Source organism: Mercurialis annua, linkage group LG8 (genome assembly GCF_937616625.2).
Source record: "Mercurialis annua linkage group LG8, ddMerAnnu1.2, whole genome shotgun sequence".
NCBI classification, from domain to species: Eukaryota; Viridiplantae; Streptophyta; class Magnoliopsida; order Malpighiales; family Euphorbiaceae; genus Mercurialis; species Mercurialis annua.
In genome coordinates this window covers 19,296,419-19,368,507 of record NC_065577.1, presented here as the reverse complement: position 1 = coordinate 19,368,507, position 72,089 = coordinate 19,296,419, and the positions used below count along the sequence as shown (strand labels likewise).

General features: G+C 30.3%; 4 protein-coding genes across 4 annotated transcripts; 3 read left to right on the top strand and 1 right to left on the bottom strand.

The window, feature by feature from the left end:
- Window positions 1-13,851: 13,851 nt before the first annotated feature.
- Window positions 13,852-15,827, top strand: LOC126661737 (BURP domain protein RD22-like). The gene is made up of 3 exons (XM_056104132.1): window positions 13,852-14,383; window positions 14,598-14,648; window positions 15,049-15,827. Exons 1-3 carry the CDS (start codon window positions 13,852-13,854, stop codon window positions 15,789-15,791), a joined length of 1,326 nt encoding a protein of 441 aa, XP_055960107.1. The 3' UTR covers window positions 15,792-15,827.
- A 26,617-nt stretch (window positions 15,828-42,444) lies between these two features.
- LOC126661106 (BURP domain-containing protein 5-like) lies at window positions 42,445-43,696 on the top strand. The gene is made up of 3 exons (XM_050354887.2): window positions 42,445-42,584; window positions 42,671-42,779; window positions 42,860-43,696. Exons 1-3 carry the CDS (start codon window positions 42,546-42,548, stop codon window positions 43,630-43,632), a joined length of 921 nt encoding a protein of 306 aa, XP_050210844.1. The 5' UTR covers window positions 42,445-42,545; the 3' UTR covers window positions 43,633-43,696.
- Window positions 43,697-52,446: 8,750 nt separating this feature from the next.
- On the top strand, window positions 52,447-54,230 carry LOC126661229 (BURP domain protein RD22-like). The gene is made up of 3 exons (XM_050355046.1): window positions 52,447-52,498; window positions 52,630-52,741; window positions 53,358-54,230. The coding sequence occupies exons 1-3, from the start codon at window positions 52,460-52,462 to the stop codon at window positions 54,119-54,121; spliced, it is 915 nt and encodes a 304-aa protein (XP_050211003.1). The 5' UTR covers window positions 52,447-52,459; the 3' UTR covers window positions 54,122-54,230.
- Window positions 54,231-58,143: 3,913 nt separating this feature from the next.
- Window positions 58,144-62,205, bottom strand: LOC126661217 (uncharacterized). The gene is made up of 4 exons (XM_050355033.2): window positions 62,112-62,205; window positions 61,429-62,021; window positions 59,113-59,471; window positions 58,144-59,023 (listed from the first exon to the last, which is right to left on the bottom strand). Exons 1-4 carry the CDS (start codon window positions 62,170-62,172, stop codon window positions 58,315-58,317), a joined length of 1,722 nt encoding a protein of 573 aa, XP_050210990.1. The 5' UTR covers window positions 62,173-62,205; the 3' UTR covers window positions 58,144-58,314.
- Between the last annotated feature and the right edge of the window lie 9,884 nt (window positions 62,206-72,089).

Sequence of the window (72,089 nt, the reverse complement as noted above, 5' to 3'; positions counted from 1 at the left end):
TTGTTACATTTATCCTAAGACTAATGGTCTGAAAAATTCTCCACTTTTTAGCCACTTTTACTACTAGAAAACAGGTTATTACCCACGGAAATTAGTGACGAACTTCAATTCCGTCGGTAAAACCATATATTAGCGACGAATTTATCGACGGTCAAAGCTAAATCCAGACGTTTCTGCGACATATTTGAGGTAATCCATCGTCAATTTTAGCGGGAAGATGGCAGGAAGGATTGCGCCAAAATACTTTTCCCAATTTTAGCGACGGATTTATCAAATCTTTCACTAATCTGGAAATTAACTAAACAGTTCGTTTTGGGAAAGAAATTAGCGATGGGTTACTAATTTCTTCCCCAAAACGAACTGTTTCATTTAGGCACCGTTTGAATTGATGGATTCTAAACGATGAATTCTAAACAATCCATGGATTTGGACAAAATCTATCATTTGCCTAGAAAAAAAATTAATAGAATCCATAGATTTATAAATTCCCTCATTTTCTACAATCCATCATTTTTGAGGGTTTTGATTTCCCACCTACTAGGTAGGAAAGTCCAAATCCACCATTTTTTTATAGATGATGGATTGTTATACTATTTATTATTTTCCATAAATAATATTAAAAATCCATTGATTTTATATCCAATCCAAACGATGGAATTTTAAAATCTACGGATTTAAATTCCATTGATTTAAAATCCATCGATTTTGTTAGAATCCATGGATTTTAAAAACCCTCAATCCAAACGGTGCCTTAAAGTAAAGTTAGCGACGGAATTGAAATTGGTTGCCAAATTTTTATCCTGAATGAAACTGATCCCTCCTTTTCCTCGAAAATGGATAATTTCTTCTTCCACATTAAAAAACCGATCCCACCTCTTTCAAACTCCTTATGCGGTTCTGTTCTTCCGTCGCCACCGTTCTGAATTACTAAACCGATCCCTCCTCTTCCACCGTTCTTCTGCACCGATTCTTCTGGCGTTCAAAAACCGAGCCCCTTCGCTGCCGCCGTCCACCTTCTTCCGCCGCCGACGTCGGTCTGAAGTGATTTTAGGTATTAAGTTGTTATTGTTTATTATAGCTTTGTTTTAATTTAAAACTTTGGGTTAATTTTTTTTCAAATTAAATAAGTTGATCTGTCACCGCCACTACTGCCTAGTTCCGCCGCCGTCTCTAGTTTTGGTTCCGCCATCACTGTCACTATCCGTCAACCACTTGTAAGTTATATTTAAACGTTAATTACGTTAGTTATTTATTATTTAAATTGATATTAATTATTTTAGTTTAGGGTTTAGTTAATATAATACAATTTGTACAATTTTAATATCAATTAGTTTAATTAGTTAATATAATTTATTTTATTTTAATTTTATAATTAATAAGTTAATTAAGGTTAGTTTTATAAATAATTAGTAAATTTAGGTTATTTTATATTAATTATGTTTTTTTTTTGGCAAAGTAGCAATTGTATTAATTTCGGTAAATAGAAGTACATAATGTTTGAGAAAACTAAATAACAGAAATTACAATAATAACTCCTAAAAAGGAGGCTTTAAGGACTTTTTAGCCACTTCCTGGGCCATCCAAGTACACATTCGCTTAACATATGCAAAGTAAGCGAACGGTATAAAATTATGACTTCTATTATTGATGAAATATCATTCTCGACTTATTCCAGTGTCTTCGCAACTTCGGATGACATAATCCCTGAAAGACAATGAGAACTACAATAAGTGATAAAACTCAAAATTTTCATACAAATCATACTAACGACTGATACTATATTATAGCTGAATCAGAACTTATCTTGAACATTGCAAACGGTAGAGGCCTTCATCAACGTACTTTAACCTCACAAGGAGTACAATATCCTCACAAGGAGTATGAAATCTCACAAGAAGTACTTTAACCTCACAAGGAGTACTTTAACCTCACAAGGAGTACAATATCCTCACAAGGAGTATGAAATCTCACAAGAAGTACTTTAACCTCACAAGGAGTACTTTAACTTCACGAATTGAAATGACAAATTTTACCTACTTATTAGTTAATAACATGAAATTGAAGATAGATTTTTTTAAATGAAGTTAAAGCAGTTACCAACTTTTCAAAAATCAAGAAAAAGGATATATATATAAGAAACAGAAAATATGAAAAGAAAGGGTTACCAAACATCCTAATGGAAGCCAAACTGACATTCACGGCTGATTAGTCTGAATCTTTACTTGGCACCGGAATATGACGCGTCAAAATCCATGGTGCTGGATGCATCATAATTGCCATAAAATATAGCATGAGCGATTTGCCAAGAACCGTCACAGTAGACACTAGGAATTCTTACTTCATTGCCACCAAATCTTATTGAAAATCTAAAAATTGGTGCTAAACCAAAGCAGTTATTAACTTGCTAAAAGACATGAGAGAAAAACGGTACTAAATGTTTTCAGGTTTGCCATATTCGTCATTCTCGTAATTATCAAAACTCATAAAAATGGTGTAGTCTCCTAATATGCGAGAAAAAAAGGGTGGCTTTATTGTTCCATGTAGTTAATAACAACGAAAGATCATATAAACAAAATAAGTAAAATGTCTGCAAGTATTCAATATTTACAAAAACTTGCATTTCAAACTAACCTAGAGAAGTTTTAAAAACAGAGGATTATTAGAGAAGTCTCATCGACAAAAACTGTGTATGAAAAACAAAAGGATGTAAACTTTGAATCGGAAAAAAAGGCTGTCTCTGAAATTCCCTTTGTGGTGTAATGTGGCAGTTAGCAAAAACTAGAAGACCCAAATCGGCGTTTGTTTTGTGGTCCACCCAGTTGTTTCCGAAAATGATTTTAACAAGCAAAGTAGAGTAGAGTATAGCGGGTTCTAATAATTGGATTTACCAAACAAATGACACAAACTATATTTCATAATCAATTATCCATGCAAAAGTGAGAGGATCATAATCAATTGGGTTTGCAAATTTTGTATCTCTTAGTACTTATAATAAATAAAATAGGTTTTACTAATTTTCGACATCACGTCTTTTGAAATTAACAAAACCATGCCAATGCTAAACCATTTTGAAGAATTCAACTACACTGGACTCTAATAAAACGGTTTATACACAAGAAAATTCATTTCTGAAAATCTATATAGTGAATAATAACGCCATTAAAACTTTGAATTGGCATAACAAATGAATTTTGAATATTAAAATGAAAAGAAAAGAGATGCTTGCCTTCATAAATATGATTGATCTAAAAGAAAGCCGGATGAAAACTTATCTGAATTTGTGGTTTACTCCTTTACACGTTAAAAATCCATCTTCTCATATATCCTTGGACAAAACTTCATTTAATTATATGAAATTTGGTACTGTAAATGGTTTTAAACAATATTTGTGATTGTCAATATACTGTACATAAAATTAAAAGATTAAAACATAATAATATATATGATTAGTGTTAAATGCAAACCTGGCAATGGAAGGACATGAGCAGCAATATGAAAATAATGATGATGGAATTCGAGACTTTTAAAAATGGATTACCATAATAAGATTAATTATGTGGGTATTCCATAGAAACAAGAGTAGAATAAGAAACGAAAAGAGAAGATTAAGATAGAACAAAGAAAAATAATGTTCCATTGCTGTAAGAGAGGAAAGAGGCGGGTATGAGACTAATTTAATGGACAAAGAGATCAAATCACAATCGTAAACCTACCAATTGCAATTTGGTATCACATATTTAAAATGTAAATTAGCACTAATCATAATAAAAAATTGAATAAACCATAATATTAATAAAATACAAAAGAGAAAGGAGTAAGAAATACATTACAGTGTTAATTTCGCAGTCACACCAGCAAATGATCTGTGGCTGATGCATTCTCTCATCGACGTCATTGCCCAATTCACAGGAAACATAAGCCCGTGTTGGCCTTTATTTGAAGCGGTGTTGGAATACAAAGACCCAATTTGATGAAAGGCTACCATCAACAACGGAGGTTTTTCCTAGTCTAAATTGTAATGTGTCCTTTACAAAACGAAGATGGAAGCGGTAGCGGTTATTGACGGTTATTACAAAACAGCCGGCATGATTTTACAGTAACAAATTCTTCTTCTCTGTACTAAATTCTATAATCCATAACCCGCATTTCCGTCAGAAAAGATTGCCATCGTCGCCAGCGACTGCATCGGGTGCTTTACTGTCGACAACGAACGGTTTCCATGTTCACTTTTTATCTATATATTGAATATATTATTATTAATTATGTTAATTTAGGTTATTTTGTGTTAATTTAGGTTATGCTAATCATAAAAATAAATTATGTAATAAATCTGGTCACTACAAAAAATTTGGTTTGTTGTGATAAAAAAATATGCGACAAACTATATTTTGTCATATTAAATAGGTTAACTGTGACAAAAAAAATATTTTGTCACAATGAGAGTTCAATGAAATGATATTGTGACAAGTACATATTGTGTCAATCATTTTTGTTACTATAAAAATTAATTATACTTGTTGTGACTAACTATTTTGACAAAAAAATGTTTTGTCAGCGTAATTTAAAATATTTTTACTATGACAAAATAAATTTTATCATAATATTTATAAAGGTGGTGATAAATTTAATTTTGCAGCAATTATATGAAGTATATTTTGTCACTATAAAAATTAATTATGTTTATTGTGACAAAATATTTTACCAAAAAAACACATTTTGTTATTGTATATTAGAAATTGGTGACTAAATCATATTATCTTCTTGGGAACGATATTCATATTTGTAGTCTATATTATTTGTACGATACCGTGCACTCTTAGTATTTTATCAACCGTTAAAATTGTTACTGTTTATAAATTGATGGACCCAACTTTTGTTTCACGAACATGAATTCTTAGTTATTTTAAATTATTCAATATTGTAAAATTCAATATATATATTTTTATTGATAGAGTTTATATTAAAGTGTTTATGTAATATATTTATTTATTTGCTTAATAATATCATCCCTTGATTTAAATTTTGGTTCTGCAAGAGACCTTGACTATATACTCGATAAAAGTCTTGCTCCATCCGTCCAGAAAGAGACTAATTTAATTCATAAAAACTAGCATCTAAATCTTTCTTTCACCAGGGACCATATAGTACTAGTCCAAGTGAGTAAATGCAAGATCTTGACAACCACTCAAGTCATTTCATTTGTGGTGAAGGTTGAAAGTATGATCTTATGTTGTGAAGAATGTTCAACGGCTATAAAACTGGAAAAAAAAAACTCAATTTTTGGTCCTTAAACTATACATATTTTGTTTACTTGGTACTTAAACTATTTTTTGTCCTTATTTGATTCTTCAACTTAACAAAAAATCATTTTTCAGTCCCTGACTGCCAAAAACGATGTCATTTAGGGTATCAATTTGCATTTTCAAAAATAACAGAACGTCGTTTTTATCATTCCGGGATTTGAAAATGCGTTTCACTTAGTTGAAGGACCAGATAAAGACAAAAATAGTTTAAGGACTAGATAAATAAAATATGTATAGTTTAGGAATCTAGAAATGGGTTATTCCAAAAAAAAAAGGAAAAATGGTTCCTTTGTTAAATTTATTATAATTTTATTACTGTGTCAGTTTTGTCTATTATTTACTCAAGCTTGTTTTTATAAAATAATATAAGAATTTTAGTTTCTATAAAAATAAAAGTGCATAAACTTTATTTGTACAAAAATAAAAAAGCAAGAGCTTAATCATTTTATGATAAACTATATAAATGAATTTCTATTTCTATTAATGGTGTATGCTCTTCACGCGTTAACAAGAAGATTTATGTTGAAGGAAAAATATAGAGATTTATTCTCTATATATAATTAGAAGTGTAGGGATTGAAAGTTTAAAAGATTAAAAGAGCAAGGATTTACAAATTAATTATGCCTATTATGTTTGAATTAAGAGACAATTTAATTCAATAAGATGAACATCGTGTCTATATCTCGGACCATATATTTAGGGGCCGTTTGGTTGGCCAAAAAAAGGGGAGAATGGGAATGAAAATGGGGATGGGAATGATTTCTATTGTTTGTGTTTGTTTTGTCAAATTACACTAGAGAATGGGAATGTGATTAATCCTTCAATGGGAATCACTCATTCCCCCATGGGAATGAACTTCTGGATATGTGAATCAAAATTTAACAAAATATTTTAATGATAAATAATAAATATATAATTATAAAAAAATTATTTTTAAATTTTAAAAATATACTTAAAATAAAAAAAAATTAATATTTTTTTTAAATAATTTTTTTTAAAAAAATATTTTATTTCAAAAAAATATTTTTTTTAAACAAAAAAATATTTAGAAAAATAAAAAAAAAATATTTTTAATAAATAATAAATAATTTTTTATCAAAATTTATCCATTCTCATTCCTACACTTTGAACCAAATAAAAAATAAAAACAACCATTCCCATTCCCATTCCTTCTCATTCCGATTCCCATTCCGATTTCTGTTTACAATCTTAAACCAAACAGTCACTTAGTATAAGTTACTAAATGCAAGTTCTTGATAACCACTCAGGTTATTTTCATAAGTTTATATGGTGCAAGTTGAAACTACATATGATCATAGATTGTGAAGAATGTTCCACTATCTTAAAACCAAAAAATATATATTAATGGTTAGGGGCCATTTGTTGTTAGTTCTGATTATATAAAGAAGAAATATTTTTACATATTCGTCCTTATAACTAAGTTAAAGTAATATATTTTTTTTAAATAATATTAACAATTTGGTCCGTTAATTTTATGACCAAAGACAATAATATTTTATAAATTAAAAAACAACAGATTTAATTAATAAAAATAAAATATATTTTGTCCTTTAATTTATTTTTATGATAAATTAAACTGAAAAAAAAATCTGTTGTTCTAGAAAATTTTGTAAAATATTTTCTCAAAATAAAAACTAATTTATCAAAAAATTAACTTAAAATACTAACTATTCATCTTTTTTATTTATTGGATATAATTATCAGGAGTAGCAAAATAATAGACCTTACTGTCAAAATTATGGTTTAACGGTAATTCTATCAATTTGGGTTATAGTTATAAATAAATAAATTCATTTGTCAAATGAAGTAATTAAATTTAAATTTATTTTATATACATGTGAACATTTCAATCTAGATGGGTCCTAACTATGCAGTCAGGTATTATTGATGCGTGTTAATCAAAATTTAATGGGAAAAGAGTTAAATAAACCCCTAACGTTTAACATATAGGTCAAGTAAGCCCTCAACATTCAGAAAGGTGCAACAAAGACCCTAATGTTTTTAAATTGTATCATCTGAGCCCTCCCTAGGGGTCCTCGGTTATAAGATTTAACAAATGTTAGGGTCCTCGGTGACCCCTAAAAAAAGGTTTAGATGATACAATTTACAAACGTTAGTAGCTTATTTGACTCTTTTCGAACGTTGAGGGCCTACTTAATACATAGGCTAAACGTTAGGGGCTTATTTGACCCTTTTCCCAAATTTAATTTCAGAATAAGTTTTAAATTTAAGGTGATAACTAAATGTACAGTACTCCAAATTGTTCTTGAGGAAAGTGTAAAATGTATATTACATTTCAGAAATAAATAAAAGGAATTTGTAATAGGGCCATTCATTTTTTATATATTTTATTAATTTGGTCATAATTAAAGACAGATAATATTATTTTGCCTTTTAAATAAAAAATTGAGTGTCATATTGATCCTTTATTTATATTTTTGATGCTATAAACTCTAACGTCGTGATTTAGATGTAATTAATTACTCCAACAAGTTAGGTGATAGAATTAAATTTAAAATGAAAATTAATAATGATTGAAAGTTTTGGGTTCTCTGTTTGTATACATATAATTGCATCAATTAAGCTTGTATTTGCATCCTCATATAGCAAGCCGAACTTATGAATATGGAGCTTCATCTTCTTCCTATCTTTGCTTTATTACTTTGTGTAAGTATTTAAGTTTCTGCTGCCCATTTAGTTGTTTGCTTTCTTTGAGTGTGTGTGATTTTGATTAAAGATCGACTGTTTTTATAAATCATTGTTTGACATATTTGATAAATTTTTATTATCGTCCTAAGTCCTAACAATTACCTTATATTAATATCACAGCTTCTAAAAGAAATAAATGGTTCACTATCTCCAGAGATGTACTGGAAATCCAAGTTACCAAATACACCATTGCCGATAGCTCTACAAGAACTTTTAAAGCCAGGTTGGTTAATGTTAGATTACTTTTTTTATTTACTTAATATTAATATAAATAAAGTAAGATTTTATCGCTAAATTTATTTAGAGTTCAAATTAATCCTAATATAAATAAAGTAAAATTTCATCCCTCAATTGATTTAAAAATAGGTAATATTAAATAAATTCATAAATTATATTTGTTTTTTCAATTTAATCACGTGTCAAATATATGAAGAAAGTTGCATTTTTTTTCAATTTGATACATGAATTCATAATATGTTGACGCGTCACTCATTAATTGGTGTGATTTTGTTAAGGTAGAAGTCATCTTTGGCTGCCACGACAGCATATTATGACTTCGTGTATCGAATTAGAAAAAAATACAACTTTTTGCATACATTTGACACATTTTAAAGATCATGATTAAATTAAGAAAACAAGTATATTTTATAAATTTATTTAATATCATCCATTTTAAATAAATTGAGCAATGAAACTCTACTTTAGTTATATTAGGATTAACATGATCTCTAAATACATTGAGCGATAACATTCTACTTTATTTATATTAATTAAGTCAAATTTACTAAATGCTATATCACTTAGGCTTTGATTTATGAAATGGAATATTTATTTAATTAGAAGTTGAATAGCTATTTTTCACTTTTTTAATTTTAGTTGTTTCAAAAAGTTACGAAATAGTAATTTTATAGAATTATTATTCTGTATAGGACCAGTCTTAGTAAAAATGAGGCTCTAGGTGATTGTTTTCAAAATTTCTATAAAAATATATATATTTTTTAATTATTTATAAAAATATACCTGTATTATTTTTTATATAAAAATACGCTCTTTTTACAATTTTACAGAGGTGCAGTTTTGGTGGATATGGGGTAGATTTTTAGTAGATTGTTGGTAGATTTTTTGTAAATATTGATAGATTTTTAATAGATTTTAAAAAATTGTATTTTGACAAAAATGAAAGAAACGCATTTTTATCAAAGAATAAAATAAACATATTTTTATATAAAAAAACTGATTCAAAATAATTTTTCTTTTTTTATTAGATAGATAAATTAAGAAAGATTGACCCTTTAAAGATAAAAAAATATAAATTTTATATTATTTTTTACCGATATTAGTTATTACTTAAGGAGTCCAGTTAATTTTTAAAAATAAAAATTACTGCATTTAATACTAAAATATACATATATTCTATTAAAAAATTAAAAAATATAAAGATTAATAACAGAATAGGAGATAACTGTTTTTCAGTTAGTTAAGTTATAATCAGCTGCTTCTGTTGTATTTAATAGCTCCTGTACTTAACTTGCTGATTAAGCAATTAGATTGTTAATTTCTGTTAGTGAGTCAGTTACTGGTAGTTAGTTAGTTAACACGAGTCTGTTGCTTTTATTTGTTAGATAGCAGTTACAACTTCTTGTATATAAACAATGATTCATTAATCAATAAAGGTGTGAGATTATTTTCCTAAACATACATTTTGTTATGGTATCAGAGCAAAAGCTCGTGATTCTTCTTCTCTGATATTAAAATTTTCTCACCACTTTCTTGGCTCTTTCTCAGTAGCCAAACACTCTTTTCCTGCTTCGTTTCTTGAAGATTTTCTTCCATTTTTAGCTCGATAGCTTGCTCTATCAATGGCGAATACTAGTAGATCAGAGGATCTACCTTCCAGTCCATATTATATGCATCCGAACGAGAATCCTTCCTTGATTCTCACAACATCACTTTTAACAAGAAATAATTTTCATTCCTGGTCTCGATCAATGAGAATGGCGTTGATCTCTAAGAACAAACTCAAGTTTGTTGATGGTACTATTCCTGTACCAAACAAGAACGATACTGGTTACTGCGTCTGGGAACGATGTAATACTCTTGTATTATCATGGCTGATGAGGTCTTTGTCACCTGCGATCGCACAGAGTGTGATCTGGATTGATACTGCTAAGGATATATGGGATGATTTGCATGAAAGATTTGCTCAAGGAGATGCTGTTCGTATTTCAGATTTGCAAAATGAAATATACTCACTGAAGCAAGGTAATTCCTTTGTTAATGGTTACTTCACTCACCTGAGAACTATTTGGGATGAACTGAGCAATTTAAGGCCAGTTCCCACTTGTCATTGTCAGTCTACTTGTGATTGTGGATTAGTAGAAATTGTTAAGAAATATCATGAACAGGATTTTGTGATTAGGTTTCTTAAAGGTTTGAGTGAGAATTTTTCTGTGATTAAGTCACAAATCTTATTAATGGAACCCTTGCCTACAATCAACCGTGCCTTTTTCCTTGTAATACAACAAGAACGTGAATCTGGAACTGGAAGCAACTATGTTCAACCACAAGTTATTGAATCTAACATCCTCTATGCTGGAAGAGGAAATTTTAATGCCAATAATCAAAGTTTCAAGCCAAACAACCCAGTTTTCAACTCAGGAAACAACCAAAACAACCAAAATACCTCATATGCGCCTAGGAAATATTTCAACAATGGAAAGAAACCAACCTGCACTTACTGTGGGGGATATGGACATCCAGTTGATAAATGCTTCAAGAAGCACGGTTATCCACCTGGTTACAAACCACCAGTACGCAATTTTAATGGAGCAGTGAATCAAATGGATAGCAATTATTCTCAAGAAACAATAGCAAGCTCAAATGAACCTTATGTCAATAATGAGGATAATGAAGCACCAATGGTTCTTACTAAAGATCAATACAATCAACTTGTGTCTCTGATTCAAAATCCTGGACAGCAAGTCCATGGTCAATTTCACAACATTGCTGCATCAAATGGACAATTTCAAAATATAAATATTGCTGTTTCTGCACATCAGTCTCATGGATATTTCCAGAATAATGCTGCTGAGAACATCACTCAAGTCAATGCACTCTCTGCAAACTTCAATAATGCTAAGGAGTCAGGTATCATTTTGAACTTTAGTGCTATTCCTAATAGAGCTCCAAAACATGCTTGGATCATTGATACAGGGGCAACTGACCATGTGGTCAGTTCCCTTCATTCTTTCAAAACATATAAAGCTGTATCTCACATTTTTGTCAAATTGCCTAATTCACAAAGTGTTAAAGTTACTCATATTGGTGATGTGCATTTATCACCAACATTGATTCTGCATAATGCTTTATATGTCTCAGATTTTGCTTTTAATCTAATATCTGCCAGTAAACTCTTGCACAATACAAAGTGTTGCTTAATTGTTCAACCTCATGTCTGTTTCATCCAGGACATTATCAGATGGAGGACGATTGGTTTAGCTGAACTTCACAATGGTTTATATCAGTTAGTACAACCTGTTATTGAGTCTGTTTTTCATTCAAATAATGTTTCTGTTGAGTCTGTTTCTGTTGTTAGTTCTTGTAAGGTTTCAAATCAAAATCTGTGGCATTGCAGACTTGGACACCCTTCATTTCCAAGAATGCGTGTCCTTCATAGGTTAGATCATCAAATTAGCATTCCTAATAATCTTGATTGTGATGTTTGTCATCTTGCCAAACAAAGAAAACCATCTTTTCCTATTAGCACAACTGTAAGTAAATGTTGTTTTGATCTAATACATATGGACATTTGGGGTCCTTTTTCTTTACCTTCTGTGTATGGACATCATTATTTCCTTACCATAGTAGATGATAAAAGTAGGTATTTGTGGATTTATCCAATGAAATTAAAATCTGAAGTAAGAAACATTATCAAAAATTTCATAATCCTCATTGAAACTCAGTTTTCTACTAAGATAAAATGCATCAGATCAGATAATGGAAAAGAATTTGACATGTCTGAATTTTTTGCTTCAAAAGGAATACTTCATCAAACTTCATGTGTATATACACCACAACAAAATAGTGTTGTAGAGAGAAAACACCAACACATTTTAAATGTAGCTCGTTCACTAAGAATTCAAGCATCCCTTCCATTAAAATTCTGGATAGACTGCATACTTCATGCAGCCTACCTAATTAATAGAATTCCAACACCAATTATAGATGATAATAGTCCTTACTTCATGCTATATAATACTCAAGCAATCTTTGATAATCTCAAAATCCTAGGATGTCAATGTTTTGTCTCTAAAGTAGGTCCAAATAAGAACAAACTTGAATCAAGATCTGTTAAATGTGTGTTTATAGGTTATCCTTCCAATATCAAAGGCTTTAGAGTTTTTGATATCTCTAACAATCTCATTTTTGTCTCTAGAGATGTTATCTTTACAGAACACATATTCCCTTTTGAGAAAATAAATAATTCCACTACTCCATCATCAGTTCCTGTTTTTCCTAATCTTAGTTCATCATGTAATTATGAATATGAAACTAACTCACCTGCAGGTACAACAACTGATATAAATCATTCAAATTCACCTACACTGCATCCTCTTCCAAATGATGAAGTCTTAACTACAAACATCCCTCTTACCACCTGTCCATTACCACCTGTTCCTAATCCTATTAGACATTCTCAAAGAACAATTCAGCAACCATCACATCTCAAAGATTACATTCTTTCAAAACCAAAAACTCAAAGAACATCACCACATACCATATCTCAAGTACTTACCTACACAAATATCTCCCCAACACACAAACAATATTCACTAGCCTTGTCAATCACATCTGAACCTAAATACAATGAAGCAGTTCAATATCCATGCTGGCAGAAAGCAATGCAGGAAGAAATTACTGCTTTACAAAATAATCAGACTTGGCACTTAACAACACTACCACCATCTAAGAAACCAATTGGCTGCAAATGGATCTTTAAGATCAAACATAACTCAGATGGTTCAGTAGAGAGATACAAAGCACGTCTAGTTGCTAAAGGCTACACTCAAAAATCTAGCATTGATTATCTGGATACCTTTTCCCCAGTAGTGAAAATGACAACAGTTAGAGCAATTTTAGCACTTGCAGCATCTCACAACTGGTTCTTACATCAACTGGACATAAATAACGCCTTCTTGCATGGAGATTTAACAGAAGAGGTATACATGACTCTCCCTCCTGGATTTGACAGCAAAAATCCTCAGTAAGTCTGTAAACTCAACAAAAGTCTTTATGGCCTCAAGCAAGCAAGTCGTCAGTTGCATGCCAAACTGACTTCAGCATTACTCAGTCAAGGATTCCATAATGCAGCCTCAGACACCTCCATGTTTATCAAGAAGGACAAGGACATCATCACAGTCTTACTAGTTTATGTTGATGATGTAATATTGACTGGAAACAGTTTGACACACATTACATCCATCAAAAACTATTTGAATGACAAATTCAGAATTAAAGACTTGGGGCAGCTCAAATTCTTCTTAGGATTGGAAGTTGCTCGATCCAAATCAGGTATCAATCTCTGTCAACGCAAATACACCATAGATCTTCTCACTGATATAGATTTCTTAGGAGCCAAACCAGTTCCTACACCCATGATACCTTCCACAAAACTTTCAAAAACCACTGGTGAACCCTTATCTGACATCCATGAGTATAGAAAACTTGTTGGTAAACTTCTGTATTTGACTACCACAAGACCAGACCTTTCTTTGTACAACAGCTATCCTAGTTTTTAGACTGCCCCACAACTACTCATATGTCAGTTGTGCACAGAGTACTTAGGTACTTAAAGGGAACTCCAGGGCAAGGCCTTCATTTTCCAGCAACAAGTGATCTCAAACTCACTGCTTTCTCAGACTCAGATTGGGCATCTTGTCCTGATTCTAGAAAGTCAATCACAGGTTTCTGTGTTTTTCTTGGTCCAGCATTAGTTTCATGGAAGTCTAAGAAACAACAAACAGTTTCTCGTTCATCATCAGAGGCAGAATATAGAGCCTTGGCATCAGTTACATGTGAAATCCAATGGTTACAGTATCTCTTACAGGATCTTCAACTTCCATCATACAAAGCTCAAGTGTATTGTGACAATCAATCTGCCATCAAAATTGCAGAAAACCCAGTTTTCCATGAGAGAACGAAACATATAGAAATAGATTGCCACTTAATCAGACAGAAAATTCAAGAGAATTTGATCAACTTATTTCCAGTAACATCAGCTAATCAACTTGCTGATTGCTTCACAAAGCCATTACCAGCTCCATCTTTTCAAGCTTCTACAATCAAGCTGGGTATACAAAACTTGTATACTCCACCTTGAGGGGGGCTAACAAAATAGGAGATAACTGTTTTTCAGTTAGCTAAGTTATAATCAGCTACTTCTGTTGTATTTAATAGCTCTTGTACTTAACTTGCTGATTAAGCAATTAGATTGTTAATTTCTGTTAGTGAGTCAGTTACTGGTAGTTAGTTAGTTAACACGAGTCTGTTGCTTTTATTTGTTAGATAGCAGTTACAACTTCTTGTATATAAACAATGATTCATTAATCAATAAAGGTGTGAGATTATTTTCCCAAACATACATTTTGTTAATTAAAAAAAATCAATATGATTTCTTCTTCAATGCACCCATTTCAATATAAGCCTTTTAAAATTTGAGGCCATAAGCAATAGACTTGATGGCCTATGCCTAAGACTAGGTATGACTCCGTAAATCAAAGCAAGAATAGAATTGTATACGAAATAACTATTCTATATCCGAACATATTCCATTTGAAATGAGAATAGTTATTCTATAAACTCATAGCTAGAATAGCAATTTCAAAGAATTGTTATTCATTTAACCAAAATAAAATATTCTTCTATTAACTTTGCAGTAGGTAATAATATTCTTCTAGTAATTTGCATGGAAATACAAGAAATATTGCAAGTAATTTGTCAGAAATAGAGGAGCCTTAAGACTGCCAGAGGAGCGTTTACAATCTTGGTTATTATCAGCCAACAAAGGCTACAACATCTGATAGTACTAATGCCATAAACAACACAACTCTTACCATATTTTTCTTACATGATGATCTCTATCCCGGAAAGAAAATGTACCTTAATATCAAGAAATTTTATTATAGTTCAAATTTCTTGCCCCGTAAAATTACTAAAACAATTCCCTTTTCAACAAAAAATTATTCCGAAATTTTGAAGTACTTTTCGACGGAACCCGCATCAAAAGAAGCTCAAATGATCAAACACACAATTGAACAATGTGAAGCACCAAAAATGAAAGGCGAAATCAAATATTGTGCTACGTCCTTAGAGTCTTTAGTCGATTTTGTGGTTTCAAAGATCGGAAAGAATGTTTACGCTCTTGCGAACCAGGTTGATGAAGAAGAGAATAACAAGAAACAAAACTATGCTATTTCTAATGAAATCAAAACGATGGGTGATCATCCGATTGTGTGTCACAAACAAATATATAAGTATGCTGTGTTTTATTGTCATGTAATAATGGGAACAGAGGCTTATATGGTTCCATTAGTGGGCGAAGATGGTTCTAAAGCTAAAGCTGTTGTGATTTGCCACTCAGATACATCAGATTGGAATCCAAATCATATTGCATTTCAACTACTTAAAGTTAAGCCTGGGGGACCGTCAATTTGTCATTTTCTTAATAGGGATGGCATTGTTTTGATTTCTAATTTGTAAACAGTTAATTATCAATGTGTTCAATGTTACTATGTAGTGAGAATTTTAATAATCAATATTCTTATTTAGAATATTTTGACGAATCAAATTTATATTAAAAAATCAAAAAGAGTGACAAAACTTCACTGCTAAAAGTTCTCATGTACATTGAAATTTAAGGCTTGAAAAAATAAAGAGAAAATTACATAAATGGGCTAATTAAGGGTCTTTTTTATATTTTTGCTAAGCCAGTCAAAATCTATCAGTTGTGCTAATTTTTTCTTTACATTTAATGTCATTAAACGGGATTATTTTACATGTTTTACGTGAATCATCCCTACCCTACATGTGTCATTTTCATTTCTATTTCTCCATCCCTACCGTCATCTTCGTCCTTCTCTGTCTTGATTTCCTTATCTCCCAATAGCCGCACAGCCTCTCTGAAAACCCTAACCCTTGAAACCCAAAAAAAAAAACTAGAAACGGGTCGTGTAATCCGCACCCAGCGTTAAAGAACAGGCTCTGTATTCAAATCTCACACTCACCACCGGAAGGGTCCTGCCCGATTCCGTTCACTGGACTTCGGCGAGCGAAATGGGTACCTAAAAGGAGTGGTGAACGGCATCATTCACGATCCGGGTCGTGGAGCTCCGCTTGCAAAAGTTACATTTAGGCATCGATTTCTTTACAAGCATCACGAGGAGCTATTTGTTGCAATAGAAGGGATATATTCATGACAATTTGTTTACCGACAAGGAAAGCTAATTTAATGGTGGGAAATGTGTTGCCTTTGAGATCAATTTCTAAAGAAGCGTTGTTTTGTTTTTTATATATAATTAGTAAAGTACAGTTTTTCTTGCTGCTTTGATTGCTCAAAAGCTTAATGATCTCTATTGTTGCACTATTTGTTGAGATAATTACAAATAGTCTTTTTCTTTCAGAATATCTGCTATGCTTATGTAAAAAAAGATTTATTATTATTATGGAATGAAAATTCATTGAAATTTAGTTAAAGAAACAATTCATTTTCTGTTTTATTTTTCTTTTCAATTTTATATTCTTTTGCATTTTAATGTTATTCAATGCTACTGGGTTCTATTCTTTTTGTTCACATGCGCGCAGGATTCATGTTTGCCAAACAACATGGCAAGAAGTGGTACTTTATTTTACAAGATTTTTTTTTTAACGGTTACAGACACACGAAAATTATTTTATACACTTTACAGGGCATGTGGCATATTTTTATTAGAGTGTGATTTAGTAATTTATTTCAATTTTTACCAATAAAACTTTTAATTTAATTTATTTGTTTTTTTAAAGAATGACAGTGCAATTTTTTAGAAAATGTAATAGCACTATAAATGAAAAAGTGATGTATTATTTATGTATTTGAGATGTATCATCTATTTATATTATTTAAGAGATGTGTTATTTTTTATGCATTATGTAACAGCTCAAATATTATATATATATATTAATTCATTAAAAGTGTTTGACATGTTTTTAGTTGTATTTGTTATGTAAATTTTTGTTATATAATTTATACATGATAGATATATCCTTAATAGTATACGCGTCATCTTGTCAATGGTGGTACCTGAATGCCTTTAAAATACATTTTCAATACATCTCCTATACATATTCGATACATCTTGGATACATCATCAATACATATCAGAAACAACTTAAAGAATATATATATATATATATATATATATATATATATATATATATATATATATATATATATATATATATATATATATATATATATATATATGTCTTTTAAATGTATTTGTTAGATACATCTTTCATATACAATTAAAACATGATAAATATATCCTTAATACGTATCATTTTTTAAAATGTACCTATATTGTCTCAGAGATGTATTATTTATGTATTATTAATGTATTTGCACATATATATAACAGATACATGTTTGTAAATATTTAGTTGAAAATTAAAAGCTAATTGAGAATTATAAGAGCCGTAGCCAAACAAAAGGGGGATAATTTTGGAGATTTCTAGTCTAAATTGACCATAATAAATGTATTATTAAAATTATATTTGATATACATTGTTTATATATTGAAGATGTATCAGTTATATATTTTTATATTTTGAGGTATTGTATATAAATAGTGTATTAAAAACATATTACTTGTGTATCTTCAATAAATATTTTATACATCTCTGATACATATTAGATCGTTCAAACTTTTTTTTTATTATTATTGATATAATTGTATCATACGACTAATTTAATCGCTTTGTTTTATATTTTAAAAATTTAGTTAATTCGATTAGTATTATTACATATAGCTATTAAAATAAAATAAAATATTTTGAAAATAAACAAAATAGTAACCAACTTAATAGTAAAATAAGTTTTTCTATTACATGTTGTACATATTCGATACATTCGGGATACATTTTAAATACATATTTGATACATCTCGGAAACAGTGCAAAAATTTTATAGTGTGGGTTTTATTGATATTGTTTACTATAATTCAATGAATGATGATGATGGTATCACCTATGTATTGCAGTGTTTGTTGGCCTCATATTTGGAAGATAGAGTTGTTGATTAGGATGGTATTCTGTAATGTTTAATAATAACTTTTATGACGACATTATATTGTTATTAGTTTTTTTTATTTATATATCATGTATATACATATCGGATATATCAATGATACATTATAGATACATCACCTGATACGTCATAGATGTACCACCGGTACATTATAGATACATTATTGATACATCATAAATACATCAACAATACATTACCGATGCATTTTTGATACATCGTAGATACATCAATCGATTTTTAAATTAGTGGAGTAGCCCATACAAGTGATAATTTATATGTTAACGCTAGTTCATCTTTGATCACAAGTCAATTTAATTATTATGCTCGAGAGAGTGTTAGAAAATGAGAACATGAGTAAAGCATTCCCTCTTATGATACATTGCAGACTAAATTTTTTTAAACTGTAATTTTGTTATAACATAAATGTAAAGTTATGATACATTATAGATACATGTTTGATGTATAATTTATACATTGTAATTTTTATATTAAAATTGATGGATTATTATAAGAGGCTATTGATATTATTTAATGCGTGAATTTTAATTAAAATATGTGATACATATATCTTTTAATTTAAAATATATTATACATACACCTTCGAGACACATGAATAATACATATTAATAATATATTTATTTATTTATTTATTTATTTTTGTTAAAGAAAAATGAAAAAATAATAATCAATATGTCCTTGATACATATCTGATACATAACGGATACATAAATGATACATGTTTGAATAGTTTTGACAAACTGACGCGTGATTGGTGCACAGCTCTGATGCGCGTGGCAGACACATGTCAGACGCGTTTCTGACGCGTTTTTGACCTATTCTGACGCGTTTTTGACTTTTTTTGACTTGTTTTGTGTGTGCCATGTGTTGCATCCTCATTGGGAAGGTATTAAATGTAAAATTTCAGCTTTTTGAGGTGCTTATGTAATATTTCAACAAACTTAGCATTTTTGTTATTTTCTTCTATTTTTTGAATATTTTTGTTATCTTCTCAAAAATAAATTCAATATCAACCAAATACAGCGGGTTCAAACCCCGGCTACGCCCTTTCTTAATACGGAGTGGTTGAGATTGGATTGTTGACCATTATAACCCGGAATTACCAGGTATGTGGGCTTGCGGGCGGTCCACATCCCGGGTTTGACAATAATATTGAGTTTCGGCTCAGTAAAGTGAGTTCTCGTCACAAAAAAAAAATGATGTCCCCATATAACAAATGTTTTTTGCTGGACTATCATCTATTTCTACCTTTCCCAAATCTCACAATTTAGAGTAATTCAAAGAGTAATTCATAAATTTGTATAACCACATAGCGGCAGTGACGGATACAGACTTTTCTGTCAGGGGGGTCCAAATTAAAAATAAAAATTATAATTAAAAATTAAACATATATTTTTAAATTAAAATTATAAATTTTTATGATTAAAAATCAATAAATTAATAGAAATATATTCTAATCTTGTATTAATTTTATAATTGTGTATTCTAATTAAAGTTGATATTTCATCAAAGATGCTCTAAATTTATGCCGTATTAATTTTTCGACATGGTTGGCAATTTTTTTTATAAATAAGCTCGACGAACTTTTTCTCATATCATATATTAATTATTATAGTAGGTTATAATCATAGATCAGAGTATATATTTTCTAAATCAACCTCAAATTGACTTTTAAAGATGATATTTGAACAACATGATGAGTTTAATATATTTTTTTCAAAAAAACTCTACATACTAAAAAACCAATTCGAAGATTTACTAACTATTAAATAAATATAATTACAATTACATTATTTAGTTATTTTTATCATTTTGATATATGAACGTAATTTGATTTTTTTGCATATAACATTTAAAAATAAAAAGTAATATTTTTACTTTTTATTTTGAGTTTATACTTTTTTAGAATAAAAAATTGTAAATAATAAAATTTATATTTATTTGTATATTTAATTAGTATTTTTAATTAAATTATGATCTTTTATTATGTAAACCTATCATATATGGTAAAATTATGGAATATTTATTTTCAATGAAATGAATTTTTTGTATTTGTTGATTTTAAATACAATAAAAGTTATGTTGTAGTTTTATGGTCTATAATATGGCAATCCTTTCTTATTGTTGGTTCCTTTCTTTATAGTAGTTAATTAGTAGTACTAATTAAATCTAATAGTAATTAAAAACAGAAGAAAACAAAACCCAGGGGGGTCCAGTGACCCCCTTGGCCCATATGTAAATCCGTCGCTGTATAGCGGGATTAAATTAATCATTTTGACCCACATTTTTTTGAAAGAATTACGCATAATCAAAATTAAGCCATTTTTCCAAGCAGACCATATCAAACCAATCTTGCAAAATCACAATGCATGAATAAATGATTTTGCGTTTCCTCAATCCTGTAAAGATCACATCCCGAACTATTGTTCGTAGCAATTAAGCAATGAGCTACGAACGAAATGGTTGGAACTCGACCATGTATCGTCGTCTATAAAGAAAATTTTACCCTTAAATCAAACCAAACCATCCTAACTCACCCACCATTCTCCGGCCACCACCACCCGCCACTCTCCAGCCACCACCCGCCGCCTTGTAAAATTTCGGCCGTTCTTCATATTTGTTCTTCATATTTTTTTCAAAGATTTTGAGACGTCCTCGGGAGACGTCTGGCACCATGCAAGACGTCTCCAGAGGACGTTCACGCGAATTTTTTTATTTAAAAAGGCAAAAAGGTAAAAAGAAAAGGGCATACCTAGTAATTTAGGGGCGATATTTATCAACACCCTATTTTTTTATATTTTCTTATTGAATTTTTGGGGGTATTTTAGGTATTTTGGATTTTTTGGTGAAGCGTCACCTGATACGAGACATGAGCTGACATGGAGTCAGTCTTTTGTTGGCTCTGACATCAATAAGTCGCTGCCACATCACCATTTTCTAAAAATCGTTGATTTTTTTAGTTTCAGGAAGTTTTATGAGCGCCGCCACAAATATCAAAGAGTTTTATGATCGTTTTTAAATATTAGGGGGTTTGATTTTGTGTAACCCCAAAAATTAGGGGCCATAGATGATTATTAGCCGTTTTATCGAGAAGAAAAGGAAAAACCTTATATAAAACAGAATGTCCTTGCCTTTTGGAGAATACTTTTTAATCCTTTAGCTGAAATAAAAAAAAGATACGAAGAAATGGGAACTCCTTGATGAACTCCACATTTTAAGCTAAAAGGCACGACCAAACTTCTATTGACTAAAATATCAAGGCTCTGGATTAAGCAACTAATCTTTCCTTTTATAAGCTAGATAAAGAAGTTCATATTTAATCACGGAGCAACCCAATATACTTCAGCTCTTTATAAAGAAACTCCCTCCGTCCCATTTTGTTTGTCCACCATACTATATTTAAATGTCTTAAAATGATTGTCACAATTGTATTATATACACATATTTTTCTCTTTTACTCTTAATATTAAGGCCTAATTATTTAAAAAACCCCCACCTTGAAACATTTTTTCGTTTATACCCTGACCTAGGAAAAAATTCATTTGTACCCTTTTTTTGATTTTTCGTTTTTAATTGTACCCCAAAATTTTATTTTTTGGCAATTTAATTAATTAAAGGATGAAAACATTAAAAATAATTAAATAGAATGGTTATATCATCTTTTTCTATTTGAAAAAATACAAATAAGTTAAAAAATGAAGGATTATTTTAAGCTTTTTTCTAAATAAAAACAGTTCAATTTAGTGCTTTAGGGTAGAGTTGAAATCGAAAAATCAAAAAAAGGATACAAATGAACTTTTTCCTAGGTCATGGTATAAACGAAAAAATATTATAAGGTGGGTTTTTTTTAAGTAATTAGGCCTAATATTAATGGATATTATTCTTATATTTGTGTTGGCATTTAATGTTATTATTATTGTATTGACTATTTTTCTTTTTTCAATATAATAATTCTAAATTAACTCAAAAAATCAAAAAAAGATATAAAAGGAAGAATTGTTAGTATTTAATATTTTCTTAATATGTGTAAAAATAGAAAGTGGACAAATAAAATGGGACGGAGGGAGTATGAAACAACTGCTAGAAGGAGAGGGGCCGAGCAGTTTGGACTAAGAACATGAACCGTTGAAGATGGCGGATCTGACCTAATTGGGGACCCAAACAATAGTATCACAATTGAGAAAATGACAAATTGGAGGACCTCCAGGCTTAACTTTCAAGATTTGAAAAGCCAAATGCATTGGGTTCCAAGTTAAAGTGTTCATATGACAAACAACAATTGCTTGAGCTTTGGAGCCATCTACACCCATCAATGGAACCAAATAAGCCCTTGTCTCCGAAATAATATGGCAATAAAACACAGCATAAGGGTATCTCATCTTGTGACATACTATTTGATTGTCTCCCATCATTTTAATTCCCTCCAAAATTCTATATTTTTGCTTCTTATTCTCTTCTTCTACCTCATTAGCAAATGCTTCAACTTTCTTTCCGTACTTCGACACGACGAAATCAACTAATGATTTTAAAGATGTAGAGCAATATTTCACCTCCCCCTTAACTCCCGGAGCTTCACATTCTTCTATTGTTTCTTTCATAATCTGGGCGTCGTTTGATTTAGGTTCTATCAAAAAGTAGCTCAAAATGTCTGAAAAATCGTTGCTCGAAAAGAGTATAGTTTGTGCAATTTTACGCGGTAAGAAATTGGATCCATTTGTTGATTTAGTAAAAATAAGCATCATATCTTTACCAGGGAGAAGATCGTCAATTAAGAAGTATACAGTCGTAGAATCGGCTATGGTACTAATTTGTTGAACATTCTCACTTCCATCTCCACCTATATAGGCAACTTCATATGTTACCCTGAGGGGTCTTGGATGGACAAAATCAATGTTCCTTAGTATCCCTGAAAGATTTGTGCTTGCATTTCCTGTAATAATTTAGTTTGTTTAAATTCTCGATCAGTATGAAGATGTATGCATGTATTGATGCCGTAAATGAACACGAAAATACTTATTGAAATAGCGGTAACATAAAAATACATTTAACCGTTTGGAAAAAAGAGTGATAATCTCGTGCAAACAATTGTGCAAAGCACGTAAAACAATACTAGTAAAAGAAGAACGTTAATAATGAACTAACCAGATTGTATAAGATCGTGTAGAGATTTGGGCATGGAAGTGTTTGGTAACATGAATTGCCAATACATCTCTTCTGGTAGTAGTTCATGAGAAGCACCTCCTTGTACTGAAAACTGCCATAATTACATATAAAATCACCACCTTTACACGAATTTTCAAAAATAACACGACCTTTAAAACGTGTCAATTCAGGGCACCACCTTTCATTTCTTTTCAAAAATAACATGGACACGTTTTTTGATAAAATTTTGCTGACTTGGACACCCGATGAGAGTGCCACGTGTCACGCCACGTCAGCAAAAATGCCACTAAAAATGTGCCCGTGTTATTTTTGAAAAGAAATGAAAGGTGGTGCCCTAAATTGCCACGTTTTAAAGGTCGTGTTATTTTTGCAATTTCGTGTAAAGGTGGTGATTTTATATGTAATTAACCCTTAAATAAATCAAAATTAGTTTCATTTGAAAAATTTCTATACTGACCATTAGCATAAAAATATAAACAATACAAAAACATAAACAATTTTTTTGATAAATTAAAATATAAATATTTAAATTATATATATAATTTTTCTTTCTAAAAATTAATGAAAGTGTTATTCTTACCCAAAATAAAACAATAAAGGGAAGAAGATACCAATGAGCTATAGCTCAAATGGTATAAGCGCTAAGCAGTAAACTGCTAGGTCGTGGGTTCGATTCCTCCCACAAGCGCTCTCCCCTCTCCAAATTATCAAACAAAAAAAATAAAGGGAAGAAGATGAATATCCATGTAAACATATAGTTTAATTTATATTCCATAGTCAGCGCATGTTTCTCATCAACTATTTTGACAATAATTATTATGAATTTAATCTAATTTTCTATGAAGCAGATATTAAATTACGTGAAAAAAAAGTGTTGCCATTGACTGCAAGTTTAAAAGGATTAATGGTCCAAAAAATCACGCCTTTTCAGCTTTTTAAAAATCTAACCACTGTACATTTTTCAAAATTATAAATTTATTTTGAATTTGACCAATTAGTGGAATTTATTCACTGTAATTTATCCAATTTTTTAATTTTTCTTAACCTGAATCTTTTTAATTTTTTAAAATTATATCCAATTTTTTTTAAATTATAAATTTATCATTATTTTTTAAAACTGAAATAATATTTTTAAAATTAATTTATCGACACCTTTTCGACTTTTTTTTTTAAAACAATTGATAAGAAAAATGATTGTTAATAATAGGGATGTCACATTTTTCGGAAAATTAATTTTATAAATAATCAAATAAATTTTGAAAATTTTAATAGGTTCCTACGAATTGACTAATCGGGATAGATTTACAACTTTTAAAAGATTTGAATATATTTTTAAAAAATTAAAAAGTTAAAAAGTTTTGTCTTTTTAATACCGTTAGATTTTTTATGAATCTACTCAAACTTTTAAAAGTTATAAATATAACCTAATTTGGCCAATTTGATAAAAAAAAAATCTAATTAATTTTTTAAAGTAGATTTAAATTTTACTAAAATTAATTTCTTCAAATCATATAATATTTCAATTGACAATTCTTTTTTATTTTTTTAAATAAGTGGTATTCCATTGTCATGTAGATATAATAAAATAATTTTTTAATTTAATATTTTTCAATAAATTTATTCAATTATAATAGATTTATAAATTTTAAAAAATTTAAATAGATTTCCAATAAATCAACAAAATGTTGGAATATTGGAATGACATTCCTCACGTTAGACCTTAAAGAAATATTGGAATGACAACTCCCGCGTTAAGGTAGAGTTGGGACTGCCTACACTAATGAACAAAGGATCAATTCACCCCCTCAATTTGGCACGTGGCACGGAATATCAAAAGAGTCATTTCTACCGTTTGGGGGTCAAACTAATCCATAACTTGCGTTTTTTATTAAAAAATCCAAAGAGAATGGGTTATCACCACCCTTAAACTATGTAAAACCAGATCAATTTAACCCTCAACTCACACCGGAAACCGCTCAAATTCCACCGGAAACTACCGCATCCACCGGAGACCACCCCACCCACCGCAAACCGCTCAAATTTTACCGGATTTTTTTTAAACTGAAATTTTTTTAATTTTTTTTCCATTGGCGGAGCAGACCCATCTGGTCTGCTCCTTCAACGGCGGAGCAGACCCATCTGGGTCTGCTGTTCACGAAGAAGAGCAGACTTAGATGAGGGTCTGCTCCACTGCTCCTACGACGAGGAGCACTAGCTCCTTGTTGAGTAGCAGTGCTCCTCAGGCGAGGAGCAAATCTGCTTCTCAACGAAGAGCAACAACTCCTCAGGTGAGGAGCTGGGTTGCTCCTCCCCGGAGGAGCAGTGCTCCTCCAGATGAGCTGAGGAGGAGCAGCTGCTCCTCCTCATAAAATAAAAAAAATTATTTTTTTAATTTTTGTTGTTAATTAATATTTAGGTGTTAATTTTGTAATTTTTTTAAAATGATAAGGACTAATATAGATTTTAAATTAAGAGAGTGTGTTTCAAACACGGAGTTGAGAGTGGGGGAGGAAAAAAAAGGGCTGAGTTGACCGAAAAACGCAAGTTGCGGATCTGTTTGATCCAAAAACGGTAGAAATGACTTTTTTGATATTTCGTGCCAAGTTGAGGGTGAATTGATAGTTCCAGCACTAATTAAGTGTTTTACATGAACCATTTAATATTTAAATTATTCAAATAGATCTGGAAAAAAAATTAGAAAGAACTCTTATTTATTAATTTATGCAACTCCAATTATAATTTTATTTAAAAGTACAAAATTTCTTAACACTTATTTGAATCAATATGCTTAATTAGAATTTTTATTTTTGAAATACTTTTTAAAGAATTCTTTATTCTTTAATAAAGGCCCTAAGTTTTTGTATAAAAAGTTGTTGAATGAATTAAGAACATAATTATAGATAGCATAGGTCATAAAAATATGAATAGTAATAAGTCTCTTCAAATTTGGAATGATTCAAACAAAAATGTGGTATGAAATAGGGCACGTAATTGGTTAAAATAAGAAATATATGATCATTCTCTCAAAAAAATATAATATATATATGATCATTTCAATCAATGGTTGTGAAAAAGAGGAGATTTTTTTTTGATAGACTTAAACCTATCATATTATAACAAGTTATTAAAATAATGGTATTATCGTAATATCACTATTAAAAGTGTAAAAAAGTAACAACCAAAATTACGATATGCTACTATTTTAATGACGTGTTATAATATGATAGGTTAGTTTATGAATGACATGGTAGACTGAATCTACCTAAAAAAATTTCGAAAAGGAGAGAATAGACGGTGTGAGATAAATTTTTTTACAAGACTAATTAAATTATATGAAAAATGAGTTTTGCCTAAACATTTTTTTTTACAAGAGAAAGAGGCATATTAAAACAAGATATAAAAACACTGGTATAAAAAAGAAATATTCTTGAAAATCTTGAACCAGCTAAGAAACCAAACTTCCATAAGGAGCTTCATACTCTAACTATTACCAACTGTTGGCAAAAACCGCAAGTGTACGGTGTCGCAACTAGTAATACTCGGTAAGACCGAGGTCGAATCCCACAAGGATGAGAGGTTTAAAGTGAGTGAAATATCATTTTGAAATCCAATTCGTTTAGCAATAGCAAGGTAGTTTATTTGGACTTTGAAAAATTAAAACATTAATTAAAGCAAACACAATTACTAAACAATTTAACTAAAAAAAATGCAATAAACAAGTGATTGAATGATTAAGATAAACTATGGATAACGAGCTTGAGGGGTGATACTACGATTAACCAATTACTATCAAGGGGTCGGACTATGACTTCTAAACGCGAACCGAGTTTTTTCTAAATCGCAACTCCCGCTCTCTCGAGCCTCAAAGAGTTACAAAACCACAACTAATTAAGCTCAACCTACTCTAGTAGCACTAAACACAATTAGAGGCAATTAGCAATTAAACACAACTCATAGGCCACCTAATTACTAACCCACCCTCACGGTGTTACTAATTAAGCATCTAATTAATTAATTCCAATTAATAAACCCTCTCTCAAGGTGAAAATTAATCTAGCAACAAATATTAGGAGATCAATTTAGTATAGGCATTAAGCAATTAATTAGAACACACAAGCCAAACCCTAACCAAATCTAGCAATTATTCAACTATCATATCAACCCCCAAACATGGAGGTTTTAGCTACTCATGGCAAAGTTAAAATCAACAAACAACCAAAAACAATTAATAAACATAAAGAAAGAATTAAGTACCTCTTGAAGACAATAAATGAGTAGAGACATTAGTTAGAAAAAATAAAACTTCATTAAATTGCAATATCCATATAATAAAAGCTTGAAATGTTCATCAATGGGAGATACTAAAAATGCTGGAAATGATGAAGAAGATGGTGGCTCAAAACCCTAAAATTAATCTACTCCTAAAAATGACTAAAAATGTGTAGAGAATAAGTGATGTATGTATTTACATGATAAGTGATACCCTAAAGGTGAGAGATAATGAGCCTTATATAGGTAAAAACAAAAGAGGAAACATAAAAGACATTCTAGTACACGTTTTGTTGGGCTCAATAAGGAAAATGTTCAAAGCAAAGCTCTAAACTCGAATTTTGGTATTTTCTGAGTTTTCTTCATGTCTCTATCGAGAAGCTTGTTGAGAAGTGCTTCTTGATCGAGACCCAATTTTGGCTTGCTCTCTGTTTCTTTTTGTAACACTGGTCTCTATCGAGAAGCTCATCTGAACATGCTTCTCGATCGAGACATGCACAAAAGTTTGTCTTGAAAGAGACACAATTTCTGCTGCGCAATGACTGACTTCAAAACTTCATAACTCTTTGTAGACACCTCCAAATGAGCTGATTCTTGAACCGTTGGAAAGATTAGGATGTCTACTTTGAACGTTCATGAAGAACACAAATTTATTTGAAGCATCTAGCTAGTCCATATTCGTCAATTAGTGCAGCGGGGTCAGATTTTCAGGTTTGCAAATGTGCTTTCGGCATCTCTTTACTTCGGAAATCTTCGGAATGCTCAAATTAAACTCAAAACTCATTGATTTCCATGTATTTAACCTGAAATACTAAAACACACAATAAGACCTATAATAGCTCAATTATAACAATAAAAGCATATTAGAAAGACCAAAACCGATATAGAAAATAGGAGTATTTCTACTCCTATCAAACCTCCTCACACTAAACCCTTACTTGTCCCCAAGCAAGAAATAAAACTTACTTAAGAATACATGCTAACTAATGAACTAATACTTGAACATGTATCAAACACCCATTCCAACCAATGAATACTTGAAAAAATGCTTCAAGAACCAACAACTAAGAGTGATGCAAACAAATGAGGAATGCAATTGCAATGACATGATCCAATGACATTAAGACAACAATCACGCAAGCACTTTATCAAACAAGTTACATCACGAGGTTGCTATCATATGCGGGACATGTAACTATCACAAGCTAACTTGGCCAAAGCATGGCATAGTTCTTTAAGTTTCAAGCAATGACATAATCCTCTCTAGATTTCACTCGCTCAAAAGATCAAGGTGTAAAAAAACGCATGCAAAGTCACCATAAGCTTGCTCATAGTCCGGACTCCACTACTTAGTTCGGTTTCCGACAATTATCATATGGACTTTATTGGGTTGTAATGGGGCTAAGGGTTAGGGTAGGTAGATTGGTAAAATGTTGCTTAACAAATAACTTGATGACTAACTCACAAAATATATCAAATTGATCTAACTTGGAATTTTGCACAATGTGAACATTTTCTTCTCTCTTTTTTTCATGCCTCTATTTATTCTCTTGCATTCAATTTATTTTTCTCTTTCTTTTTCTCTTTTTTCTAAACTTTCTTTATTCTTTCTTTGTTTTTATTTTCTTTCTTTTGTACTAAGGCATTTTGTTCACTTTTCTTTTTCTTTTCATCAAGTTAAGATCAAGTGTTTCTACATTAAATTCAATCAAGTCAAATGTGGTGTTCAAAGAGATAAATTGTTGAAAGGTTGAATGTGTGAAAATGTGGTTTAAAACAAGAAAATTCTTAGGCTCGAGTTTGTGTTATCTAGGGGTAAAAGGGTAAGCTTTTTAAGTGGTTTAAGGAAATGTGTAATCCTAATTGTCATACTCATCTAATTGTCAAAAACTCAACAATGCAATCTTAAACGGACACCGAGCAAGTTCTAGGACTAAGTATGTAAAACACAACAAAATTTTGGCTCAAAGTATTCAATCAATGAAAAATGTGTGTTTTTGCCATATGCTAGAAACTACATCAACTATGCCAAGCATGCCCAAATTTTGAAAATTATACAATTTTATGACATACATATCATGAATCCGCATCAAGCTAAATCGAGCATGCATCGAAGGTTAACATTGCTCACAAGTGAGTTCACCCTAATCCTATCAAATCATGTCATACGATTGGCATTTCATTAGGCAAGCATCACCAATAATTGTTAACTCGAGAAGCATCATTCTAAGCATTCATTAACCGGAAAATCGACAATTGATACGGTTCAAACATTTCATTCAACTTAGATAACATGCTTACAAAATTAAGCAAAGGCTTCATGCACTAAAGGCACCAAAATCCCAACCTAAAATAACACAAACATCCTAAAACAATCTAAACACAAACGAGATTCAATTTTCCAACCCTCCTCACACTATTTCTAAGCAATGCCCTCAATGCTAAGAAATAAAACATATATGAAAATTGCATGAGTTTGGGTTAGAGAATCAAATCGTCTTCAATCAAATGCAAAATAACATAAGTGAAACACTAAAAATAAATAACAAAAGGTAAATGACAATAAAAGAAATCAAAAGCAATAAATCTAACCTCTCGGGATTGCCTCCCGAGTGCGCTTTAGTTGGAGTCTAAAGCTAGACTCTTCGCGTAAGGTTGTTAAAAATACAACCTAACATGTGGAAGCCGTCTTGGTAGCATCTTCTCCCTTTTTTTCGTGTTGGCTTTTTCAAATAAAGCTCATGTGATATGAAGTATGCTTGTACTCTAAAATAATGAACATGAGGAGTATGGAGCATCTTCATATACTTGGTATTATTTCCATCATACTTGAAATTTAACCCCTCTAAGAATGGATCTTTATAATCAAAGGATTTGTTGAATTCCTCGTAGAGTACCGTAATACCAAATTTCTCTTCACTTTCATCATTTACACTCTTGGGACAAGTAAGTGGTTTGGAAATCGGAGCTTCAAGTTCAACATCCTCACACCTTTCTCTTTCGATCTCTATGTGAACCTTTGTGGGAGGATGTTCTACTAAAGAATCATCATCTTTCAACTCTATGGCCATAGCATGTTGTGTTAGAGTAACTTCACTTTCGGCTAGTAATCCTCTTTCATTGTTCGAAGCCTTCTTGAGTCGACTCGGAAAAGGGACTTTTGGTACATAAGGAGGTGGTGGTGGTGGTCTAACATATGGAGCTTCAACTTCCACTTCCTCAATAGCACTTAGCTCACTATAACTTGGCTCATCTTCAACCACCATAGGTCTCTTGACATGAGGGTCATCGAGAGATTTTCCGCTTCTAAGCTCAATGTTATTGAGTTGCTCTCTCGGATTAGACTCTATTGTAGATGATACGCTACCTTGTGCTCCACCTACTAGAAAAAGTGCCCTTTGAGCAATTTGGATCTCAAGACGGCGATTAGTGGCGGCTTGATACTCAAGGTAGCACACATTATCCTCATGCATTTGATCGAGTTCCGCCAAGATCTTTTCATACATGCTATCCTCATAAGAAATTTCATTTTGCTGAAAATCTTGTGATTGTTGTGGTTCATTACCAAAATTGGAGTTGAAGCCCCATTGGTCGTGATGTGGATGATAACTTGAGTTGAAATTCAAGTTTTCATTAAAGTTCTCCCAATTGTTGTCCCAACCATAGTTCGGAGGGTTGTACCACCCCGGATCATACATGTCGGAATAAGTGTCATTATCTTGCCATTGATCACCCACATAATTGACATGGTCATTCCAATTATAGAGTGTAGGACACTCGGCTCCGGTATGACTAAAATCCCCACAAATCTCACAATTTGGATTCCATTCCATTACTTTCGCCCAAAAAGATTCACCATAAAACTAATATTTGAAGATAAACCAACAAACACCAAATTTCCTGCACAACCACAAACAAGAACACCGAGCGTAAACCACGAAAAAGCAAAAATGAACAATAAAAATAAAAAACAGAAAATAAAGCTAACTCAACCGAATTTCAAAATACTTTCAATCAATTAAACGCAACCTCATCCCCGGCAACGGCGCCAAAAACTTGTTGGCAAAAACCGCAAGTGTACGGTGTCGCAACTAGTAATACTCGGTAAGACCGAGGTCGAATCCCACAAGGATGAGAGGTTTAAAGTGAGTGAAATATCATTTTGAAATCCAATTCGTTTAGCAATAGCAAGGTAGTTTATTTGGAATTTGAAAAATTAAAACATTAATTAAAGCAAACACAATTACTAAACAATTTAACTAAAAAAAATGCAATAAACAAGTGATTGAATGATTAAGATAAACTATGGATAACGAGCTTGAGGGGTGATACTACGATTAACCAATTACTATCAAGGGGTCAGACTATGACTTCTAAATGTGAACCGAGTTTTTTCTAAATCGCGACTCCCGTTCTCTCGAGCCTCAAAGAGTTACAAAACCACAACTAATTAAGCTCAACCTACTCTCGTAGCACTAAACACAATTAGAGGCAATTAGCAATTAAACACAACTCATAGGCCACCTAATTACTAACCCACTTTCATGGTGTTACTAATTAAGCATCTAATTAATTAATTCCAATTAATAAACCCTCTCTCAAGGTGAAAATTAATCTAGCAACAAATACTAGGAGATCAATCTAGCATAGGCATTAAGCAATTAATTAGAACACACAAGCCAAACCCTAACCAAATCTAGCAATTATTCAACCATCATATCAACCCCCAAACATGGAGGTTTTAGCTACTCATGGCAAAGTTAAAATCAACAAACAAACAAAAACAATTAATAAACATAAAGAAAGAATTAAGTACCTCTTGAAGACAATAAATGAGTAGAGACATTAGTTAGAAAAAATAAAACTTCATTAAATTGCAATATCCATATAATAAAAGCTTGAAATGTTCATCAATGGGAGATACTAAAAATGCTGAAAATGATGAAGAAGATGGTGGCTCAAAACCCTAAAATTAATCTACTCCTAAAAATGACTAAAAATGTGTAGAGAATAAGTGATGTATGTATTTACATGATAAGTGATACCCTAAAGGTGAGAGATAATGAGCCTTATATAGGTAAAAACAAAAGAGGAAACATAAAAGACATTCTAGTACACGTTTTGTTGGGCTCAATAAGGAAAATGTTCAAAGCAAAGCTCTAAACTCGAATTTTGGTATTTTTGAGTTTTCTTCATGTCTCTATCGAGAAGCTTGTTGAGAAGTGCTTCTTGATCGAGACCCAATTTTGGCTTGCTCTCTGTTTCTTTTTGTAACACTGGTCTCTATCGAGAAGCTCATCTGAACATGCTTCTCGATCGAGACATGCACAAAAGTTTGTCTTGAAAGAGACACTATTTCTGCTGCGCAACGACTGACTTCAAAACTTCATAACTCTTTGTAGACACCTCCAAATGAGCTGATTCTTGAACCGTTGGAAAGATTAGGATGTCTACTTTGAACATTCATGAAGAACACAAATTTATTTGAAGCATATAGCTAGTCCATATTCGTCAATTAGTGCAGCGGGGTCAGATTTTCAGGTTTGCAAATGTGCTTTCGGCATCTCTTTACTTCGGAAACCTTCGGAATGCTCAAATTAAACTCAAAACTCATTGATTTCCATGTATTTAACCTGAAATACTAAAACACACAATAAGACCTATAATAGCTCAATTATAACAATAAAAGCATATTAGAAAGACCAAAACCGATATAGAAAATAGGAGTACTTCTACTCCTATCACCAACACAATGGTTAATATCAGGGGTTTCAGCTTCATGGATATTGATATCCTTGTCCTTTATATTATTGGTTCACTTATATTTGTCTTCGGCGATCTTAGATAACCTATTTGTGAATTGGAGGATGAGGAGTTCGATGTTTATAACTCCCAGATTGACAGATTCAACAAGACCTGCAACCGGATTTCTAGGTGAGACCCGGCTGGAGGTTCTGCCATACACAAAATAAACAGTATATATGGACTGTTTTGTGTGTGTGGCGAGAGAAAACCCTAAAACAAGATTTTTCTCACTTTGCTAGCCCCCAACTCGTCCCCCACACTAATTTTTGACATTTCTTGTGATATAAACCTTAAAAAACTCAAACAATTTAAGTTAACACTTCTTAAAAAAGGATTTTAGTTCAATTTGGTGATTGGGGTGTTGGGTTTAACTTTAACTTCAAATTTTGAAAGTTTATTGGTAATTAATTCCACTTTTTCTTTCAAACCCACTTGAATTGACATGTAGATCTTCAAGATGTAACCAATTGTAACTCTTACTATTTGATTATGAGTTTATGTGTTTGGATTTTGTGAAAATGTGTAGAGAGTGAGAGTATATGTGTTTTTTATACTTAATTGATATATCCACATGCTAATTTATCCATTTTCCATGATATATGTTGATATCGTGTCTTGGACATTGTGAAATTTTTATTTTGGTTACCAACCATATTATGAATTGTGTGAATTGGCTTAGGCTTTCTAAATTGTGTTGGGTTTTTTGAATTTTAATGTGTTATGGTGTGAATTGAGCGTCTTGGCATGATTTTGGATTGTATTTCAGCCTTTGAAATGTGTTAGTTCATTTTATGATGGTTTCATGCTCGGGTTAGGTTGTGCTCCCTTAGTTTACAAATGCGATATTGGAATTATGTTTTAAATGTATTTACCGTATATATATGTTGTTCATGGTTATTACGGGATTAACTTAAGTCTCCCAGATTGTTGGTTAGGCTTTGGAGTTGTGAGAACTCGGCCAAATTGGTTTTTATGTAATTATGAGAATCATGTTTGGATAATAACCATTTGAAATGAAAAGAAGATTTCCGCAAATTGATTTTAAAACCTTGGAGAACAATCAAAACCAGGATGCTTGATTGGTGGTATGTATCGATTTGTTGATTATGATTTAGTTAATTGGTTAAGTGTTGATGTGTCTACTTATTATTGATTGATTGTATTATGTTGTTGCCTAGAATCGTATCTAAAATCATCTAGTGGGGCTCATTATTTAAAATTTTATATCAATTTATGTTAGTTCCTTAGATCCGTTTACTACTCGAGCAACAAACCTAGATCATGGCTTACGGAGCATGGCAGAGTTTGGGATTATTGATCCCGTGTTGTGAGTTTATATTATTATTTACTTATATTAAGTAACTTATATATATATTTGTTTTATATACTATATGAATGATTTTAAAACTATTTTTTAACACAATTATGGATTGGTTCGAATGTGTTACCTAATTGGCGTCATTAGAACTACGTGTGCACCGGTTATGATCATTGATGATATTTGTATATGGGTTATTGGTTCGGTTAGAAGATACATCTCACCCATAGTAAAGGCGCTGGTGGTAGACTCATCTCTTGAGACTCACAAGGTTTATTGTTCAAGTGACTGTCGTGGAGCAGTTGGAGATGCGTCTCGCCGGCACGAAGCTTGGATTATGATATCGAGTTGTGATTATATATGTATATATATTGTGGACTAGGGATCCAATTATTATCCGTAACGACGAACATTTTTAAATATTTTAAATGATTTTAACTTATCAATTGTTGATAATGATATGAACTCACTCAATTTTAACTGACTCCTGTTGTTTCCCCACTTTCAAGTTTTATAATTAGGCGTTGTGTCACTTCCAAATCTTTCTTCTTAGAGGTTATTTTATAGTAATGTTTATGAACAAATATTTGAAACTTTAGACCGCAGTAGTCATAATTGTGTGTTGTATGTTTACTCGGGTTGTTTGACGTATTTTGCAAATTGTATGATGTCCCTGTATGGACATAATGATTTTATGTATGGATATTTATGCGTGTAAGTGAGTCTTGGGTTGATGCCGAGTGTTGATAATGATGTTGTGATTATGATTGTATAATGTTGGAGTCTCGTTTGCCCCCGAGATTTGTTATATTATTGTTGTTTTACACGATGAATGTATGGATTGTATTATGAATGTTTAGACTTGCCACAGATTTTGGAGCCAACACTCTTACTCCGCAGCGCTAGTCAACGTCCATGAAATTGGATTGTGACAATAACTATTTATCAATTCATTTAGTATGATCATGCATTTCCTTCCGCCTATCTTTTCAAACGGCCCACATATATCTAATTCAAATAAATGAGGGACAAATTTCTTCATAGTCACTCACATTTCTCATATAGCTAGCTACTTTCATATTCAACGACAATCTATTCTATTATCATATTATAGACAATGTTAGAATGTGTCAAAATACGAAATAGTTATGTTAAAATCTATGGTGATTTCAAGGATAAAGGATTATATTAATATTACTGTAATAAGAATTACTTATGACAGTGATTTATCTAGTATATATTCTCATGATTTGTCATCGAGTGCTTCATTTCTCAAATAGCACATATGATTTGAATTAATAACTCATATACATGATTAGTAAAACATAATCATTGTCAATATTATGCTAGTTTCATTCGTCTATTTAGACTAGCAATATTTTAAATATAACTCTTTATTAAATTTAAGGGTTCTTGTTATAACATTGATACTGCTTGTTGTACCAATTGTCGTGACCGGTTCATAACCGGATTGGTATGCGCAGCAGAATCGAAACCATCCGGCAGGTATTTAATTAGATTTGATCAACAAACAATAATATAACAAAATAAATAAATAACACAAGAGATTTATGTTGTTCTGCATTAAAGCGTACATCCATGGACGAAAGGATCGAGTCATCCACTAATCATCAAAAGGAGTAAAAAATTGGTGGAGAATCACCAAATAGAAAACATCTCTAGTAAATATGTTGTTAGAAGAAAAATCCAAAAAGTGTTTAACTCTCTATAAGAAGTAACCCAAAAAGGTTTAGATTAACTTATATTTCTCACATCACACACACCCTTTTCCCCTTATTCACATCAATATCTACATTGTGTGTTCTATTTTGGTATACTCTAAAAGGTGAATAAGTGTAATAACCCATAAATTTGTAAGGTATAAGATCATGTCACGTGTCCTAAATTGTGAAATTTAGGTCAAGTAGGTCGGAATTGGAAATTGAGTTGAGAATTATAGTCGGAATAAGTTTATTAAGTTGATCGCGGAATAATAATTTTATTTGGTAATTATTATTCGTTAAAGCGGGTATGAGCTGGACTAAGAAAAAGGTAAGAAAATTAATATAAAATAAAGTGTAGGTCCCGAGCTAATAATTTTTACGCCGTCGTCCGTAAAATAATTTTAAGAATTTATCGGTAAAGTTTCGTGTAATTTGGAGATCGTTTTAAAATTGAACGCGGACATGAATTAAGGAATTGAGTTAAAGTACGAGATTAAGCTGCTTGAGCCTAAGTGTACTTTAACAATTATATATATATCCTTCTTCATCAACTTCATTATAAAGTTATAGATACCAAACTCACCATTTCATGATCAAAACAACGACTAAGCTTAGGGTTTCTGTTTCTTGTCAGAATTTGACGATTCTCATTGCAAAACGGTCCTAGAGCGAAGGGCTATCAAGGTAAGCTAGTCGTTTTAAGGTTTGTTTGGTTTATTTTGATGGATTTATGGATATAATGTTAGGTTACGGCAAAACCGTACCGTTATCGCGTATTCGATTTGTTTTAAGCGTTTTTATTACATTTTTTGTTGTTTGAATGGTGGATAGGTGTAGAAGCATTGCTAGCACGTCGGAATCGGAGTCGGGGGCGGATTTCGTGTTTCTCACAACTTGAGAGTGTTCTCTCACGGCGTGAGGATGGTTCCTCACGGCGTGAGGATGGTTCCTCACGGCGTGAGGATGGTTCCTCACGGCGTGAGGATGGTTCCTCACGGCGTGAGGATGGTTCCTCACGGCGTGAGGAAGCCCTCACGACGCATGGAAGGCTCTCACGTCATGCCAGGACCCCTTCCAGACCAATTTTGGGTCATTCATGACCCGTTTCAATGATCTGAAGTTCGATGCTTAGTGTTTTGAGGTGTTTGAAGTTTACAGACTCCAAAAATGTGGGAGTTGGACTTAGAACATTTAGAATATGATTAAGGTTTCGATATACGGAGTGAGACTTTAGGTTTAAGGATAAAGTCGTATAGTTATCGAAGATCGATAAGTACCAAAGTAATAAGAGAGATTATACGTGATTAGAAATCGACGAGTTATGTATAAGTTTATATCTCGAGTCTAGAATGCCTATAGAGTTAGATTCTTACTCGAGTTATGTTTGTCTATTTCCTAGATCCGGCGAGGCAATCGGCTACCGGACAAGGAGCTTGACGAGAGTCGTGTGATCAAGTTTTTGGAATGACAAGCATTGAGTTTATAAATGTTTACTTTTGATGTATTGAAAATGCATTGCTTTTTAAAAATGCAAAATGTTTTATATGAATTGCATAACATGATTTATTATCAAAATGCTTTGTATGAAATGCACGCATCATTATCTTGAAACCAGTGTAGGTCCGAGGAAACATGCTTTCCTATTGGGCGGCAATAGGAACTACATGATCACTAGTTAAGATCGGGCAATATACTTTTTTGTTGTGTGTGAATTCGATACGAGGTCAGCATGGTTGAACTATCCCGCGGCCTGTATCTAACGAGTCACCATGGTGGAACTATCATGGGACTCTATCGATTGTTAGATATAAGTGATGGTACGAGTCACCATGGTTGAACTATCCCGGGGATGTAGCAGATGGTATGGTTGACATGGTTGAACTATCCCGTAACCTACCATCAGGATTAAGTTATTAGTTTTGATTGCAAGAAAGATTCAATAATGAATCAAGAATTAGGATTTCAATCGGATTATATTCGGATGCATATAAATGATGAATTATAACATTATTTTGTTTTATAGAATACTCACTAGTAAACTATAAACTCACTCAGTTTCGACTAACCCTGTTGTTTTAAACATTTTCAGGTGAATTGTCTTTTTGACGTGACAGACTTTTATCCTTACTTCAGAAGTTTGTTTAGAAGTATGTACAAAGAAAGTTTCAATCGATAGCGCTGCAGTAGTCTAGTTCTAGATATTTATGTGATTTTGTCAAACGATTGTATGTATCGATGTTTTGTCAATTTGAATAGTTTAACTGCGCTTTAAACTGTTTGCTTTTGATGTGCGACACAGGGCAATGCTTGATGTTGCATCGCATTGTAAGACCCTAGTTTTTATGTATAGTTTTCAGAATGTGAATAGATGTTTGCAACTGTACTGCTTTAAAAGCCTTTCTGAAAACGTTTGCATGATTGCTATTTAATTTGATCGTAAAAAGTTTATAGTGGTTTTAGGCTTGCTACGGGTTTCGAAATTACCACTCACATTCCATAGCGTTGGTCTCAGCTCGAGATTTCGGGTCATGATAATAAGGTAGGCTGTATAGTGAGAGCATTAGGAGTACTAATCCAAATTGGATTATAATTTCCTAATTTCGCAATGCAATAAAGCTATCCTTGCAAATACTTCACTAATTCGAATCCTAATACAAATTAAAATTAAAATTCTAGACATAATAATTTTATTATCAAGTCACATATTTGCATAACAATTTTATTATCAAGTCACATATTTGATGACCTTACAAGAAATTAATCCTTTAAACAATTTATTATATTTTAAATAATAATGAAGGTGCCTATTTATTAATAACAAATATGATAAAATTAATTATCATAAAAATAAAAGATGGGACATGTTTAATCATAAAAAGTACTTTTTTTTATTGTTCTATATTTTAAAATCCTCAATTCTAATTTATTTTTCAATTGTTAGTTTCAATTTTAGCCATTTGATCATATTAATGGAATAAAGTTTAATATATCTTTTATATTGCTTCAAATTGTATTTTTATGAAAAAAATCAAACATAAAGTAATATGAAGGCCGGGTACATTTTAATTTTTTTTATTCTAATTTAAATAAATTACTATAATTAAACTGAAAATAAAAGATGTACTAAAATTAAAAAAATATAAAATTATAAAAAGAGAAATTGAAAATATGTTTCGATCACTTTGGGAACGTATGGAGGAAAAAACCAGCACGGCCGGGGATCATTCCGCCAGTGCTTTGTGATCCGGTCAACGCAAATGGAATGGTATTTTTCCACTTAACATTTTCAAGGATTAACTTTACCGAAAATATCTTTTTTTCTTGTGAGGTTCATAAATCAAGTCTACCATTGTCGTGACTTTTTGTCTAACATAGCCACTTAACTTGACATTTGAAGTCAACTAATCACAAGCTGTAACCTCGTGATTGGAATACTATCTACTGACATATGACATAGCCAAGAATCTTTTTTTATTAATAAATTTGTATATAAAGCCACAAGAAGTGAAAAAAACCGATACATATAATTTTTGCACAAGAAATAGCACACACGCGTTGGCATATTAGAGGCTTAATTAGACTATAGTAGACGGCTAAAAAAAATATCAGTTCGGATAAAAAAAAAGATTTCTGTTGAAATCCAAACCCGAATAGCAAAAACTCATATTACAGCACCTAAAAAGAAAAACCGCTTTAGTAAAACAGTTAAAATTCACCTTCTCTATAACCGATGCTCCATTCTGAAAGACTCTTTGATTTCGACTTTTCAAAATTTCCCACACCATTAAACACCATAGAATCTTCCAAAGTTTCCAATAAGGTCCCTCAAAATTATGCTAAGTCATTGTAACATGAAATCTTCAAAACTATTTGAAAAAACACAAGCTATCACTAACCTCTTAATTACATCATTTCATTTAGTTGTCCATTTAGCTAAAATAATACATATTAAAAAAATAGAATTTTTGTCTTAAATTAAAGTAATAAATACTAATATAACCCTATTATATAATAAATACTTTGTAAATTGAGTTATAGAGTCATTTATTAAGTAGGGATAGATTTGAAAGATAGTAACTAATGTTATCTTGATAATTTAAACGGACAGCTAATTATAGACAAATTTATTTGACTAAATGGACAACTAAATAAAAATGGAGGGAGTAATAAACATAACTAGTATTTTTTTTTACTAATGGACAAAAAAAATAACTCTTTTTTATTTTAAAAAAACTAATCCAAACTTTTTAAATTCATTCTGATTTGATTAATTAATTAAAAATCAATTAAAAATTTGTATAATTTATTTATTTAAATTGATAATTTTTTATTTTCATTTTTTTTAAATATACATTCAATGTTATATAAAATATTAATTTTTAAAAAAATTGAATATCTTCCGAATGAATTGATCAATTAGAAATAAAATTTACACCTTTTAAAAAGAATTGGATAAATTTTTTAAAAATCAAAAGAGTTTTCTTTCCAAAAGTATTAAACCTTACTTTTTTTCATATATAAATATTAGATTTGATACGTTCCTTTAGCTATACAGAGTTTTTGCATGTACTGGAGTAGGGGTATGTATTCGGTTACATCGAACCGACCGAACCAAAATTTTTGACTTTTTTAAAACTGAAGTTCTGGGAAAAACTGATTTTTTTAACCGAACGAATGAACCTGTTGGTTCGGTCGGTTATTTTGGTTTGGTTCTGTTTACGTGTAAAAGTGACTGAAATTTTTTTACTTCTAATATCAAACCGAACCGACCAACCGAAATTATTCTACCTTTTCAAATTGAACCAAACCGAATTTGTCGGTTTGATTCAGTTTTTTAGTTTCGGTCGGTTTTTGCACACCCCTATACTGGAGTGTTAATATTTATGGAGCTTCATCTCATTCATCTTTATCCTATGTTTGGTAAGAATTGTTAAATTAAAAGATATCATTTCATGTCTTTGCTTTGATTAAATAAAGGAAAATAGAATTAATTTCATTGATCATAAACCTATTGCAGCTATTTTCCATGGATATAATAGTAATGGAGCTTCACCGGAAGAGGTGCATTGGAAATCCAACATGGAGGTTGTGTCTTTACTGCTGTAATTGACGAAGCCCTAACAGGAGCAGGCAGTGGCGGAACTAGGGAGGGTTGAGGAGGGTCGGCCGACACTCATCACTGAAAAAATATTAAAAAAAAAAGATTGTTAGAGTTTTTTTAGTAGGGGCGGTTATAATGTGTTAGGGGCAGTTTGTTCCCTTTTAACCGTCCCTACAACTGCAAATTTATAGATTTACAGTGTTTTAGTTGTTTGATTTTTTTTAAATAACCGAACATAAAAAAGTTTACCTTTCTAAATTGGAGTCCTGTTTCCGCCACTGGCAGTTGGTCATATTTACAACAAGCTGATGAACATTTGCAATAGAAATTTTTTTAATTAAAATTTAATTTTTTTATTATTTAATTTTTTCACATGAATAAAGCATCATTAGTTTGTTGCACGATTAATATAGTACAACGGTGCATGCAATAATTTTTCAATATTTTAATCCAAATAGACAAATAGTTAAACATTAACGACATCTTTGTCAAGAGTATCATTTTTCTGTGAGGTCCAAAATTAAGTCTTCCATTGTCATGACTTTTACTAACAAAATATTCTCGGCCACTTAACTTGACATTTGAAGTCAACTGATCACAAGCTGAGACCTTGTGAATAAAAACACTACCTACTGGCATATTACATAGTCAAGAGACCTAAATATTATTTTATTAATAGATATATATTAGATTTAATATACTACCTTTTTTAAGAAACTTAATATATTACCTTAAATATACATATTTTTTGTGTGCATTGAATCAGCTAATACTTATGGAGCTTCATCTCATTCTCATGTTCACCCTATGTTTGGTAAGAATTCTTAATATATTACCTTAAATATACATATCTGTCTTTCCTTTGATAAATAAGTGAAACTAAATATTATTTTACTGCAGCTTTTTTCCAATAAAAGTAATGGTGCTTTACCAGAAGAGGTCTACTGGAAATCCAAGTTACCAAACACTCCATTACCAAAGGCTTTACAAGAACTTTTGCAGCCTCCTGGTTAGTATTAATTTTTTTTTCCAAGTGTTTCATGTAAAATTTAATTATCTTCGTGTTAATAACTATACCGGAAAATGCAGGAAATATAAGTAATTTTGCAGAAGTAGAGCTTGTTATGGCTCCAACTAGAGGAAAAAGATCAACCTATGGAACTGGATATTGGAATGAAGAATTGAAAACAGTTTCCAGCAATAATATTATGCAAAATGAAACTACTATATACTTTTTATACAACGATCTCCATCCTAATAAAAAAATGAAACTTATTTTCACAAAATCCATCAAAGGATCCAAATTCTTACCTCGTCAAATTGCCGAGGCTATACCCTTCTCGAGCAACAAGTCACAAGAAATTTTCGATTATTTTTCAATAAAACCCGCATCGAAAGAAGCTCAGGTCATAAATCAAACAATTGAAGAATGTGAAGCACCAAATATTAGAGGAGAAGACAAATATTGTGCTACTTTTTTCGAGTCGCTAGTCAATTTCGTTACCGCCAAGCTAGGCTCGAAAATTAGGGCATTTTCGAACGAGGTAGAAGAAGAAAACAAGAAGGAAGAGTATACTATTTTAAAAGGTATCAAAATGATAGGTGACAAACAAATAGTTTGTCATAAGGAGAGATATAAATATGCAGTATATTATTGCCATGCAATTAATGCTACGAAGGCTTATATGGTTCCGCTGGTGGCTAATAATGGCTCTAAAGCTAAAGCAATTGTTGTTTGTCACTCGGATACATCAGCTTGGAACCCTAAACATTTTGCCTTCCAAGTCATTAATGTTAAGCCTGGAGGACCTCCAATTTGTCATTTCCTTAATACTGATACAATTGTTTGGGTTCCTATGTAATTTAATTAAGAAAAATTTGAAAATTTATGTAATAATTTAATCACTTTAAAAGATGACAATATGATATCTGGTCACCATATTGTACGTTGTTCGCTATTTCAAATTTGAGCCACGTAGAACTATGCTTACGGTAGAATTCTTCATACCAATTTTTATGTAAATTGGTTCCCTCTACTCTCTAGTTAGGAGTTTCTTTTTCCTATGGCCTATGCTTACAAATGTGTTTCGAGTTGACCAAAAAAATTGGTGAACTACCCATTCTTTTTTTTTTTCAAAAACATACCCAACAAAACCAAAACGTATGTTTGATCTATTGTACTTGTGTTTAATTTCAATTTTAGACCATGTATTTTTACTTTTTAAGATTACAATCCCACACTTTTATTTTGACTAGTGTTGCTTTACGTGTTTCACACGTGGCTCGTAGTGTGACTCGTCAAATAATCATAATTATATTTATTATTTATTAAGGTAATTATATTTTTATATTTAATTAATAATTATCAATTATATTTAAGTATAAAATATCAAATAATTATTAAAACAGTAGTTAATAGGGATGACTTAAAGTATTTATAAAAAATATATTGGGAGTGTTTTTATTCAAACGCCTAGTTTGAGAGTGTTTCCGTTCAAAACAATAAATTTGATCTTATTTGATCTTTTGTTCTAAATTGAAGGACCAAATGAACCTTTATAGATAAAGATTTAATACATTATGGGAGGTGAGTATAAATAAGCTCAAACTCTGTATTTGAACATAAAACTGATGGAATTAGCAAAACTTCTGTTCTGTCTTGCTATCATCGATTTGATATTGATGCCTACCGTTAAGGAGGACAATTACTTATTGAAGTTTACTAACGATTGAAATTAAACTAAAACAGATATTTATTTCAACTAAACTATATTCTTTTAATAAATATTTATTTTTATAAGTAATTAGTAGATAGCTATAAAACCTTATGCTAACTAATCAAGTAAACATACAATTCTATTCTATTTAAAACTCTAATTATAATAGATTTTTAGTAATTAATTAATTAAATAATTAAATAATGACTATAAAAACTTTATTTAGTAATAAATTTAGAAGGGGTATTCTTATAGATGAAAATAGGTCTTTTCATTTAAAAACTTTCGACACCGCCAATTTAAATTGAACTTTATCTAATTTAATCTCTATAATCAAAATCTATATGTGGAGTTATAGCTCCAAATAGGATTACTACCGATCCTATAACTGAGTTTAATGAAGAAGAGGTAGAAGAGAGTATAGCAACAAAGACAGAAAATATGCAAATCAGAACACCTATGAGATATGTGGATTGTGTTGATGCAGTTGATACTAATCTTATGACTTATGCTTTGAAAATAGGTGAGATCATTGATTTTGATGAGCCGCAGCCATATATGAAGACTGTATAGAATAAAGAGACATCTGAATAGTTAATTGCCATGAATAAGGAGACGCAATCTCTTGAGAAGAACAATACATGGGAGTTGGTACCTCGACCAAAAAGAGTGCAACTAGTAGCCTGAAAATGGGTCTTCAGGAAGAAAGAGGGTATTCCTAAAGTTGAAACAGTTATAGCGAATAATTTTTCACAAAAGGAGAGAATTGACTACAATGAAGTATTTTCACCAGTTGTGAAGCATCAAACGTTTTGGGTTATTCTATCTATTGTGAGCGCGTTGTATATTGAGTTATAACAACTTGATGTGAAAAGAGCATTCTTGCATGGAACTCTTGAGGAGCAGATTTATATGTCGCAGCTAGAGGGGTTTCTTCATTCTGATCAAAAGGACTATGTGTGTTTGCTGAAAAAGTCCTTGTATGGTTTGAAGCAGTCTCATACACAGTGGTAGAAGAGGTTTGATGCTTTCATGATTTCTCATGGATATATTCAAAATCAGTTTGACAATTATGTGTACTCTAGGTAGCTATCTGATGATCCTTTGATTTATTTGTTGCTACATGTGGATGATATGTTAATTGCAGCTAAGTCTAAAGCTGAAATTAATGACTTGAAAGCCTTGTTGAGTAGTGAATTTGAGATGAAGGATTTGGGTGCAGCCAAGAAAATTTTGGGCATGGAGGTTTGGAGAGATAAAGAAGAAGGCATGTTGCATGTTTCTCAACAAAAACTTATTGAGAAGGTATTGCAATCTTTTCAAATGGAAAACTCTAAGCCAATAAGTATTCATTTGGTATCGCATTTTAAATTTGATGCTAATGCACTACCTAGTATAGATGATTAGAAGGAATATATGAGTGATGTTCTGTATTCGAGTGCGGTTGGAAGCTTGATGTATGTGATGGTCTGTACAAGACTTTATTTGGCACATGCTTTTAGTGTGGTTAGCAGATTTATGAGTAATCTGGGAAAGGATCACTGGGAGGCAATCAAGTGGATTATAGCTATCTTTGGTTAATGGAATAGGCGCGGGATGGAATACCTATTCCGTATAGAATGATAATTCTTTACTTTAGTTCATGAAATAGGTATTCCATAGAATTGTTGTTCCATGATTTTGTGAAATAAATACTCCTCTCAAAAATTAAAGAATGGCTATTCCAGTACTTATGGAATAGTTATGTTATTCCATATATACTTTTCCATTTGATGAACCAAACATGGCCTATCTAGTATTTGAAGGGAACGAGTGGCATATGTTCGGTTTATGGTTCTAGTGGTGGCTCTGATGAAATTATGGGTTACACAAATTCTGACTTTGGAGGAGATCTTAATCAGATGACGTCCTAAACATGTTATATCTTCATCTTGTATGGATGTGTTATTAGTTCGAAAGCAACTTTACAATCTATAGTTGCTTTGTCTACAACTGAGGCGGAATACATGTCATTGACAGAAGGGGTTAAGGAGGGTATATGGTTGCAAGATGATTGATAGCTTTGGTTTAGAAGTTCGGAAGCCATGATTTATTGATAGTCAAAATGCTTTGTGCTTGCCGAAAAATCCGGTGTATCATGAGAGATCAAAACATATTGATGCGAGGATGAATTTCATTCGGGATGTCGTGGAAGATAAGAGATTTCTTATAGAGAAGATAATCACTAAAGTCAATCCAGCGAATATGTTGACAAAGCTGTTGGCAACTTAAAAATTCAATCTTGGCTTGGACTTGGTTAATGTCCTAAAGGGCAATGGATGGAATAGAGAGAGTTGGTCTTAATTAACTTTAACTTGAAGTAATTATAAGTTAAGGTGGAAAATTTATTATGTGATGTAATTTGGTGGCTTTTGTGATTTGCTAAAGAATGTTTCATGATTAATTTTGTTCGGTGTACTCGACAAGGTGAAGTCGTTAAGTTATGCCTCATATTTTAATTTTCTATTAGTTTCAGGATATTTAACACTTTGTTTGACATTGGCTTTCTTTTAGGATTAGAAGTCTAATTTTTTAATGGATTACAATTGTGTTTTAAAGATTCATTATAAATACAAGCGATAATCATAGCATAAATTCTCTATAAATATATAGAATAAAATTCTCCCACCACCCATAAAATAGATCATATGATCAAGGCCTAATTATTTAAAAAACCCCCACCTTGTAATAATTTTTCGTTTATACCATGACCTAGGAAAAAGTTCATTTGTACCCTATTTTTGATTTTTCGTTTTCAACTGTACCCCGAAGTACTAAATTGATCTCTTTTTATATACAAAAAAGGCTAAAATAATCCTTGAAATTTAACTATTATTCTAATAAGACATTAATCATATTAATTGTTCAAAAATACCTTCTTTTCCAAAAAAAAATTAAATTGATAATAAATATTTAATTTACATAAATTTCTTTTTTTTTAAAAAAAAATTCCGGGCTCCTCCTAGGAGGAGCACGAGCTGCTCCTCCATGGAAGGAGGAGCAGCTCAGCTCCTCCTCCCATGGAGGAAGGAGCAGCTCAGCTCCTCCTCCCATGGAGGAAGGAGCAGATCTGCTCCTTCCTCCATGGGGGAGAGGAGCAGCGTGCTCCTTCCTCCCATGGGGGAAGGAGCAGATCTGCTCCTTCCCCCATGGGAGGAAGGAGCAGCTGCTCCTTCCGCCCATGGGGGAAGGAGCAGATCCTCCTTCCTCTATGGGAGGAAGGAGGGCTCCTCCGGCATCAAAACGAAAAAAAAAAAATTAAAAAAAAATTAACGGGTTCAATATATCGGGGAAGTACGATGGTACGCCGAAAATATTTTTTTAAATAATTTATTTTGTTATTAAAATATTTAAAAATAATAAATTAGAAGATTTATTTGAATATTTTTAAAGTTGGAGGACTTATTTGTATTTTTTAAGATAAAAAAAAATATGGTGGAACCCTTCTATTTAGTTGTTATTAACATTTTTATCCTTAAAAATTTTATATAGTCAATTGTACCCTTTTTGGGGTAGAGATGAAAATGAAAAATCAAAAAAAGGGTACAAATGAACTTTTTTCTAGGTCATGGTATAAACGAAAAAATATTACAAGGTGGGGGTTTTTAAAGTAATTAGGCCTATGATCAAACAACATAGAATTTAGTGTGACTTTTTTATCTTTTTTTTTTCAGCTGGGTTAATAAATAGAAAAAAGATAAATTTTATGGACAATCCATGAGATTATGGAGTTCAAATATTAACATATGGAGTGTAAAAATTTACACCTTTAATTATCTTACATCCGTGTTTGTTTTGAGTTTCTTATTAATTTTCTGAGTCTAATAGTTGGCCTAGGTGGAAAAGTAACCTCCCTTAGTGGTTGTCATTCAACTTTGATCGAATGAAATACTTTCCTTTCAAAAAGTAAACTTTATTTGGAGATCTTGTATAATATATTTTCGAAAGTTTTTATTGTTTAAAATAGATATGTTCTACTTCTAAGTTACCATGTAATTTTCTTTTGGTCAGAAATGGTCGGTCCTTTCTCTTAATCAATTAGATCTCCCCATGAACTAAATGTTTTTTTTGAATCATTCTAAATTTGAAGTAGACTAATTTATTACTAGTATCCTTGTTTATTTTCTTAACTCATTCAGCAACTCGCTATATACAATTCTAATTATACTAGGTCGATGTCCGCGCGTTGCGCGGGTAATTTTAATAATTTAAAAAAATATTGTCTATATCATAATTTATGAACATGATAAATTTTATAAGTTTTAAATATAATAAAAATTCTTCAAATTTCATATATTTAATACATTAATAAAAATTTGTCATATTTCATACCTTTTAAACGTAAATTAGAATTGCTTATAAACTTTAAGGAAATTTCATTAAATTTCATAACCAAAACAATAAAAAAATTTAATATGATTAAATTTTTAATTACTTTTATTTAATTTTAAAAATATATCATATTTTATAACATATAAATAATGATATTATAATTAAACATTTAAAATTCACAATCAATATTTTTATTCACGTACTTTTTTTTAAATATAATTAAAAAAAATTAGAGATATGTCATATAAATGAATAAAAAAGACATTTGATGGAAAATAATTGTCAACCTTAAATCAATTCAATTCAAAACATAAAATCTTTTATGTTAAATTGTTTTGATGAACCTCATAAAATCAACATTATCACTGAAATCATATAATTACGATTATATGGTTCATGTCTAAAATATATATATTTCAATGGCAGTCAATCTTCGTTTCTTTGAATTCTTTAGCAAGTTAGGTCACATGTCAGCAAAATAAATTAAAATACAACAACAACAACAACCATACACATGAACTAAACAATTTCAAAAAGATAGACAATACTTACTCCAAGCGTACTGCATTATGAATGATTAAACACTCTTTTATTGCGAAAAAAAATTGCATGAGACAATATCAAGTATGAAAAAATAGAAAGAAATAGATATAAAAAAACTCTAAAAAACCATATTTGTTTATAATTAAATATGTGTGCATGGATATATATATATATATATATATATATATATATATATATACACTTATATATTTCATGATAAAGAAGTTGTAATTAATTGAAAAATATGAAAAGTTAGATGTTATACAAAACTTATTTTTAAAAATATAAAAAGTTAAAAAAATTAATACATTTGGTTTCATAACCTATAAAAGTTAATAATATTTAAAAATTCTTAATATTTTATAACTTATAAACATAAATAGAAACTCTTCAAATTTTATAACCATCACATTATAAAATTCTATAACTTTAAATTTTAATTAACTAAATTTAGTTTTAAAATTATTCATATTTATAGCATATAATGAAATAAAAGTATTTTAGTTCTCATAATTTAATTTTTTAATTTTTATAATATTATTTTAAAATATGTAATATTCAATAGGATGTATTTTTAAATTATGAGAAATAAAATATTTTTTATATTATTATATATTAAAAATAAAAAAGTTTAATTTAATTTAATTTAAATTTAGACTTATAGAATTTTATAAATTTGATGGCGGTGAAATTTGAAGAGTTTCTTTTTTCATGTTTATAAGTTATAAAATCTTAAGAGTTTTTCTATACTATTAATATTTATAAGTTATGAAACAAATTTAATTATTGCAAGTTTTAAACTTTTCATATTTTATAACTTAAAAAATATTAATTATTAGATTTTTTAATAAAATAATAAATTAATTTTAAATGAGTAATTGTCACATGACAATTTGTAGTCGATCCACTTGTCAAAATTAATTTGGAGTTCAAGATTATATTATAGTATAGATAGATAGATATATAGATATAGATTATAGAACAACTCGCTATATACAATTCTAATTATATTATAGGCCTAATGGTAAAAAAACCCAAACCTTTACGATTTGTTGTAACTATATCCAAATCTTTTAATTTTTGCAATAATATTCAAATTGCATTTTTTTTGATACAATAATATCCAAATTGCATTTTTTTTGTAGTAATAGTAGTCAAACTGATGGCTAAACTTGTTGTTTTCAATTAAGATATTAGGCTATTATTATGTTTTGATGTATAATAATATAATAAAAGCCCCAAAAAATGGCAAAAAACTCAAAAAAGTTCACATAAAAAGTGCAATTTGGATATTATTGTAACAAAATAATGCAATTTGGATATTATTGTAAAAATTAAAAGGTTTGGATATAATTGCAACAAGTCGTAAAGGTTTGGATTTTTTTTGCCATTAAGCATATATTATATTATTAGCTCTCGCTTCACTTCGGATTTAATATTTTTAATTTAACATTATTTATTCTCATTTCCATTTATTTTAATAAATTGAGAATTAATAGAAAAAATATTATATATAAAATAATGACTTGCTTAAATTATATTACATTCAAATTGTAAATTAATACTTTATAAATCAGTCCATATATTCTCTTTTGAATGTTTACTTTTAACAAACATGCATATAAAGAGAATTAACGTATCTGTTAATAAAATGGTGAAGAAAATTTTATCAAAATATCTCTTAATATATATAAATTAATAGACATTTTCTTTTGAAAATAACACAAAAAATAAGGGCATTTTTAACCAACCAACAATCATACAAAGACAAATCGAATAAAAAAACTGATATGCTTTGGCTTTTTTGTAATTAAAGAGCAACAGTGACTATTTATTTTACATAATAAATAATATGAATTGATTAAAAGTGGCTTTTTCGAAATTATCTAAAAAAGAGTTCTATTAAGTTGAACTCAAAAACAAATTTTGTCATAACCTGAAAATAAATGGAATATCATGCGCGTAAAAGGAATTGAAAATTATATATTGTACCATGGGCATCACTTGAAATAGAAGATAAGTAGGAGGAACATAAGTGGCATACAAAATTACTTTGAAATATACAGTATTTTTGAAAAAAAAAACTTGTGTGAATATAATTTGTCATGTAAAATTAAAAACCATTCATTAAATACATAATAAATGGCGTAATTAAATATCATAATCAATAAATAAATATAACATTAATTAGTGATTTTTAAATTAGAACTATCTATTGATTGACTTAGTATTAATTACGCTCGTGTCATGCATTTAATAAATGGTCTATCATTTATTATTAAAAAAAAGGACCAAGTGATGTATATCCAATTCTTACTTCTTTATTTAATTTAAATGAGTATTTCAAAATAAAATAAAATTAAACGGGTGATGGTCCAAAAATAAAAACCATTTTATTTTCTTTCAAATTCAGCCCGAAACTTTTAATTTTTATCATTCTAGTCCGGTTTTAAAAAGTTAACAGTAATTTTATTTTAAATTACATCTTTTATAAAAAGAAATTATCGTATTTTGTATTCTTAAATGTATGTCTTTTTAAAATTTAATTTTTTAATACAACATATTCTATGTCGATTGAATAATTTTTGAAATTGAGTTAGAACTGCAGTCATTTTTTAAAACTGTGATAACATAGTCGTCAAAACTAAATATTTCAAATGGTATAAGCGGTGAACAACACATTACTAGGTCGTAAACTCAAATCCTTCCAAAATCGTTCCTCCTCTCCAACTAAAAAAAAATCGAAACTAAAACTTATGGTTATTATTTAGTAATTGAACAATTTTCTATCAAAAAATTTGAAATGATTTGAATGTTCTTTATTTTTATCTATTAGGCCTAATTTATTAAGTCTTGTTTTATCAAAATTAAGAATTTTCTTATAGAATCCATGGTACGCATGTCCTTTTACTAAGTCCAAACATACATTTCGTCAGATAAATATTTGGATTAAACTAGTCTAACATTGCTTCATTCAAACCTCATTAATTATAAATAGTTTTCTATTTAATTATATGCATCCCATGCGCATCACATTTAAATAAATATAGGAGCCAATATGGAGTTTCATTTTCTTCCTTTCTGTGTTCTATTCTGCGTGAGAATTACAATTTCTTTTATTTATTTGAGAAATTATTGTTTAGCTTTGCTCCCATATTTTTATCTCGATTACAATTTATTTAAGAGAGACTGATTTTTCCTTTTCATTGTAAACCCTAAATTTGGCAGATTGTAATCAGTGGAAATGCTTCTCAGGCACCGGTTCCTGCAGTGATGTATTGGCAATCCGTGTTACCAAACACTTCCATGCCAAAAGCTCTACACGATCTTATACAACCCGGTTAGTTCATTATTGACGCTCTTATTGGATTTTTAACTATTAGGGGCTAATTGAAAAAAAAAAAAACTTTATGTTTTTCTTAACTTTTTATTTTGAGTAATATATAATTTTTAACTTATACAGTTAAAAAATATATTAAAAGGTGAGAATCAAAGAGTTTATATTTTGATAAAAAAAATAGAGATGAATAAGATATAATTTACAAAGGAAAAAAAATAAATATCTCATTTGATAAAGTATATTTTTTTATTTTTTGTTTTGATAAAAGGTCGTTTTAATATATTTTTACATTACCCAGGCTCTGATATTTCGAAATTCAAGATGTTAATTGCTGCTGATTTTAATTTTTTACATTTTAATGAGTAAATTTCAATTTTATTAATAATACCAATTAAGTCATTAAATAATTGTCAATGAAATTATAAATATGGACTATAATATATAAATAGAATATTCACCATATTTTATTTACTTTAAAATTATAAAAAAAATACCTACTTCATGGCATGAAAGGAAAAGTCAATAACATTGAAGAAAAAGCTATACATGTGAGCCTTATAATTAACTAGTTCAGCATATGACATATCTTCTTAATAATAGTTCGAACTTTTTACAGAAACTGCACAGGAAAATACAAGCACTTTTTCAGAAGTAGAGTTTACATCATTACAGGCAGATTATGGAATTGGGTATATTAATAAAGAATCACTTGTAAAAAGCACCATAGCCAGTAATATAACGACTGTCTACTTCTTACATGACGATCTTCATCCTGGTCAGAAGATGATGCTCGTTTTCGCCAAATCAAGTAATGAGTCTAATTTCGTGTCGCGTAAAATTGCGCAAACAATACCCTTTTCAAGCAATAGATTTTTGGAAATTCTGAAACATTTTTCAATAGAACTTGCATCAAGAAAAGCTCAAATTATCAAACGAACGATCAAAGAATGTGAAGCGTCGGGTGTTAAGGGTGAAGATAAATATTGTGCTACATCTTTGGAATCATTAGTTGATTTTATTGTTGCAAAATATGGAAACAAAGTTGAAGCATATGCAAATGAGGTAGAAGAAGAGAATAAGAAGCAGAATTATACATTTTTGAAGGGAATAAAAATGATTGGAGACGATCAAATAGTATGTCATAAGAAGAGATATCCTTATGCTGTGTTTTATTGCCATATAATAATGGAGACAAGGGCTTACTTGGTTCCGTTAATGGGTGAAGATGGCTCCAAAGCTGAAGCAATTGTTGTTTGCCATATGAATACTTCAGCTTGGAACCCAATGCATTTGGCTTTTCAAATCTTGAAAGTTAAGCCTGGAGGCCCTCCAATTTGTCACTTTCTTAATAGTGATACTATTGTTTGGATACCTAGCTAGATTTTTGTAAATATTAAATTTAATAGTTTTTTGTTGGCTTAACCCATATAGAGGTCCCTGTACTTCACACTTTTATTTCCGTAGGTCCTTATACTTCATTTTTGTATTATCTGATCCTTCTACTTACCTATTTTTGATTTTAAGGTCCTTTTTGAGTTTTTTCCAGTCCCTGTACTTATAATTTTTTTTCCTCCAGTCCCTCTACTTATAATCTTTTTTCCTCCGGTCACACAAAAAGACAGAAAAAAAACTCAAAAAGGACCTGAAAATAAAAAATGAGTAAGTAGAGAGACCAGAAAATACAAAAATGAAGTATAAGGACCAACGGAAAAAAAAGTGTAAAGTACAGGGACCTCTAGATGGGTTTGGCCTTTTTTGTTTTTTGTTTTTTTTATGATGGTTGTTGTTTAACCTAGACATTATTACTATAACTTGAAAATTCTATCATAGAGCATTTTGAAATTTATTATTTTACTCTTGTGCTTTGATTTTCTACTCCGAACTCTATTAAAGCGTCTTAAAAAAAACAGTTTTCAACGGTTCTTAAAATATAATATGCAACTGTTTTAAAAAACAATTTTTAAATCGTTTATAAAACGGGTTTATATAGTTTATAGAAACGCTGTTTGCAACCGTTTTATAAAAACATTTTTAAATGGTCTCAAAAGGTTTTTAAAAATATTTTTTATTTGTTTCATATTCTAACATTCTATAATAATAGTTCCAAAAAATAATTTTTAATTGTTTTCTAACAACATTTTTCAGTAATTTTTAGAAGCAGTTTATAAAACAATAGATAAAATAGTTTGAAACGGTTTGTAAAAATACATTCAAAAACATTTTAAAATAGCTCAAAATAAATACTTTGAAAATGAAATCGTGAGAAAATGATGAATCCATCGAAATTTCATTGGAACATTGATAAACAAAGCATAAATATTTTTTAAAACATTTTTTAAAACAACTCAAATAAAAGTATTAAATAATTAACATGAAGAACAAATGATCCGTCGAATTTCAAAAAAATAATTACTAACAAAATTGTTAATAATTAAAAAATAAGTTGTCAAAAAAATATAAAAAAAAGTTTAAAAAGAAGTGAACTCTTATAAGACATTATGACTACCCAAATTATATTAAAATCAATTATCCGAATTTACCTCATATAATAATATTTTGATCTCTTTATCCCATGATATCCAGATTGAATATAAGGTATAGCACAAACATCCTTATAGAATTCAATCATTAATTTGTTAATTTCAAGTAGAGTGAAAATGATTATTCTTTATCAATTCATATAGCATGATCATGCATTTTTTTCAGTCTATCCCGTAGATATCTTACTCAAATAAATGAGGTACAAACTATTTCTCTGTCACTCACATTTTTCACATAGTTACTTTTATATCTAACGACAATCTATTCCATTATCCTATTAAAGATAATGTAAGAATGTATCAAACTACAAAATGGTTATGTGGAGATAGTGATTTCAAGGTCAAGTGCTAGGTTTAATATTATTATGTCTTATAACATCGTTTAACCCCTAAACTATATCATTTTATTTTCTGCAATCTCTAAATTAATTTTCTATTTCATTGGACCTCTTAATTCTTTTTTTGTTCTATTTAACCTCTCATTCAAAATGTGCACACAACGCACACTGGCATGGATAAAATTGCTGACATGGATTTGCTGACATGAGATTAAATAGAACAAAAAAAAATAGTTAAGAATTCCAATGGAACACAAAAATAGTTTAGGGGTTAAAATTGCTGACATAAATTTGCTGACATGTGATTATATCATGTAATTATTTGAATAAATTTCAATATCTTTTATTTTTCTACTTTTTTTTATTGTCGCTAAAAATTTATTAAAAAATTAAAAAAATTAAAAAAATTGTTTTAAAAAATTATATGTGATCGTACATAAATCAATTTATAAGCTTCTAATCATTCATTTTAGATATAAAATGGTTGAAAATTATATTTTAAAGGAGGTTAAAAATTAAAAGTTGGAAGGTGCGTTAAAAAAATAAAAATAGTTCAGGAGCCAAATAAAATAAAATAGTATATTACAGGGGTTAAATAGAACAATTTATGCATTTTAATAATCCTTCATGCGCTTCAAAGCGTTTGACAACACGCGCTTTTGCCATGCTGGAGGAAAAAAAGTCAGATCAACAAAAAATTTGTTGTTAATTAGGAGTTAAATAGAACAATTATAAAAGTTAAGAGGTCCAATATAATATAAAATTAGTTTAGGACTCTCAAAGAATAAAATGATATAGTTTAAGGGTTAAATGATATATTAAGCCTATTATTATGATGAGAAAACTTATGTTAGTATTCTCATGATGGATCATCAAATGCTTCATTTCATAAATGACAGCTATGATTTAACTTAATACTTATATATATGATTAGTAAAATATAATTATCGGTAAACATCATATTAGTTTCACTGCACTATTAAAACTAAAGATAAATTGAATATAGTTTTATATTAATTCTAAAAAATTTACTATCAAGTCACATTCTTAATAATTTTAAGAAAAATTAACTATTAAAATATTTAATTATAATATAAAATAATAATAAAAATGTCAACTAATTAATTAATAATAAAAGGATAAAACCAATACATGATCAATCATGATTGACCTAATGCATATTACTAACATCAATTAGATAGTTGTGGTTGTATATAATAGAAGGCTTAGTACATTATTGAATCCCTAAATTTTACCACTTTATTATTCTCTACGACCCCTAAACTAATTTCGTATTGCATTGACCCTCTTAACTATTTTTTTTATTCTATTTAACCCCTCAAGCTATTATACTATTTGTTCTATTTAACCCATTAACCAAATGTTTTTCTCGGATATTAAACTCTTTAGATCACTAAGGTTACCTCGAATTACAGAATGATCGCTAAACTTCATTTTGTTACAAAATGGTCACTGAACTATACTTTTTGTTACAAATGGATGTCACTCATATAAAATGCAACATTTTTACTTACGTGACAAGGTATAATTACAAAAAGGGACATAGTTCAGTGATATTTTTATAATAAAAAATATAACTCAGTGACTTTTTTGTAATTCATGAAAAGTTTAGTGTTCTTTTTGTAACAATTTTAGCATGAAAACGATGCGTTTTATATGGGTGACATCCCCTTGTAACTAAGGGTATAGTTCAGTGACCATTTTATAACAAAATGAAGTTTAGTGATCATTATGTAATTCACGGTAACCCTAGTGACCCATAGAGTTTAATATCTGTTTTTCCCATTGAACATGTAAATTACTTTTTTTACCCATTTAACCTCTCACACAATGTATTAATATTAAAAAAGATATAAATATGTTTTTTACATTTAAAATAAAAAGTGATGTATTTATATATTATTTAAAAATATATTTAAAGATTAATTGCTTTAAAAATTATGTATTTTAACGTGTTTTATAATTTAAACACAAACTAGAAAGATTCGTAATTGATTTGAAAAGTTTGAAATTGCAAAAAAAATAAAAGTTGGTATCTTAAAATTTCTAAAATTAAAAATTCGAGTTAAATTTATGAAACACGCTAAAATTTATTATTATTTTAAAACAATTAAGCATTCATGCTAGATATAATATGGTTGAAAATTAAATAATTGTATTTTTGAGAAGGTTAATTAAATGGATAAAATATTAAAGTTTAAATGTACAATAGAAAAAAAAATAGTTAAGGGGTTAAATAGAATAAACAAAATAGTTTGAGGGGTTAAATAGAAGAAAAAGAATAGTTATGAGGTCCAATGAAACATAAAATTAGTTTAGAAGTCGTAGGGAATAAAGTAGTAAAGTTTAGGGGTTAAATAATGCATTAAGCCTATAATAGAAATACAATTCTTTAAATCGGCTATAATGTACAAATAAAAAAAAATTAATTTTAATACAAACTGCAAAATATAAAATTTTCTCCACTTTGTTTAAATTTATGTTTTCAACATACAGTATTAAGGAAAATTAAAATAAAAGCAGTAAAAAAAAATTCATGATTAAAACCCCAGCATATATGCTAGTAGAGACAACATTTTTATTGTGGAACAAGGAATAAGATGGAAGGATTGTCATTCTCATAGAAAACCAAGTAGTTGATGGAAAAATTCAGTTCTTGTCGTTGCTTTACTAGCTAGGTTTTAAGGACATTTCCAATTGAGGCTAGCATTTTTTGGAGAGATTGGATGCCCGTCTGAACGTTGCGTGCTATATTTTCAATGTCTTCAAGTGTCTTAACTTTCTCAATAATATCTTCGTTCTGTTTCAGAGCCAGAATGGCTCTCTGATTATTGTTCGCAAGAGGTACCGCAATTGGGGCGAACGGGTCATTTTTAAGATCCAGTTGCGCATCCTCCTTGGCCGAGGGTGGTGCAATGTTTGGATTCTTGTCAAAACGCTCGGCTTGTTCAAAGCTTGTGTTCATATTTTTCGTGGCATATGAGCGCATTTTTTTCAAATCGGACCCAGTGTCACCTTTTGTGGCGTAACGCTGACGACCATGGGAAGTCACATATGAGAGGGCAAAAGGACGCCCTCTCGTCTTGTAGGTGTTTGGATCTTTCATCAAGTCTATTATCCTTTTCAGCTCATATTTCATCGTGTCAGTCATTTCATTAGGCTGGTAGACAGCACGATTAAGTGAGTCCAAGGCCGCTTCCAGAATGGATACAGCTCCACGAAGATTCCCGCGATCAGCCTCCGCTATTGCATCTTTTATCGCCTTTAACGTGGACAAACGATCCTCCTCAATCAAAATGTCTTCAATCTCTTGTGTCACTGCTGTCCGAGATCGAGTTATTTCAACGAGTTGAGCTTCGGCCCGAAATAGGATCCCCTCAGCACTGCAAAATCGATCGCATATGGATCAAATTAGAAATAAAACCTCGACAACAAAGCGAAAAAGAAAAAGAAAAATGTTGGAGTTTCTTACTAGGTATAGGTGTAATTGACTTGGAGAATAGTCGTGGGCACCGATGTTCGGCCCTTTCTAGGCTTAATCTCGGATAGACGAAGATATACAATAGCCTTGCGAGTCTCTCGACTGAAGAGATCACCAAATAAAATAGTGACGGAGCCATCATCTTCTGTGGATTGTGGATAATCCAGATCGGACACAGATACAGACACTATCTTTGAGTTCTTCTCAGGTATGACTGTCAAGGTCAAGTCTGGAGCAATAATAGTTTGAAGGCCGGCCAAACACTGGGAAAATGCTAAGGTCAAATTTTCCTCATTTTGGACGTCTGAATAAGTTCCTCTAGGGCTCTTTGTTGCGATTTCTTGGAGCAGCTATTAATTAACAAATGATTAATAAAATAATAGTAATTGAAAATTAAGCTTTATACATTTATGATCAAAAATTCATTTACCTATATTATGTCTTTCACTTTCGATAAATATATCCCTTTAGATTATTTTTTTACATTATAAAAGACACTTTAATATGAATTTTTAGCAAAAGATGTCCATTTTTGTAATAAATGAGGTGCATCTACTAATAATATATAGTTGATTAATATAAATTAATTAATTATTAGTCGGTCAACTTATTACAGTTTGAATATAAATAAGATAATACAAAATACACTATGATAATTATTTATTTTAATTTATTAAATTATTAAAAAGTACTATTTTATTTAGGCTTATTTGAATTGAAAAATACATTGAGCAACTAGACTTTCTTTATTTATTTGATTAAGTCACTTTACTAATTTTACTAACTATATAATTTTTACTATAAGGAGAAATTCTTATGTAGACCTGGTCTATCACGTTATCCGTGAACTAAGTCAATTATATTATAACACCTCATTAAAATAAGAGTATTCTTATAATTTTGTTTGTTATTTGCATACATTTTTGGATATGATATTATAAGAATACTCTTATTTTAATGAGATATTATGATATGATTGGTTTAGTTCACGGATGACGTGGTGGATTGAATTTCTCTAAAAATTTCTTTTACTATAAGACTTTCTATGATGTAAAAAACATTTCAGAAAACATCTTTTGTCAAAAGTCAACACCATATAGTAGATAAAGGAAATTAGCCGAAATTGTATCAAAATGGTACTTATTCTTTAATTTGTATTTTTTGATAACATAATTTATTTCAGATCAGTCTCTTTTACAAATTCTGGCCACTTATAATTACATGATAATCAGAATAAGAATTTTTTTTCTTTCATATCAGATGACACATCGTATCTTAGTTTATTTTAATTTTCTTAATGATATACAATGGGATAAATTTATTTTATATGTCATCTGATGTGGAAGAAAATAAAAAAATATATTCTTTTTTCGGTTGTCACGTCATTAAAAGTGGCCAAAATAAAAAAAACAGATCTGAAAAAAATAATAGAAGTTGTGGTATTAAAATGATACAAGTTAAAGTATGAGTACCATTTTGATACAGGATACAATTATTTGATATCATTTTGGGCCTTTGGCTAATAATCTGAACTTATTTATAATTAAACTTTTTTTTATTTAATATGTGTAATTAAACAGATATTGAACTGTGTACGTCATTAGAGTTCTTTCAAATTACAGAATAGTCACTAAATAAATTTTTGTTACAAAAAGATCATTGAACTTTACCTTTTGTTATAAAGGGGTTCATCCATATAAAACGTACCATTTTCACGCAAAAATGCAACATTTTTGCTTACGTGGCCGAAATTACAAAAAAAATATAGTTCAATAACCTTTTTCTAATAAAAAGTATACCCAATGATTTGTTTCTAATTCATGAAAAATTTAGTGTTCTTTTTATAACACAAGTATTTTTATAACAAAACGTATAGTTCAATGATTATTTTGTAAAGAAAGTTTGTTTAGTGACTTTTTTGTAATTTGAAAAAAATCTAGTGATCTACAGAGTTTAATATCCATAATTAAACTTAATTGTAAATAGAGAAAATGGTCATTTATGGCCTTAAGGTTTGACTTTAAGATCAAGTAAGCCCTCATCGTCTGGAAAGGTTCAAATATACCCCAACGTCCTGAAAAATGAACAACCAGATCCCTAAATTTCGACAACCAGTCCCCTCAATGTCTCATTTATAAGTCAAAATGGGGGCTTGGTTGTTCAGTTTTTAAAATGTTGGGGGCATATTTAAATATTTCGGAACGTTAAAGGCTTACTTGATTTTGAAGGCAATTGTTAGGGGCATATATGACTTTTTTCCCAATAGGGAAAAGGGTCATTAAATAAACTGAAAAAACTAAACTGTACCTGGGCATCTTGTTCCATACCAAAACCAAATGTGTACACTGGTACATCCCATACCGGAATCTGCCTATTGAGGACTTGTCTAATGTTTCTTCCGTTCACGTTGTCGACGCCATCACTCATAAGCATAATAGCAGCGGCACGTCCTGCAGTTATTTTCCGGCCATCGACGACTTGTTTTCCCACTCGAAGCCCATCAACTATGTTCGTATAAGGTCCTGTTCTTAAGCTATCCACCAGCTCTCCCATATCTTTTTGAGCATTTGCAGTCATCTGCATCAAACGGCGCCTTCTGTCTCCCGTCCTCGCGAACGTCACAACAGATAAACGATCGTTGGGTGTAAGTTTCTTGATTACGAACTGCATGGCAGTTTTCATTTTATTCAGTTTCTTTCCATTTTCATCGTCCATGCTCAGACTAACATCTAATACTGCCACCAGATCTAGTCCGCATCTGTCCTTCAAATCGGCTGTGCCCGTCAGTTCCAGCAACACTTTGAAATCGGTTTCCGCCAATGGTGCGTCCTCTTTTCTTTTGATCGTCAGCTTTGTTTTTCCCTCTGGTTCGACGTATGACTGAGTCCCGGCAGAAGTATCTAACAAATACGACCCAAAAGGAGCAAATTTATATTATAGAATTAATTAAATATGAATTAAAATGCTAATAAAAATTTGAAAATCATCACCTGAGGCATCTTGATCAGGGGATTCAATCTTAATCTGCTCATCATCATTGTACATCGGCATTCTGCCAGTGCCAAGAACCAGATAACAAATTAATGCCCTAGTTCTTTGTATTCTTGAATTTGCATCAGGTCAGTACTTGAGTTATATATATATATATATATATATATATATATATATATATGAGGTCTTTATTAAATTGTCAATGAAGTCTTTGTTTAAGTTTAATTGAAGTCTTCGTGTGAATTGTAGGTAAGTCTTTAATTAAATTAAATGTTTTTAAACAATAATTAATATTTTTTTTAATCCTTTGCTTACGCCATTGCAAGTTGGGCTTTTTTATTTTTATATGCCTATAAGGCATTGAAATTTCCGGTCTAGTGCCTCTTTGAAATTTAATTCTAAAAGAGTGCTTGAACCCACGCGTTGCGCATTGTAGGAATGCAGACGCCAATATTTTTATTTCCCCAATTATTGGTGTACTAATATTATTTACATACAAATTTAATCTAAAAATTATATATTCATTTCGCCTCAATATAATTCTATCACTTAAAAAAATATACTATTGAGAAAATCGATTTGACATTTGTAAGATTTAAAAAATTAGTATGATAATATTAATAAAAAGTTGAAACAATCCAGTTTAATATGAATTAAAAATATCATACTGCGTTTTAATTTTTTTTATCAATACCATACAAATTTTTTAAATTTATAAATGTCAAGTCGATTTTTTTTAATAATATTTAAGTGATCAAACTTTATTAAGACGAAATGAATATATCAAATTGTTAAAGTGCCCAAATATTAAAGTTGTTTAATTAGTTGATTATAATCAGCTAATTAATGCGTTCCGCATTGTAGGAATGCGGAACGCCACGTGTTCCGCATTCCCACAATGCGTAACGCGTGGGCCCAGACACTCTTTTGGAATTAAATTTTAAAAAGGCACTAAACCGGAAATTTTAATACTTTATAGGCACACAAAAATCAAAAACCTTTGTGTCCCCATGGGCAAGGTAACAGTGTCCTGAGAGAGGAGTTTAGAGGCCTTATGCCATCTCCAACTCACTCTATAATTAGAACTCTATTTTTTAGAGATAGAGTTAGTTTTTCTCCGATTACAAACTCCATCTCTATCTCTAAACAAGTTTTTCTCCGACCACAAACTCTATCTCTAACTCTAAAACAATATTTTAAAACTACACTATTTAATTATTTTAACAACTTAGTTCAAATTAATTTTAATTTTTTACATATTCATCCTAAAAATAAAATAATATACTTTTTTATCAATAGTAAAATAATAAATTTAAATAAATATTTTTATTATATAATAATATATATTTTACTAAATAAAATTGAATAAAATATTAATATTTTTAATAATATATATCTTGAACGCAATTGAAGATCCTAAAATTCGTGCTCATATTGAAAGTGAACAAGCACGAATTTTAGAAAAAAATTCTCAACAATCTCGAAAACAATTTTCCGTTCTCCATTATCTTGGTGAATAGTATACCAATGTTATCGGAGGTGAAAGTGGCTCACACGAAAATTAAATTATTATTATTATTATTATTATTATTATTATTATTATGGTGGTTGTTATTTTTTTATTGTTATTGTTGTTGTTGTTGTTATTTTTATAATTTTTTGTATTATTTGTTAAAATATATTTTTTATTAATTTTATATATTATTAATTTATAATATATGCGGTTTTTTAATATTTATAATTTTATTTGAAGTCATATAAAAATATAATAATAAAGTTATAAATTTTTGATACTTGAATATAATAAGATATAATTGTATAAATTAAAGTTAATAGGTTAAACTAGTAATTAGTAAACATGAAAAAGTACAAAATAGTCCTTATAGAGATGTGAATAGTGAAACTCTACATGTAGCGTTTACTATTCAAAAACTCTAAAAAAAATAGGTTTTTAGAGTTGGGTTGGAGTTGCCTAATTGTAAATGGTGGGACCCAACTCTTTTTTAGATTTGGGTTGGAGATGTCCTTATAGTAGTATTCCTAGTTTTTGACACAAGAAAAGAAAGTTTGAACAGTCATAAAATGTTAACTATGTTCTTTCTTGATTCTTCATCTGACATTGGAATAGGAAGTCTTTGTTTAACTAAATTTAAATTTATGTAAGTCTTTGTTTAAACAATTATAAATTTAAAGAAAGTCTTTAACGCAGGAAGATTTGACTATCAGGGTTATTAATATTGTTATATAAAATTTTACTTTTATATATTGATTTGATTCGATTTTTAAAAATAGTAATTAAAAGAAGATAAGACATATTTTTAAAAGGAATGTTTTGTTGAAAAATGTTAAAAATATTAATCCCATGTATTGATTGTGTCATGTCATATTTATAATAAGCCAATGAGTATTTCCGATAAAAAAATCTTTTAATTATTACTAAATTTTTTTATTATCAACTTTTCCACGTGGATAACGCATCATTGGTTTGTTATATGAATGACATAACGCAACGGTTGCGTGCAATTATTTTTCAAATGTTAAATATGGGTGTTAAAATGACATGATTATTTGTCATTTTGATATTTAATTTTGAGTTGGACCCACTATCCGAAAGAGTTGAATGTTGGTGGTTTTGTATTCTCCATCTTGAATAGATTAAAACCGTATATTTATATGCGCAAAATAGTTAAAAGGGTAAAAGAGAATTCTTCTCTCTTTAAAACTTTGCTTTCCCTTCTCTTTAAAAATTTTCTCCATCTTCATCTTTAAAGGGTTGGAGAAGGTGATTATCCGGTTTCGATCGGAAATCACCTCCTCTCCGTCCATAAAATCTCTACGCTATGTAGATCTCTGATATGGAGTTTATCATTTTTTTGAAAGAAATGATTTTATGTTTTGTTTTTTTTAGATCTCTCAAAATAAAAGTGGAATTTTCCGATTAATTTTTTGCTAGTTTTTTTGTTGTTGTTTTGCTTGTTTTCTTTTATTCTTCCAAAGTCTTTTGTAGATTAGAGTTGGAAATATCATATAATGAAATTATATTATAACTTTCTATATTGTACTTAAATCTTAATCTAATAGATTCTAGCTTTTGAAAAAAAAAAATGAAAATTGATGGTAAGAAGTCACACCTTGAAAATAAATTTAAAAAATAAATTATTCATTTCCACATTGATTGAAAAACTTCACTTGTGATTTATATTAAATTGTTCATTAGCTTAGTTCCAAGTTACCAACAAACTTTAAAGGACTAGTTTCGCATTACGTGTTATGCACGTAGCTCGTAACGTATTAATAAATTTATTATAATTATATCAATTTTTTATTTATAATTAGTATTAAATTAGTTAAGAAGTTTTGTAAAAATAAATATAATATATTCGGTTATTAAATTTTTTCCATACTGAATTTATTCTTTTTTTGGTTTTATAATAACCATAATTAAATAATTAATTTAATTTTATTAATAATATCTTTAAAAATAGTCAAATAGAAATTTAAATAATAATATATTGACTAAAGATAGTATTATAATTTTGTAGTTAAATCAAATTAAAAGATAGGTATTCCTACTAATTTAGAGACAATTTAGTTATTTTTTACATACTAAAAACTAAATTGGAGATAATTTAACTATCTATTCTAATTAGGAATTTAATTACAATAGTAATTAATTAAATAACTAATTAGTGTTGTAACTCTTAGTTTAATTTCTTACATTATTGTAAATTGTGATTGTGATATTTTCAATTTGGATTTTTATAATTCTAGAGCGATTTCGTATATTTTCCATGTTATCTACTTTTAAAAGAACATGGATTTGTTTCGTAGCGTTTGTAAACGTTTGGCTTAAATCGCTAAAAAGGTGAAACGTTTGGATTTGTTTCGGAACGTTTGTAAACATTTGTGTTCAATCGCTAAAAAGGTGAAATGTTTGAATTTGTTTTGCAACATTTGTAAACGTTTGGCTAAAATCTCTAAAAAGGTTAAACACTTGGATTTGTTTCGTAGCATTTGTATACGTTTGGCATAAATTGCTAAAAAAAAAAAACGCTTGGATTTGTTTCGCAACTTTTGTAAACGTTTGGTTTTGTTTCGTAACGTTTGGACTTGTTTTGTAACGTTTGTAAACGTTTGGCTTAAATCACTAAAAAGGTGAAATGTTTGGTTTTGTTTCGTAACATTTGGACTTGTTTCGTAACGTTATAAGCCAAGCGTTTACAGACGTTTCGAAACAAATCCAAACGTTTCTCCATTTTAGCGAATTAAGCCAAGCGTTTACAGACGTTAAGAAACAAATCAAAACGTTGAAAACGTTACGAAACACTTTTAGCAATTTAAGCCAAACGTTTACAAACGGTACGAAACAATTCCAAACATTTCAACTTTTTAGCGATTTAAAACAAACGTTTACAAACGTTACGAAACAAATCGTAACGTTTCACCTTTTTAGCAAATTAAGCCAAACGCTTACAAACATTACGAAATTAATCCAAACGTTTAAAACGTTACGGAACCCTTTTTAGTAATTTAAGCCAAACATTTACAAATATTACGAAACAAATCCAAACGTTTCACCTTTTAAGCGATTTAAGCCAAACGTTTACATATGTTACGAAACAAATCCAAATGTTACGAAACAAAACCAAACGTTTCACCTTTTTAGCGATTTAAGCCAAACCTTTACAAACGTTACGAAACAAATCCTAAGTTACGAAACAAAACAAAACGTTTCACGAAACAAATCCAAACGTTACGAAACAAAATCAAACGTTTACAAACGTTACGAAACAAATCCAAACGTTACGAATAAAAACCAAATGTTTCACCTTTTTAGCGATTTAAGCCAAACGTTTACAAACGTTACGAAACAAATCCAAATGTTACGAAACAAAATAAAACATTTGCAAACGTTAAAACAAATCCAAAAATTTAACCTTTTTAGCAATTTAAGCCAAACGTATACAAACGCTACGAAACAAATCCACGTGTTTAACCTTTTTAGCGATTTAAGCCAAACGTTTACATATGTTGCAAAACAAATTCAAAGATTTCACCTTTTCAGCGATTTAAGCCAAATGTTTACAAACGTTACGAAACAAATCTAATCATTTCACCTTTTTAGAGATTTCAGCCAAACGTCTACAAACGCTACGAAACAAATCCAAATGTTTCCCCGTTTTAGCGATTTAAGTCAAATGTTTACAAACGCTACGAAACAAATTCAAAAGTTTCACCTTTTTAGCGATTTAAGCCGAACGTTTACAAACATTACGAAACAAAACCAAACGTTTCACCTTTTTAGCGATTTAAGCCAAACGTTTACACACGCTACAAAACAAATCGAAATATTTCCCCATTTTTAGCCATTTAAGTCAAATGTTTACACACGTTACGAAAAAAATCCAAACGTTTCGCCTTTTTACCGATTGAAGCCAATGTTTACAAATGTTAAGAAACAAATCCAAACGTTTTCCATTTTTAGCGATTGAAGCCAAACATTTACAAACGTAACGAAACAAATCCAAGTGTTTCACCTTTTTAGCAATTTAAGCCAAACGTTTACAAACGGTACGAAACAAATCCAAACGTTTCACCTTTTTAGCGATTTAAGCCAGAAATTTACAAACGCTACAAAACAAATCTAAATGTTTCACCTTTAAAGCGATTTAGGCTAAACCTTTTACAGACGTTACGAAACAAATCCAAATGTTTCACCTTTGTAGCGGTTTATGCCAAATGTTTACAAACGGTACGAAACACATCCATATATTTGACCTTTTTGGCTAATTAAGCCAAATGTTTACAAACGTTACGAAACTAATCAAAACGTTTAAAACGTTACGAAACCCTTTTAAGCAATTTAAGCCAGCTGTTTACAAACGTTACGAAACAAATCAAAACGTTTCACCTTTTTAGCGATTTAAGCCAAACGTTTACAAGTGTTACGAAACAAATCCAAACGTTACGAAACAAACCAAACGTTTACAAACATTGCGAAACAAATCCAAGCGTTTCACCTCTTTAGCAATGTAAGTCAAACGTATACAAACGCTAGGAAACAAATCCAAGTGTTCAACCTTTTTAGAGACTTAAGCTAAGCGTTTACAAATGTTGCAAACAAATTCAAACATTTCACCTTTTTAGCGATTTAAGCTAAATGTTTATAAGCGTAACGAAACAAATCCAAATGTTTCACCTTTTTAGCGATTTAATCCAAACGTTTACAATTATTACGAAACAAATCCAAATGTTTTACCTTTTTAGCGATTTAAGCCAAACATTTACAAATGTTATGAAACCAATCCAAACGTTTCACCTTTTGATAAATTTAAGCGAAACGTTTACAAATGTTACGAAAGAAATCCAAACGTTTTCCCTTTTTAGCGATTTTAGCTGAACGTTTACAAACGTAACGAAACAAAACCAAATGTTTCACCTTTTTAGGGAATTAAGCCAAATGTTTACAAACATTGTGAAACAAATCCAAATGTTTTCCCATTTTAGCAATTAAAGCCAAACGTTTAAAACGTTATGAAACAAATCTAAACGTTTCGCGTTTTTAGCGATTTATCCCAAACGTTTACAAACGTTAAGAAACAAATCCAAACGTTTCACATTTTTAGCAATTGAAGCCAAACATTTACAAACGTAACGAAACAAATCCAAGCGTTTCACCTTTTTAGCAATTTAAGCCAAACGTTTACAAACGGTAAGAAACAAATCCAAACGTTTCCCCTTTTTAGCGATTTAGGCCAAATGTTTACAAACGTTACGAAACAAATCCAAACGTTTCCCCTTTTTAGCGATTTAGGCCAAACGTTTACAAACGTTACGAAACAAATCCAAACGTTTCACCTTTGTAGCGTTTTAAGCCAAACGTTTACAAACGGTACGAAACAAATCCAAACGTTTCACCTTTTTAGCGAATTAATCCAAACGTTTACAAATGTTACGATACTAATACAAACGTTGAAAACGTTACGAAACCCTTTTTAGAAATTTAAGCGAAATGTTTTCAAACGTTAAAATGAAACTTTTAGAACATTACGAAACAAAACCAAACTATTAAAACGTTATGAAACAAAACCAAGCGTTTCACCTTTTTAGCAATTTCAGCGAAACGCTTAGAAACGTTATGAAATAAATCCAAGCATTTGACTTTTTCAGCAATTTAAGCCAAACCTTTACAAACGTTCCGAAACAAATTCAAGTATTTCACCTTTTTAGTAATTTAAGCCAAACGTTTACAAACGCTACGGAAAAAATCCAAGCATTTAACCTTTTTAGCAATTTAAGCCAAACGTTTACAAATGGTACGAATCAAATCCAAACGTTTCCCCTTTTCAGCTATTCAAGTCGAACATTTACAAATGTACAAAACAAAACCAAACCTTTTACTTTTTTTGCAATTTAAGACAAACGTTACGAAACTAATCTAAACTTTTCACCTTTTTAACCATTTAAGCCAAACGTTTCACCTTTGTAGCGATTTAAGCCAAACGTTTACAAACGTTACGAAACTAATCCAAACGTTTAGACGTTACGAAACCCTTTTTAGCAATTTAAGCCAAACGTTTACAAACGTTACGAAACAAATCCAAACGTTTCACCTATTAAGCGATTTAAAACAAATGTTTACAAACGTTACAAAACAAATCCAAATGCTCCTCCTTTTTAGCGATTTAAGTCAAACGTTTACAAACCTTACGAAACAAATCCAAACGTTACGAAACAAAACCAAACGTTTCATATTTTTAGAGATTTAAGCCAAACGTTTACAAACGTTACGAAACAAAACCAAACGTTTCACCATTTTAGCAATTTAAGCCAAACGTTTATAAAGATTACAAAACAAATTCAAGCGTTTCACCTTTTTAGGAATTTATGCCAAACGTTTACGTTACGAAGCAAATCCTAGCGTTTTACCTTTTTAGCGATTTAAGCCAAACGTTTACAATTGTTGCAAAACAAATCCAAACGTTTCACCTTTTTAGCGATTTAAGCCAAATGTTTACAAACATTATGAAACAAATTCAAACGTTTCACCTTTTGAGCGATTTAAGCCAAACGTTTACCAAGGCTACGAAACAAATCCAAACGTTTCACCTTTTTAGCGATTTAAGCCAAACATTTACAAACGTTTCGAAACAAATCCAAGAGTTTCACCTTTATAGCAATTTAAGCGAAAAGTTTACAAATGCTACGAAACAAATCCAAACGTTTAACCTTTTTAGTGATTCAAGCCGAACGTTTACAAATGTTACGAAATAAAACCAAACGTTTCACCTTTGAAGCAATTTAAGCCAAACGTTTACAAACATTACGAAACAAATCCAAATGTTTCCCCATTTTAACAATTTAAGCCAAACGTTTACAAATGTTACGAAACAAATCCAAACGTTTCACATCTTCAGCGATTGAAGCCAAACATTTACAAACGTAATGAAACAAATCCAAGCGTTTTACATTTTTAGCAATTCAAGCCAAACGTTTACAAAGAGTACGAAACAAATCCAAACTTTTCGCCTTTTTAGCGATATAAGCCAAATGATTACTAACGCTACGAAATAAAACCAAACATTTAACCTTTTTATCAATTTAAGGCAAACGTTTACAAACGTTACGAAACAAATCCAAGCGTTACGCCTTTTTAGCGATTTAAGCCAAACGTTTACAAATAGTACGAAACAAATCCAAATGTTTCGCCTTTTTAGCGTTTTAAGCCAAATGTTTACAAACACTATGAAGCAAATCCAAACGTTTCACCTTTTTAGAAATTTAAGCCAAACGTTTACAAACGTTACGAAACAAATCCAAACATTTCCCCTTTTGAGCGATTTAAGCCAAACATTGACAAACATTACGAAACAAATCCAAACGTTTCCCCTTTTTAGCGATTTAAGGCAAACATTTACAAATATTACGAAAAAAATCCAAACGTTTCCCCCTTTTAACGATTTAAGCCAAACGTCTACGAACGTTACGAAAAAATCCAAACTTTTCACCTTTTTAGCAATTTAAGCTAAACATTTACAAACGTTATGAAAAAAAGCCAAACATTTCACCTTTTTAGCGATTTAATCCAAACGTTTACTAACGTTACGAAACAAAACCAAATGCTTAAAATGCTACGAAACAAATCCAAATGTTTCACATTTTTAACGATTTAAGCCAAACATTTACAAACGTTGCGAATTAAAACCAAGCGTTTTACATTTTTAGCAATTTAAGCCAAACGTTTACAAACATTCGAAAACAAATCCAAGCGTTTCCCATTTTTAGCAATTTTAGACAAACGTTAACAAATGTTACGAAACAAATCAAAGCGTTTCACCTTTTTGGCAATTTAAGCCAAATGTTTACAAACATTACGAAACAATTCCAAACGTTTCACATTTTTAACGATTGTAGCCAAACATTTACAAACGGTACGAAGCAAATCCAAACGTTTCACGTTTTTAGCAAATTAAGCCAAACGTTTACAAACGGTACGAAACAAATCTAGACGTTTCACTTTGTTAGCGATTTAAGCCAAACGTTTACAAACGTTGCGAAACAAAACCAAAATGTTTCACCTTTTTAGCAATTTAAGCCAAATGTTTACAAATATTCCAAAACAAATCCAAGCGTTTCCCCTTTTTAGCAATTTTAGCCAAACGTTTACAAATGTTATGAAACAAATCAAAGCGTTTCACCTTTTTAGCATTTTGAGGCAAATGTTTACAAATGTTTCAAAACAAATCCCAACGTTTCAACTTTTTAGCGATTTAAGTCAAACGTTTACAAACACTACGAAACAAATACAAACGTTTCACCTTTTTAGCGAATTAAGCCAAACGTTTACAAATGTTACGAAATAAATCCAAACTTTTCACCTTTGAAGCGATTTAAGCCAAAGGCTTACAAAGGGTACGAAACAAATCCAAACGTTTCACCTTTTTAGCGGTTTAAAATAAACGTTTACAAAGGCTACA

Coding starts and splice junctions, on each gene's coding strand:
- LOC126661737 (XM_056104132.1), top strand. CDS start 13,852: ATGTCAGTTGTGCACAGAGTACTTAGGTACTTAAAGGGAACTCCAGGG. Junction 14,384..14,597: donor AGCTTCTACAATCAAGCTGG/GTATACAAAACT, acceptor TTTATTTGTTAG/ATAGCAGTTACAACTTCTTG. Junction 14,649..15,048: donor TGATTCATTAATCAATAAAG/GTGTGAGATTAT, acceptor TAGAGGAGCCTT/AAGACTGCCAGAGGAGCGTT.
- LOC126661106 (XM_050354887.2), top strand. CDS start 42,546: ATGGAGCTTCATCTCATTCTCATGTTCACCCTATGTTTG. Junction 42,585..42,670: donor TCATGTTCACCCTATGTTTG/GTAAGAATTCTT, acceptor ATTTTACTGCAG/CTTTTTTCCAATAAAAGTAA. Junction 42,780..42,859: donor AGAACTTTTGCAGCCTCCTG/GTTAGTATTAAT, acceptor CGGAAAATGCAG/GAAATATAAGTAATTTTGCA.
- LOC126661229 (XM_050355046.1), top strand. CDS start 52,460: ATGGAGTTTCATTTTCTTCCTTTCTGTGTTCTATTCTGC. Junction 52,499..52,629: donor CTTTCTGTGTTCTATTCTGC/GTGAGAATTACA, acceptor TAAATTTGGCAG/ATTGTAATCAGTGGAAATGC. Junction 52,742..53,357: donor ACACGATCTTATACAACCCG/GTTAGTTCATTA, acceptor AACTTTTTACAG/AAACTGCACAGGAAAATACA.
- LOC126661217 (XM_050355033.2), bottom strand. CDS start 62,172: ATGCCGATGTACAATGATGATGAGCAGATTAAGATTGAATCCCCTGAT. Junction 59,472..61,428: donor GTATGGAACAAGATGCCCAG/GTACAGTTTAGT, acceptor GTTAATTAATAG/CTGCTCCAAGAAATCGCAAC. Junction 59,024..59,112: donor GTCAATTACACCTATACCTA/GTAAGAAACTCC, acceptor TCGATTTTGCAG/TGCTGAGGGGATCCTATTTC.